The following is a 58917-nucleotide window of genomic DNA, read 5'->3' as shown; positions in this document are numbered from 1 at the left end:
CTTCTCAGAGGAACCCTGCCTGTTTGCTGGGCTCCTAGGACCATCTTGTGAGGCTTCTGCACCTGGCAAAACTTCAGCATCCCACTACACGAGCCACAGGTGGTGCCCCTGATCTGCGTACTCGCTGTGGAGAGCTCAAGACACCCGTTGGATTACAATACTTGGGGTCAAGGAGAAAAAAATTAAAAATAAATGGTACTCTGCCCTGTAAGGCTCTTAAGGAGTGAGCTTACATGCACGTGCAAGCCCATCTGTACTCTGTAGTGGAGGAAGAGAACAGGTCATTTGTGTGTTTCAATATTTCCTACATAAAGACTGTTATTTCATATGATATATATCAAATAGCAAACATCCCCTGAGCAGGAACCTAGGTCTTTCCTCTTCCAGGAAAGACTTTCCTGCAGAGTGACAGGACTTTTTTTTTCACCTGTTCCAATGGATTTTGGAGGTGTGTGAAAAGAAATTTGAACAGAATAGTTGCTACTAAAGCATCATTCAGGTAAAGGGTAGGCATCCATTTTCATTCCCTCAGACAGAGGATGACAATACATACTAAGTTAATACATAATAGGGAGTGATACCATCCACCTCCTCCACACCTCTTCCAGTAGATGCCTTTTAAAAGTTAAAGCAGTTGTAGTCAAGGTTTTAGGAAGTGGGACTTGGTGGTTTGCATGCAAGTCATCACACTTGCTCCCTCAGGTGTGTATATGGCATAGGAGGTCTGGGACATAAGGGTGGATCCCATCTTCTGAGGTTTCCATTTGCTAGTAAAAGGCAGCCACATATCCAGCATGCCCATTTTAAGCAGCTCTAAGATGCACAGCTGGCTCTGTGAGCCCTAGCTGAGGGAAAGCAACCCTGCCCATTCACCTATGTGGGCACGCACCGCAGGGCTCTAGACTATAAATTCAGCACTGAGGAGAGGAGAATATGATTAATTTTCAGGTATATAAGTTATTTATTTGATCTAGCCCTTAGTTTCTTTATGAAGAAAAAAAATATTGGAAATTCAAGACATTGCTGGCAGATAGCGCCCCTTGCAGAGAAAATGAAGATTAATTAGGCAGATAGGCCAATTTAGTAGGAGGAAACTGCAAGCTCAGTCAGCATTGCCAAGAGGAGAACTTAGAAGAATGAAATGAATTTGAGGTAAAAGAAGAGAAAGGAAAGGGGAAAACTTACAGATTAGAAAGGCCAGATACAGAAAGGAATTATATACTCTTGATACAAGGGAGTAGCTGATAAATTTGAACAATGGTAAATTTTAAAGCCAATGTTTTTCTCATTTCAAGGTCCAAGTGGACTATCCCTTGCTTTCTGGGTAAAACCGAGATGAAGTATCTAAACACCCATTTAGGACTAGGAAAGAACATCAACTCACTTCAACGCATGCCACTTAAAAATAATAAAATATTAGCTATTACAAAAATTCTGTGGGTTTCTATAAAAATTTCCAAAGTGTTTGTTCATGTACTTAGATGGCCATGGATGCATTACAAAAATGTATCTATATTAATTGACCTGTTCTTTTTTCTAAGGTTGGAAAAACTGGGAAGTTTTACATGTAAACTCTCTATTTTTCCATTTGTTGTGCTATTATATCTCTCTTGATCTAGGAGGCAAGAGAACATGCCTTCTTAAAAACTTTCTACTGTGCTTCAAGCTTATTCCCGTGTAGAGAAGTTTCACTCATACCTAAATTGTCTATGCTCAAAAATTGAGAACCCTCCAAAATCTAAAAAAGAAAGTAGGTTGTTCTTTTCAGTATTAAATCACAAGCAAAAATTAATAAGGAACAACAGCTGAAGACTGAGTAAAAACTTAGTATTCACATGCCTGTGCAAAGGTGGATTGAAGCACCAACTATCAGGTAGCTATTAGATCAGTGATCAGTAAGATACGTTAACAGAAATCACTGTAAGAAAGCTGCAAAATGTCTGTTGCTTTCATATCTATGAAATCTGGGTCTTCGTAACAAGTTGGGCTCCCATTTTTTTGGTTTGATAGTTCTTTTTGGAGACAAACTTTTGTATCCCTGCAAAATTAAAAGGATGTTCTCACTATCCCATGTTTGCATCCTATTTTCCCCTAAAGGGGTGACTGTCTGGGAAGAATACAAGGCTTTAATGCCAGCCTTTTCCTCCACACTCACCCCTACACTTGGCAGGCAGGAAACAGCCTTGATTAAATCATTTGTATTCTTTAGAGGTTTACTGCTGCCTGGGATCACTCTGCAGTCCTCTAACCCTGAACAGAAACAGCTGAACAACTGAAAGTAGTTCTGGCTGTTATATGCCATTAAGACACAATGATTTTCATAGGAGAACAGAACAGCAGCCCATATTTAGCTTGAGCAACAAAGCTTTGCAGAGCTCTGATGCACAGACAGAAATCCTCAACAGGACACTGAGTCCTAAACTCTCACAGTTTACGTATGTCTGTTGCTCCCTTTTAACTCTCTCTCAGCTTTCGGAGACGTTTACCAACTGAAAACATTTCATTAGGGTTTTATAGCATGAATCAGTACTAAAAATATATAAAACTTGGGCTGGAGGAGACAAGGCAGCAACAAGAATAAGTTTCTCCCTGAGGAAATTGAGAGAGGGCTAAGCATTATGTACTACAAAAGTACAATGAGATGCAGAATCTACGCAGCCACCTAGGATTGACTGCAGCTTGTAAGGCTGCCTTACCAGAACTCCACCTTTCTCTCATAAGGATTCCCTGCCTAACTTAACCAGGTTAGAAACATTTCTGGCTCACTTATGCTACTTTATTTTCTGCATTGTTGAAGGTAGCATGGCTGGGGATCATTGTAAACACAAGTAAATGCAACTAAGGAAAATATTTTTTTAAATAAAGAAGTAAAGAATTGCTCAGTGTTCTGATACAGGAATATGATAAAAATGTAGTTTTCTCTCTATCTTGTTACTTAATTTACAGGCCCACCCTGAGATAATTTAATTTTAATCAGTAAAACAAGCAAATATGGTAATTCGATGAAGTGGATAAGTAACTGTGTGCCACTTTTATGTGGTACTGTGTTTAATTATTTTGAAAATACAAATCTAAAATTATTTAAATGATGCCTTTACTTTTTTCCTTATTCTTTTCCTTTTTAACCAGAGAAAACAATGAACAAATATTATTTAAACTCCAAATACATTCAGGGCAAAAGCTAATTCTGTAATGAATTAAAGGAAACTCTGAGGCAGAGAGGAGGGTTTAGAATCCGCTAACCATAAAAAAACACATTGTTAGTTTCCCCTGCAATACTTCTCAAAAGAATTTTCACGTATGTCATTAGGCTCATTATTTCTTAAACACTACAGATATTAGCATCAGCATAATACCACTGTTCATACGTCTTCCTTTTTTCTGTCTATTCCTTCTCTAAACTTGTTATCCTCTTCAAAGCAAAGTTCTCATACTTAAAAAAAAAAAAATCTCTCTTGTCAGCAAAGCACTCTCATTCTTTTCCTTCAAATCCCTCCATGTAACCTACATTTCACTAAGATTGACAGTAGCACTCTAAATGCTGTCAGTATCACACCCTGTCTTACAATTTTACTCTTTATCATGTGTATCATATTCTTCTAAAATCAGATTCTAAATTGCCTGGGGCTTAAAGTTGCCTCTCTTCTTTATCTTGAATCATTCAAAGGGCCAAGCATTTCCCACCTGGACTGGTCAATTTATAGGAGCTAGGGGACTGCTTTATGGCAGCTACAAGAACAGCTGAGGTTACTCTACCCATGAACTAAGATTCAGCTGAGCACGTAATATTCCAGCTCCCTGTTTTCCACTCCAATGGACTACATTACTGGCATAGGACTGGTTTCATGACATTTGGAAAGCACATCAAGGTCAGCTTGTGTTGATCATTTTCAGAAAGCTATCCTGACAGAGTTGTGAATCTGCTTTAATTTACTTCAATATTTTTAAGCTAAAAAAAAAAAAAATCAGTGACTTTTAATTATGAATCTCACATATATGATAATGTCCTTAAAATTATACAATGAATTGAAAAGTAAAAATGATAATAATAAAGCCCCAAAAGCAAAGGATCTAAGCATGGCAAGTGAGCCAAGACTGTGGAAAACAAGATGCTCTGTGATAAATGGGGGGTGCATACTAACTTTACAACAGCAGAGTATGGCAAAGACTACCCATTCAGGTCTCTAAACATAAAATGGATGCCTTCAGCAAAAAAAAAAAAAAAAAAAACCCACAGAATTCAATCTTGATGTTTAATGCAATAAAATGTTAAGCTTTTTTAATAAATAAAGGAAAAACTTTCTCTAGTGCTAATTATGTGAAGTTAATGGAACTTCTCCTTGTCAAAATATTAAACCAAACTCACCCCAGGAGTCCTGACTATGTGAAACATACATCTTTCTCTACTGCTTTTGAAGTATCAGTATATATCACTAAGCTTTCTAATTGACAATTTTTTAGATATAGAAAGTCTTCATAAACATAAAATGAGCCAATTTAAAACCTTGATGGTCTTTGCACTGAAGCGCTGATGAGATAAAAAGGATATTTGAAATACAGAAAGCATAGGTTTTTAGAGAAGGTACCTCTAAGAAGCTATTCAAATAATTTTTGCTTAGTGATTTTCTATTTCAAGAAAGGAAAAGCCATTTTACACTGGCTTCTTGTTTCCATAAGCAGGGTGTCACAAGGGTCTTGGTCTGCTTTCATAGCAAGACAGCCACATTCAGCTGAGGCACAGGAGCAAGCAAAAGCAGCTTTTAATCACACTGCCGTGTTCTCCTTATTACAATATGGAGACATTCAGGGTTGTTGTAAGTGGCAATAGCTGCATGGCTCCTAACATAAACCTGTGGAAGAACTGCAGAGCTCTGTGGTGCACAAGTGAGGCTTCTTCTCCTCTGCCGTGCTCTTAACCACATGCCTCTTGCAGGGGAAGGGGGACTGAAGCCCTCACATCAGTGCTGCTGGGAGTTTCTCTCTCACTCTTGGACAACCCCAGGCTGGACAGCTGTGAGCACTTCATGGCACTGGGGTGGCACAGGTAAAATGGGAACCAAAATCTGGTTTATAGCTTTCATAAACTTGGAATGTGGAAGAAAGTATCTGTTGTCTGGTATCAAAGGAAAAATACACACCTAAGTAAAAATTGAAAACTAAAAGCCATAATTTCTTTCAATTAAAAGACAGAGCAGAGGTAATTAAAAAAAATTTAAAAAAGAAGAGTTATAATGGGGCCATACTGTTTAGTGAGCAGCTGGAACGCCGTGCGTAGCAGTGAGGACGGCTGCCTCAAAGCAACTGGGCAGCACAATGCACCAGCAGCCCGTTGCCAAACAAGCAGAACATATACACCCCAATTTCCACAGCTCTGTGTTCAGCTCATATTCTGCCTCACAGAAGAGATTTAAAGGCTCAGCCCTCAAGAACTGCAAGCTCCGAGTCCCAAATCTATCCACAGCCACAGTCTAAAACAGATTATCTGCCCTGTTGTGGTTGAGCATGCACTGATAATCCTCAAGCACAAAAATACTGGGATATCTTGGGAGCTGGTCCAAAAAAAACCCAACCTTATTATCATTTTACTACAGAACCCAGCACTTGTAAGGGACCCTTTGAGAAGTGTCTAAAACGTGGATCAATATTTGAAGCTCAATATGCCCTTGGGATTACCTTGCTTTCTTGTACTCATCTGGCCTTTTTAATCATGTATTCCAAGCAAAGCTTTGTTTCTACAACATGGAGGCTTCAGCTCCTTGCTGTATTGGGGAGTTATGAATCTGCAAAGCAATTTTAATACAAACACTTTAGCGTAGAATAGACATAAGAAAAAAGCTAATCAAGACACTACATCTGAGATGAAAAGTTACTGATCCTAAAAGAGCAAGTGAGTCAAGAAAGTTACAGTTTAACATTCTCTTTGATCTGTGTATGACTTCGCTGTTTAATTTGCTTAAGCTTGAAAAAGGTGGACAAGGAAGAGAAGGTTTTATGAGAAATGGTTTCACAGCAATCCAATCTTGTTTGAGACTTCTGGAAAAGCATTAAGTTTTATACTATAAATCTGTCTCTCTTTTAGACTTTTTACCGCACAGCTTAACACAAGGTAAAAAAAATATATTTTATATTTTGCATGACCCTTGAAGTACTTAGATCATCATGTTATGTGGATGCATCTCACTAAAGGTGAGAACCTTTTGAATAAGTTTACTAATTAACACCTTGCAACTGCAAAATTTCCACTTAAAATTCGCTCTATATTTATGACTTTTGAAACAAACACATAACGGATGCAAGATGGACTAATATGGAGCAACAGCAATGTGGACTCCTTGAGACATACTGCAAATATATAATAGACCTGCATAGTAGATAACGCTCTCTAGAGGATTTTCAATACTGTATCAAGAAAAAGAACAGACAGTACCTTCACAAATAGCCTGCAGGTCAGAAGGATTTGGATGTCTGTATGTGAAGGCATTGGGGTTGACCCCGTTTTATTGCTTGCACCCATGCCTGTGCTGCATAGCTTCAGGACTGATAGAGGGATTTGAGAATGAGACCAAAGTCGCTCCAGTCTCTCCAGCAGGCCACCCTCTTGCACACAGACCCTGGCAGCAACCATCTTTCTCATTGTTTCTCTACTTGCCCTCAGCACTGGTCACCACCACAAATGAGGTTGCTTTTCTGCCCTAGAGACTGAGAAATCACTGTGGGCAGAGCTCTTGTGCTTTCTCCAGACCAGTTTCTGACTTGTTCCTCAAGGTGGGTGGGATAAATGAGGTGTAATACCGGAACTCGCCACCACATGGTTTTGGATCAGTCTGCTCTGACACCATCCTAGCATCGTGTACCAACTGCCCCGACACATTGCAGAAGCAACAACTGACCCTCTGTGGCTGGGCTGCTTTGCTCTCTTTTACTATACATCTTTACAGAGGAAATCACTAACCTGATCTTCTCAACTGTTTCTTCAAATATCCTTTCTACAAGCCTAATGCCAGCACAAACGTTCGTACGAACATTAGCGAGGTATAATTTGATCCCCAAAGCCCTGTGATCACTTTTCCTCCTTCAGTCTTCCAGATAAAGAGTGTATCATGAGGTGTATTGTGCACAGTTTTTTAAGAGGAGACAGTAAAAGTTGGTCCCATGGTCACATTAAAGGTCCCAGGGTACCTCTTGTTAGACGAGAATAAAAAATGGATTTTTTTTTTTTTTTTTTTTGTGCTTTCTATAGCCGAGCGCTCTCCTCCCAGGGCAATGTACTAAGTACCTGGCAGCTGTCTTCCATCTAGCAGAGGGAGCTGAATGCTTTTTTTGTAATGAAGGCCACTATATACATCTAAGCTATTAATTCAAAGACAAACAGGCACTTCTTTGATGGAAAGATGTGAGTCTGTGAGGTAGAAATGGGTTAATAAATGTGAAAATGAATCTTCTAAGGATAATGTGCCAGTGTCAAGTAGCAAAACAGCTGAAGCACAGTTCTGACATCTCCTCAGGACACATGATATTCTCATAAAATCTGGGCAGGGGAGAAACATTTGATGTCTGGCCCTATCATTTATATTTTTAGAAGGCTACACAACAATACTTTGACACCCCCTCGGGTATCTATTTTTTTGCAGTCCTGTACGTCTAGGTTCTGCCTCCTTTCTAAGGCACACAAATCCATAAACCTTCACTGACCTGCAGTGTCGGTATGTTCCTGCCTGCAGCCCTTTTTTTCTGCTGCGTTAGGAAGCCTGATGAGACTGCTTATTGAATTTCTTCCTTTAAACATCAAAGATATAGCCATGCTCTCCAATTATTTAATAGATTCTGCTACAATGGAGACCACTGATTCATTTTCACTAGAGATATCCTGTCATTGTAAAGAGCAATTATATACAATAACAGCCTAGCTGCTCTCAAATGTTCTTTTATCAAACACACAGTCCTGTGATTACCAAGATGGGCAATGATCTGATATTGATAATAAAAAACGTCTTTGGTGTTAGTTTTACCAAAATATCAGCATCTGCTCTGTAGACCCTGACACTCAAAATGCAGTGGGACTGTTTGGACTGCCTTTTGCTTTAACTGTTATATTTATTTCATGGTCATTCTTTTTAAGCCTCACAGAAAAGTGTCTCTGATTTGTTTTTTTGCTGCTCAGCAGTGGTGTCTGGAGGAATGACAGAGGGAGATGGGACATCCTGACTTCTGAAGCCAGCTCTGTCACCAGGCAGCCTCAAGCAAGATGTTTTGTCTCAGTCTTCCCATCTGTAAAACTTTCCTACTTAACTGTGCACAGGGGCTGAAGATCAATTTGTTAATGGCTGTGCATTAGCACTGTGCACAGCCCTTTGAACATATAATATGTCCTAAAAATACTAACCCTTTTTGCCCTTAGTCACAGATTACTTTCCAGATCTACAGATTAAAGTATTCCTTTTCTAAAACTTTCCCTGAAATAAAAACTCAGTGATAGCTACTTACTGAGCCCTGCCTCTCAATAGCTCTGAGGTGGCAAGTCCTCTACCAAAAGTAAAAACTTTTCCTAACCCTTCATTTTACAACTGCGATAAAACTAAAAGCAAAATTAGACTAGTGAGGTTCACAGGGCTTGCTTGACCTTGAAGCATAAGTTGTGATGAGCAAAATGAGAGTACCCACCTTCTTCAGACTGGTTTTGAATCCAACCAGCTGACAAAGACTACAGTGATGAAGATAATCACAGTCTTGAGCAGGTTTTATATCGCCATTGGCAGAAGGCAGTGCTCTAGAAAGCTATTATGTCCCACAGGCAGTTTTCACATATTTCATATAATCCTTATTTTAGTTAGACAACATGGTCTTCTATCTTTTATACCCTATTCTTTCTCATCTATAGGGCTACAATTGATACAAGTTTCCCGTGACAGGTTCCTTTTTTTCCACCTTAAAAATCAGATTCAGGCAGACCGTGGCCATTTGTCCACTGTGTAGGACTTGAGCATGGTTTCCACTGAACTGGGGATTGCAGCCATCTCAGATCCTGCCCATGGCATGTGCACAGGCAAACCCTAGGGGCCATATGCCATAAGGATGACATGCATGTACAGGAAGTAAATTTACATAGGGCACTTCAACTACCTGGAGTATGTACTTTTCATTCCCTCGATCTGGGAGCTGCTGGACATCTCTCTTTGGAATTTCCCAGGCAGAAGCCTTGAGGAGACAAGCTGACTGGAAGGTGCTAAGTACACACAAGTACACGCGTTAGCAGGGAGTAAAGAACGAGAACTCTCCTGGGAAGAGCATGCAGATGGTTGCATTTATCCTGTCACATTAGTTCAGATCTTGCACTCAGACCAGAGGCCCACACAGTCTGTGGGCCAAGTTATCCTCTGGCTTTAGGCTGAACCGCGTCAGATTTTTCATGAAGCCAGGTAACCTGGGCATAGCATGTCGGGGTCCAAATGACATTTTATTCTGCCTCTAATAGCAGCGAGGCTATAGGGGGGATTGAAGAAAACAATACAGCTCTACAACCTTCATACAAAATTTATTCCCACAGAAAAAGGAGACCATAGGCATAATCACCAGTCCCTATGGAGGGAAACTGCATGGGGCCACAGCCAGGTCTTGAGTTCTGGGACTCTGCAGTGCTGCCAGATGAAGCACCCCTAGCTGCCATTTCAGCTCTGTCACCCCTTGTTTAGACAAAGTAGCTGGCCTAGTTTACCTATTACTATCGACTGCTCCAGTTCTGTCTTTTAGTTGGCATTCACATCCTGCAAAAGCTAGAGCCTGCAGCTAACAGATACAGCAAATTACTCAGCATTAACCAGCATAATCTGTGTTGGTTTTCGTGGTGTCCGTTTCCCACTCCTCTCCAGTCACGCACAAGCTCTCTCTGTGGGCATGGTGGAGCACATGTGGAGCAGCCACAGCAGCTGTGAGGGCAGCTGGGGGTGGGAAGGAATTTTCCTCATCCACATGGTCTCTCTACTTCATATTCTAACTCCACATCAATGTTTTTTTCCATGCCAGGCAGCTGTGAGGCTTTGGTAATACGCCACCTGAAATCTATTTTAATCTAGCATTCAAAACATGACTGTAAATGGTTTATTGTTGTCATACTTTTAGATTAACTTTAGGAGCACTGCCTTTCTCCTCTTCATTTTTCCTAGCAATACACACTGCTTCTCTTCCCTGTAAGGTGAAAGCTGTATAGACTGCTAGTGCTTGCAAGTAGCCATTTAAAAGCAGATATTTTTTGTCAGCATTTTTATTTGTGAAGCTTCTATGACAGATTTGGAAATTGAAGCCCTTGATTTATCTCCAGGCTGAAAACTAGACAGAGGCAAGGACACTGTGAGCCTTAGGAATGAAATTACAAACATGTCATTACCTCCTTTAATCTGCTCTTGTTTCTGTGAAATTGCTCCAGACAACCCCAAAAATCCATGTGCTTTTACAACAAAAAAAATCCTCTTTTCAAGCTATTTTCCACCCATATTATTTGAGACCACTCACTGTTCACTTGTTTAAAAACAAAGGCTAGTAAATATACTGCTGTTTAACATATGTAGGGGGCTACACCAACAGACCTGATCAACATACAAAATAGTCATGTCTAAAATCACTCCTGCCCTCCTTTTTTTTTTTTTTTGTTATTAAATCTTGCTTGGCTCCCAGGAGAAAACAGTTTGATAGTGAGTCATGCTAGCACTCAGTTCAGGCCACATTTGGCATAACATAACATCACATCTGGCACATCGAAACCATGACTGACAGACTCTGATCAAGATTCGTGTGACGGGAGTAGCAGGGGTTATTGCAAAACAGAAGTGAGAGGCATCAGAGGAGCTATAGAGAGAAAGTGGCAAAAAGCCCAACTCCCATTCGCCTGCTAAAGCACTTCTATTAGCTCTTATTTTTCTACTGCAGTATAATCCTACACAGAAATTAGAAGAATGACTACATGTATTAGTTTGGGGTTTAAACCATGTGACAACATCCATGGATGACTGAAAAGGATCTACTGTGATGGGAAAGGCTCAAATGGGAGAGCAAATGGTTGTAAAGAGTATAGCCCCTTTCCTGATCCACCCCCTAAGTTGATGCTAGCACTACTGGTAACTCCAAAGCAAACAGTGCCAAGTGGAAAATTGCAGCGACCTGAGCTGGGCTTATAAAACTCCTTTCTCAGGAGGCTGGTGTGTTTCCCCTGTGAGAAGTACTCTGGTCACCCTTAAGCTATTCACCACTGAGATAGCCATCCAGTGCCAAGAGAACGGATGGCCTTGTGCTTTGTATGTTTTGCTGAGGTGGAAAACCAGTGACAGATCTCCTTTTCTCAAAAATCAGACAGAAAACTGCAGCAATGACACCTTCACATCTTAGATAGGTCTAAATGGGTAAAGACATTACCTGCTGCTGCAGAGATCTCATTTTGTTTCAGATCTGGGAGAAGGCCACTCCACCTGGGGCAATTCAAGCCCACATCTGATGACAGCACCTGTGCAGCTACCATGTAACTAAACCAAAAGCAATGCTGGGGAGGAGGAGGAAGAATGTGTTTTCCTCCTCTGTTTTCAGGTGATTTGACTTTGAAGAGGAATAGGGTAGTTCCCCAGCTGTTAACCTCAAGAGTTATTCTCATCACCATTAACTCAGTAAAGTTGTAATCTTATTCTTCCAAGAGTTGGCAGTGGTGATAAACAAACCCTGAAGCAAAGGTGAGTGTCTCTGCAGATATATCACTTTACAGGAAAACACTCATACCAGAGCTGAAAATGCTGACACTGGGGACCATACAACCCCATTACCTTTCCTGGTAAATCTGCCGTTTGACCTGATTTCTGGAAGAGGTTCAGGTAAAAGGTTCCAGTATTGAGCCCAAATGAATAGCTGATTTATTATAGTCTCAGCTAATTTGGCAAAGCTCCAGAGGATGGGTTGAAGTTCAGACACATCCCTTTTGTAAGCATTGCCTGCTGTCTAGCACTCCACGTTGATTTTAAATGCCTCTGTATTCATCAGGCTGAGGATCCAGATCCCAGGCACCCAGATCTACCCATGTAGATTTAAGGCAGAGCTCTGGACTCCGCTCTGGCAGGTAGGCACTGAAGTTTAGATAACCAAACATATAACTTTAATCCTTAAACCCCTTTACCGCTCTGCCTCTTTGCATTCAGATTCCTCTCTTTGACATGAAACCACTACCCACCCTTTTTCACAGGCCTCTTCTGAAAATAAAAGCAGTAATCTCTAAGAAAATTTAGATGCTGTGCCAAACACAGGTCATTTATACTCACTGCCATGCTGCTCTGCTGCTGTTGTCTGTCTTCAGATGTGCTATCACAAAGAGCTAGAAGTGAGGCAAAAGCCCATTAGTCAAGAAGGCAGAAAGTAAAAGGAAACTGAAAGCCAAAACAAACCCCAAAGATCCAATGATGTAAAAGCAAAAAAAGACAGTGGAGAGAAGGCAGGCTCTTCATGCTGCAGAAAGCTGTAGTGACCAGCACTCGAAAAGGAGGGGACTGTGAGCAAAGGTAAGAAATAAACAGCGGCTTATTCTCTCCTTCCATACCTGCTAAAGAGTCAGTGAAAAGGGCAGCAGCTGAGGTCAATGACAGACAACACCATGGTAAAGGCAAAGCCATAGCCATGTGTCCTGATCAGGGAAGCCAATCAGCCAAATGAGCAAGTGATGGGCAAAGCCTGCGTGGAGGGAAGGAAGGTCTGGGCTTCATGAGAGAAGAGAAATGGTGCCCAAACTGTGAATTTTCACCGCCCCCCCCCACCGCCTTTAAAAAATATCACTGCTAGACCAAGCTTATTTTGGGAATTCAAGTCTGTGATAGAATCATCAGGGGGAAAAAAACTGTTAATCATCAAGGATTAACAGAAGTCACTGTCATTAACCAATGGGGCCTTCTTAATGATGTTTTCCATTAGTAGGTACTTAGGCTGGAAGTTGCCTTCCCACGTAAGATCTGTCTTTGTGATGAATGTATCAATTTGTTTCATAACTTGACCATAACAATGCAGAATTCTGCCTGTAAATTACTGTTTTAATCTTTCACTTATGGCATAAATACTCTTTATTGCACAATATGCATAATTTTGCATATTAACTATGTAGTGGCATTTTACTATGGGCACATAATTTCACTATTTAGATGGTATTTCGTATTATTTGGGAACAAGTAAATTTAAAACACATTGTTGCATAATCTCAATTTTGGAGGACATCTTTTGAGATAAATACATTGGACTGTAATTTCAGTGCTTGGTGCTAAAATTATATCTTCAGCTGCTTAAATGTGTGGGTTACGAGTGCAGCAGAACCATTCTCCTGTCAGTGAGATGAGAATCAAGTCCACAGTGTGGAAAGATTACTTAATCTGAGATTTTCTTTTTTTGTTTTCTAGAAGTGGTGATTGACAGACTACCTTATTACTCTTCCTTTTTTCCTTAACTTTAAGAATAGCTAATGAAATTAATCATAGCCTGGAGGAGACAGTTTGAAACCTGCTAAGAATTATATATGTCAGTGCAAGCTTTACAGCTCACTTGGGCTAATTTGCTACTGGCAAATATATCACTGTCATATACTTCTGTACACTTTGCATTTGCAATCTTTTGAACTAACCATACAAGCTGAAGCACTAGCTTGAAAGTCTAGGGGATTGGTAGAAGTGTGGATGCAAGGATTCTAACTCGGCTGTAGCTCCAATAAAGATGTATTGTTATACTCTTGTGTCTTCTAGTAATACTTATGGTTTAGTCCATACCAGAGACACAGACAGAACAGGAAAAAATAATTTTACTATTTCTAAATAAAGCCAGGATCAGATAAAGTGAAAAAAACAGAGAAACTGGTCTGTACAGGAACTCGTACTGTGTGCAACCTGACTGTATGTTAGTATTAGGCAATATCTTAAAATCATTAATATTATGATTAATTAACTCACACATTCATTTATCTTTCTTGGATGGGCAAAGAGGGTTGCACTATGCTATACCCAGACTATCCAAATCTTTTATAACTGCAGCAAAAGTTAGAGGATAGTCTCCAGTAGGTTTTGCCACTTCGATACCTGTCACTACGGTCAGTTCCCTGTAAATTATTGATTTCTATTTGAAACAAATACCAGGAACAATATCTATGCTATTAAAACTCCCACGCTAAAGCAAAACCTTAATTACGACCTCCTATTCTCTTGAGTCGAGATATTGACACATCTGACTGTCACACAGCCCATCTGTTTCCAAAGTTGTTTTGCTTTACATTGCTGAAGACGCAACAGATATTAGAGCAGGAGACAAGTTGCCCTGTGGAGGACGTGCTTTTTCCAGTGTCAGGATTCAGAGATACCTGCTTATTTCCAGACTAGGAACTGCAGTGCCAGCTCTGTCAGATATCTGAATTGAGATTATTAGCAAATTCAGTAGATCCTGATTAATTTAGTTTCTTTCTACACCAGTGGAGGTGACAGACATTTTCTTTCCTGATACCAATCTAACACAAGTGCAAATGTAATAGGATTTATAATAGGTGTTAAACTAACTTATTAGTAAAATGTAAAGGCTAATTTTTAATATGTCAATCTCGGGGTACTTTTAAAAAGTGCTTAAGTATTACCTTCATTTTATAATGGGAAACACGGAATGGATACCAGACTTGCTCCAACACCCACAAAACAGTAAAGCCTAGGTATTCTGGTACTGATTTTGCTGCTATCAGTTAAAGGGCTTTGAGGAAGAAAACACCCCCTAAAGTAACTCCTCTCCTTGAAACATGTTGACAGCAATATGTATTTGCACACATATGCAGAGACAAAAGGGTTTTCAGAGATGCCTGGGGATTTGAATAAATACATTTAGAGATATCAGTTGATATATCTCAAATACCTTTGGAGATCAGGTGAGGTATAATCTGTATTCTCTAGACATGCTGCTATGGACTTTTGGTTAGCAAGAGGCACAGGCACATTAGTGAGTGAGGCAATCCTTGGCCTCATTCATCACAGCTCAAGCCCTGTCTGAGGTGCTGTTCGCCTTTCGTCTGTGTGAACAAACTTTCTAATTCATTACAGTAGGAAGTGATGAGAAATCAAGGTACTTTGAGATTGTATATGTGTTTAAAAATCAAACAAAAAAACCCCAAAACAACAAAACAAAACCAAAGAAACAAAACAAACAAAAAAAAAACCACAAAGCAAAACTTTGCATACCATTTAAACCCTTCTTTCTTTTTATTTTTTTGCATATCAGATCTTTCCTACAGAATGTTACCTGGATTTAGAAAAGAATAGTGAATATCAAGAAGCTAAGGGATGACCTCAAGATATTTTTTAGGCTTTTATTAGTATTTTTTATCAGTTCATGGGAAAGGGAAAGTCACCTGGTGAGAGGTGATTTGCAAAGGGACTTTTTATGCAGGAGTCTTACAGAGACACTTTTGCTTTTAGTTTAAAGCCCGGTTCTCCACCAAGGAAATGCTGCTGTAATCCTGTACCAGCCAGATGAAGCTGTTAGATCTGTCCCATCATACAACATTCAGCTGGTTCTTCATGCCAGCTCTGTACCAGCAAAGGAATTAGTTTTTCACAGTAAGCTGAACATTAGAGTGGCTGTTTGGCCAGCCAGGAGAAAGTGGATGTGGGTTAGTCACACTGTACGAGGCTCCACATTCCTCAGAAATCAGTCATTTGCATTTCCTGGAGCTTAGCATAGCTACTGAAAGCAGCTCTGCCCAGTGAATTTTATGGGGACATTTAATTCCCAGACCTTTCCCTGCAGCCCTACAATTCTGTCACATAACAACATCTTCCTAGGAAGATCTGCCCATGGTTTTCCTCTGTCATATTTGCCAAATCCTTCTATAGTCTATCACAAAAAAATGCCTGCTTTCGTGTGACTTCCAGTAAATATATAGGCCTTCAGAGAAAGCAATCAAAGCAAATACCCAGTCCCTCCATTATTTTCAGGTTTGTTTTCTTTTTTTTTTTTTTTTTTTCCCTGTCCAGCTGTAAGTGCACATTTTCTAACTTGAAACATGGGAAATTCCCTACCAGTATATGACTGTGACTTCCCAATACCCTCCCACTCCCAATTTCTATGCATTAGCTTACAAATGAGCTGTATAGATGTCTCTGCTTCTTGGAAGAGGTTAGTGCATGAGCACACTACTGATTTTTTCTGAGGCTAGATGAGGTGTGGGGCAGAGTCAGCAGGACTGTAACACTTCGTGCATTTTTTTTTCAGATGTCTCTGATGCTGCCTAATGAGAACTTTGACATAAGAGGTTATTCAAATGGGAAAAAAAAAAAGAAAAAAATTTTTAAAAAGCCTGAACGAAACCTTTTTTCATTCCTTGCCCCAGGATGACACTACATCCAGCCCTTTGCAAAAGCAGTAATTGGGTTCTATGCTTACATCCAGATGAATCAGGAGTAATTTCACAGAAGTCCAGGGAGTAGGCTGATTTTAAACTGAGCCAGCTTCCATATAATTCAGATTTATTTCTATAGTTCTCTGTTTCACCTTGTTTCATACATATGTGATGTTGGCCAACTCATTGTTGGTTCTTTATTAGAAAAACTAAATCAAACCATAAATTAGTTCACTTGTTAGGGTTATAGGGCAGCAAGGGATTTCTTTTACCTTTGCATATAACGATCCCAGTTTCATTTCAACCTGCAAGTGAATTTCATGACTTGTACAATGAATGCTGTGGCTCATGAAACTCTGACAATGTTCTTCACTCCTTTATTCTGGTTAATTGTAACAAATTTCATTGCTTTGTTCTGAAGTAGATTATTTCTGGGAAGGAAGGTCCTGTCTGAAGTATATAAGAAGGTGAGAGATTTCCAGGTTTTGTCTCTTGAGCATATTAATAGTGCACCAAGCTTTACTCTCTTTCAGTATGAATTTGACAGAGGGACTTTAGAGTTCCTTTTAGCTATAAAGAAGTGAGAATGCCTCTGCCATTGTCAGAGAGTAACCATCTGTCTTTCTTTTTGGCAAGCGCATGACTAAATGGGTGGCAGCTGGTGACAAAGGCTATGACTGCACTTGCCATTTTCTTGTGATAGCTGAAGTGGAGCATTGGCCTGAAGCAATTGCTGCTGAGTTCCTTATGTCTCCAGTATGGTCAGGGAGGGGAGTCATGCAGACGGAAATATTTATATCATATATACTCATTCCAGTTGAAGCTGCTAGTATACTTATACCCCAAAAGAACAGGGAACGCTTTAGACAATGTCATCATTTCCCATTACTTAGGGGGATGGGGGGCTCTTGCGGCTACAGGAACATCAAGCAATTGCCTTCATTGTCTACTACATATTTTATGCTGAATGTGTTGCCTTGTAGGCGACCTGCTGCTCTCTCCTGGACTCCTGACTTTAGCGTGTGTTTTTAGCAGTGCCCTTTGATCAGTTTGAAGGTTGCCTGTGAGTGACAGCGGAAGTCCTTTCTGTTTGGAACCTGATGTGAATCCTCCTCAGTCCCAGCTCTGGGGACTTTAAGGCACATCAGCACTGCCGAATGACACTGTCAGTCTGCCATCATCTTATTTCTTAGGCCTTTACCTCTCTCTGCCTTTCCTTTGAAATTTCTATTTAATTCTCTCCCTGAGCCCTTAGTCTTTTCAGTTTTATCTGAACTTTTAGCTACGCCATCCTTCTTTAATTATGAACCTCACGAGACTCATGGTGCTGGGTGAGGTATTGCATTTCCTCCTGCAAACATTCTTCTTTTTCTCACTTTTTTTGTCTTTCTTGTTCTCCATGCCACCCAGCCTATAGAATTCTCTTCCCCCTATTCCAAGGTCCTTACAGGAGCAGCTATTTGTTAGCTTTGTGCATTAAAGGGAAATACAATATTGTCTGTTTTTTTGCCCTACAGCAAGGCAGGATGATCATGATTAATTTCCTGAATGAAAACTTAGATTCAAGTCCCCAGGAGCATTGAAAGAAGCCACTGTATTTCCTTCTCACTCTGGACGAAATAAAGAATGATGTTGGCAGAGAAAAGTGTGTGATTTGGTGGTCAACTAATGCCCTGATCTGGTGCTCCTGCTGACACAGACACTCTGCCAGGCTGCAGCAGAACAAAAAAGCAGTGACACAACCAACAGCTTCCTTCCCATCCTGGGTGCAGCAATTGGTGTCTTCAGCAACCAGTGTTGAATCTCTCTCCCACTTCAGTGAAGATGCCTAGCTGTACTGAGTACAGTGGGAAAATCCAAAATGTTTTCCCCCATCCCCCTTTTCACATATTAGGACCTCCTTTAGAAAGCCTGAATATGCCTCCTGGTGAAAAGCCTTCAACCAAAGTTGCTGATCAATGAGCAAACATAAAGTTAGTTTACCTGTGCCACACAAAGGTTCATGGGCAGCTGTACAGGTATAAAACAAACTTGAAAAAGAGAAAGCTGTGTCCTGACTATGGTAGATATAAAATCATGAGCTTGGAATAGTAGAGCGAGTGGAAGATATCTACTGCAGTAAGAAGACAACAAAGAAAAATACATGAAACAAGTGCTGTGCTTACGTGTGTGTATGTTTCTGTGCATCTGTGGCTGTGTGTTTATGAGCTCATAATGAAAAATGAAGACTGTAAATTATAGCCCACTGTTAATTTCAAAAAGAACCAGAATAAGACCCTGCATTCACATTTTAGTAACTTGTGATATTAAATGTGAAGAGACTACTTACAGTTCCTAAATCACCCATCAGAGGAGAAGCTTATGATGCGTAAATGAGAGTCTCTGTAATGTCCTAGTGACTCTCTTCCCTTCTACTCTATGAAACGACATAGCTCTCAGAGGTTTCTGTGTGCTGCTGTAAAAGGGAAAGGTACCGACATCAGCTTTTCTGGCATGAGGCACCCAAGGAGTAGTTATGGGAGACTGTAACTCCATCTTGCAGCTGTCCAGGCACATGGGACTAAATCCTCTCCTACATCAGCTTCAGCTTCCCCATGCTGTCAGGAGGCTGGCTGCTCAGATGCTCTGCAATCATGTGCTAGCTGCATGAAGAGGGCACCAATCTCAATTGCATCCAGGTAAATAACACTTAGGGGTCAGTCTGCCTCTGGAGAATGACCCAAACTGACAGGGGGACATTGCTACCCTCCCAACAGGAGTACTGCTACCCTTCTCTACAGCTGCAGCTATGATCATTGCTTTTTACCACCTTTAGGCAATCAATGAAATTGAAGGTTGTGGAAGCAATTAATCTATGTCACCTTCTCAGCAGTGCAATATAGCTGGCCATGAAGAATGTCCTCACACATGCTCAAAGGCATGCAAAGCTTGGACGCATCTTCTTAGCAACTAGCAAGTTCATCCTGCTCCCCACTGCCTCCTTGGCTTCTTATAGTTTTTGGAATTTAGTCCAAGGTCCTGGTCTTTATTTTAAAGGCAAGATTTGAGTGTAGCTGAAAGGCTCCCTAGAGCTCATAAATGTAGACCATCATCAATAGCTTTATTCCTGTGTCACACTGAAGGTTTTATAGGGAGAATTTTCTAAAACTGGGGCATTGAATCTCACAGGAAGAAGGGACCATCACAAACTATATTGGTTTCTTCTCCAAGTATAAAGTGCTTTTTTAATCTAAACTTCTCACATAAACATAGGGGAAATATGAAAATAGACAAATAAATAAATAAATAAACAAACCACAATGCTTCATTGCACACACACTCCTCCACAGGGAGTGGATGAGAAAATAAATATGACAGCTCTTATTCATGTTGCTTACTGCTGTTCTGGAGGGTAATCTCATACTATGTTAGTGAGTGAAATATAATGATGTTCCTTAACTGGATCACATCATTGTATATGCGCTTTTGTCTCTGAGGCTAGCATTAGATGTTCCAGAGTGAAAATACACTGAAAAAAATTACAGAATTATATGAAATATTTTCTTTGTCCTGAGACAGAGCTGGCTAATACAGAACTAAAAGCCCTTGCAAAAGGTATTTTTTCCATTTCAATTACTTGTACTTTCCATCCAGCTTCATCTGTCAAGGTCCAAATTCTGATTTGTTTCTTCTCTTCCTTTCTTTGTATCTTACAAATTCACACTTCTCCATAAGTTCAACCAACTCAAAGCCTGTTTGCCAGGTATGGGAGTCAGTGTTTTTGGAGAATGTTTGTTTACTGTTCAGTAGCTCTGTGATCCTTCTGGTTGGACCAGTTTCTTTTTCTGCCCCTCGTAGCCGAAGCTTGGGAAGTGAATATGGACTGAAGAGTAAAAGGCTCCCCTTTGGTCCTACACCTAGAGAGCGACAAACCTGTCTCCCATGCTCCTGGCATGTGAGCAGCTTTGCCTCCTCTCTCTGCTCCCTCTCTCCTTCATCCAGCCAGCTGGCACAACCCGGAGGATGTACTCCACCCACAATACAAAAAGCAAGGATGGTTACTATCCTTACCAGCTGACATTAGTGCTAATTTCCTGTAAATTGCCACAGAATAAAGAGGCCTCTTTCTAAAAGATCTTTCCGGCTTGCTTAAAAACACTGTCTTCTTTTCTTCCTGCATGCAGCTTGCAGAATCAATAAGGCCCTAGTCTCTTAGCCTTGAGCAGCAGAGAAGCTATTGCTACAAACTCAGCAGGAGTAAGAGCTAAGGCAAGTAAGTAGCCTAGAGCTAATCAAAAGTGCCCTCCCGTGGCTCAGGATGTTGCCATGTGCTTGAGGCAGAACTAGAAGACGATGCAGTACAACTCTTTTGTCAGGCAAGGAAGAATTTTCATTATCCCCACTTGATTATCTCTGAATTTCACTAATTGCACTTACCTTTACCTTATACTTACCAACAGAGCTTGGCCAAGCATTGTTCTGTAACACTACTTTTGAAAAAGTGTGTATATCTTCTTGTAGGTGCCTGAGGACTACTAAAAGGGGTAAGTAGTCTCTCCTTCACATCAGTGTAAAATGCCAAGACAGTCTGGTATAGAGACTCTGTATTCAATTAAATTATTCTCAATATTCAGTGAAACTTCAAGCAGCCTTTACAGTTAAGAAGAAATCAAGTTTGTTTCACCTTACAGTATTCCTATTGCAAAAAACCAAAACCAAATCAAACCAAAAACCCAGAGAAAAAGGTACTGTTGTCTTTTATTACTGTAGAAGGTGGGAAGTAGGGCAGGTATTTTGTTGGCTGTTGATGAAAGAGATCCCTTACCAGCATTTATAGATTTAGGTCTTTTTTTTTTTTTAAAAAAAAACCCCAATGTGTGAAGGACATACCAGGTTAGGGTGATCATTGTAAGAATCTACTCTTGGCCAGGGAAAGACACAGAGCAAAGTGCAGTTGTTACCTTTGGGGAAACTTGGCTGATTAAGGAAAACAGGATAGTATTAAAATAATTACAGCTTGAATGCAGAAAACTATAAATCCAGTGGTGGTTTGTGTCATTTGCTGGACTATGTCATTTTCCTTGGGTACACTGTAGATTTCCAGCACGCTTTGCCTTAAATCATGGGCATATGACTTTGAGGATCATGTGGAATTCTGTACTGTTGCTGTATTAAAAAGCATGTTATTGCACATTAAAAATTACTTAAGGGGACATATTTAGGTTTAGTGAAAAGAAATAATAAAGAACAATCTGCTGAATAACACGGCTGTACATTTGTTGAATGTGTGCTTAGTTTAGGTCATAGGAAAGCTCTGCCACCACAGATGCACAACAGCACTGGGATATCCTCTGCACGGAGGTAGCAAACTCTGTTAGCGTCTCTCTCTGCATCTGGGACTTGTTTCTTTTTCATAAACACAGACCCTCTCAGAATTTCCTCTTCCCTGTGACATTTGTCTCTCTCCCTTTGAGACCAGTGGCCTTCTTGCCCTTTATAACATTAACTCAAGCATGATAAGTGGTATAGAAAACCTTGCACGAATTCTCTAGCTCCTTCAAGAGGGCTAAGCCACCATTTAAATCCCACAGGCTTAAATGCTTTTTCAGCACTTGACCTCTTCATCAGGATGAATTTCTCCTACAGTGAGGACAGCATCCAAAAGTTGTTACTTTGTCAGTCAGAAGAAACTATAAAGCAATACACAGTATTGTACAGAAACATCAAATAAAAGAACAGAATTAGTAATTATCTGTAAAATACCAGTGCCTCACAGATTATTTTCTTGGATTACTGTTTAAAATCTCAGAATTAATATACAGAGAAGTATATGATTATAACAATTCTACTAGAAAGAGCAAAATCTGCTCAGTGAACAGTCTATGTGTACAGCCACTGGTCTAAATCAACTCCACTGCCAAACTGGCAAGCACCAGGAAATATATTAAATGAATAGACAATTCAGAAATGTCCAACAGATAACTAAAATTGAAATTTTATTTTTTTCAATAATATTCATCAGACATTTTTCTGACAAGACTTTTTTGAAAGATGAAGTGCAAATGGGAACCCTGTAAGAATGTTTCGGAGAATCGTACATGACATTTTTTAAGCGCCACTAAGTACACATTGAATACTTTGTAAGTATATAGGCATAGCAACATGCAAGTGTCATGTACCTAACATTACAATATGCATTTTGTCTGCTTAAAGTTATTAACAAGGAAATTAAATGAAGTAAATGTGTCTCATCATCAGTGCAATATGTTTAATTCCCCTGGATTTTCTTTACAGGTTAGTGGTTTCATTTCTGAACCATTCAAACACCTTCTTCCCAAGGCCTTATATTGCCAGTGTAAGAGCAGAGTACACTGGAGTTCCTCAGAGAAAACAGATACACAGACTATGAATAGATGAAGTTGTTATAGTCCTTTCACAAATTATGCCATATTATTTATTCTAGGAAACTTCCTGTTGAACTGCAGGTTTTTTGTAGCTCTAAAGTATCTAGGCTAAAAGCAAAGGATGCACAAGGAATGCTTTATAATTCTGTTGGAAAAGCGCTAAACTGAAACTCAAACGTGCATTAAGGACTTGAGCCTTGTTCTTTTGAAATCAATACGTGTATTGTACCTAACTTTTATGGAAGCAGGACATATATGAATCCAGTGATCCATATGTTCACTGTCTTAGCTCACTGTTTAGGTACAAGCAGATGATTGTAGGCCATATTTGCATATTTCTATGGAAGCTATATAGGGGTATAAGCAAATCTGCTTTCACTGAAAAAAGGACATCATATGCAACTGCATATTTACTAACACTAATCAATACGCATAGAAAGGAGAGAAAAAGGAAGCGATGAATAATTCAGTCCAGCAACTAAAGATTTTTTTCTCTTCTTCATAATCAACACAAACAGTTGATTACGAATTTTTATTTTCTTATTGTGAATTATTATTTTAATTACAAGTGATTACTTTAAAACTCCTCCTTTTGAACCTACTATGAAACACTTCAATGATTTAATTGTAAAATAAGCCTAAGAAAATGAGTATGTTGAAAAGAAAATAGCATCAGTGATCTTCAGCACTGTCATAAGGGCAGGGTAAGGCTGTCTGTAGTTTGTGCTGAAATGCAAGATCAGCTCTCACACATGAAACACTGCTGGCTTCATCCTGGAGATGGGAAAAATGCTAAAGTGCTGACCCCAACAGGCTTGGCTTTGCACCTGAAATCTTAAAAGAAATAAGAAATAAAAATCTTTGAACTTCTCTTTAATAGTAACACAGACTGCTCCTTTTAGGGGAGAGACTTTGTCTTCCTACCCCCTTTCCAACTGGGCTGCTGCTTTTAGCCCAGCAGAGAGTAAACGACTTAAGACACAGAACACAGAGGCTAGATCTATAGAAAACAGCGAAGCCGTGAAGAGGGCTTTTTTTTTTTTTGCCATCTACTGAGAGGCTCTGGAAGCCCCTAGTACTGTAGAGTCATCATATTGGCTCCACACAGTCTTCTATCAGGTTGTGAGCACATTAAACATTGCTGAAGAAAATGAACACGGCTTGGCAACAAGATGATTCCTAGATGCTGGAAGAATTCCCTTAAGGGCTGCTGGAAGCATGGAGCATCCCGAGAACATGGAGTGATATGGAAGTGTGCTGTTAAACCATGTTTGTACCCTTATTTCCTCCTGAGTTAAAACAAGTGCAGAGTGCCGGTTTAGATTTATCGATAGCAAGAAGGAACTGTGCTAGCTTCTGTTAATGCCAAGTAGACAGCTCCCATTTGCTTTAGAGGTACTAGGTCCACTCTGAAAAAACATGTAGGAAGTCCCACTCTCCATAAGAGGTTCTACTCTGCTCTGTTGACATCAAAGGCTGCTCTACCCATTTAATTTTCTCTTATTGTTTGCAATAGTCCTTCCCTGTCCCCCATGCATTGAGTGTTTTTAATGTAAACATGCCCTGGCAATATTATGTTTAAATAACTAAGAGACATGTCAGAATATCTCAACAGTATTGGTATTGCATATTTAATTCAAAAGCTTGCATGTGCTTTTAAAAGTTTCTCTTCAAACCTGCATGCCTTACTGAAAATAATTGCTTTGCAGTTGGATTGCACATCAACATCTAGTGCAGACTAAATATTGATGTGTTATAGCAGTTTATTTTTAAGCTGTTTGGGTTGAACCCCCAACCAGTGTAAATTGGCCCACATTTAAGGCAACAGAGTGAAGCTGACTTATACCAGCTGAGGCTGTGTCCTTATGCCCTGTTAAAAGCTCAAACTATCCCAAAATTAGTAAGGAACAGGGCAAGAATTATGAACCCAGGCAATATTTTTTTCTATTTTTAACAGAAAAAATAAAATATAGTGATCTCATTTCAAGACTACACCAAAGACTCAGTAGTATTTTAAAATGTATACAAATATCTCATAGCTAGTATTTAGACTAAGAGGTAGATGTTATATTCTAGGAATAGTACAGTGTGGAATGATGCTAATGGCAGTTGCTAAATACACCTGTTTGACTGTTAGGCAGGACACAAAGGAGGGTGATAGCAATGGCAACCACAAGAAGGCTTACAGTATTCTTTTCTTCTTCTGCTATTCTATGTTATCTGTCTTTTGGTGCATTCCTTCTGGAAGGGTATGATGGAAAAGTGGCAAGAAGTAAAAGGATCAGTAATACAAAACTCCATGTTTATAAAACATTAGCTTTATCATTAAAGGCATCCTCTACTTTGACGGAAGCATTTTGTACTTACAATTTAAGATTACCTGGCGTTACTGAGCAAGTAGAAGAAATTCCAGGTGAGGTGATTCAGCAAAATAGGGGTCAGAAGAATGCAGCACGCTCTCTCTCTTTCTCTGCGGTTCATGCTAAAAATACCAGGGCATATGGCAGCATATTTCAGCATCTTAACATACTAGGCTCTCTTAAGGACAGAAAAAAAGAGGAAACTTGTGCTGTTGAGCCAGAAATAAATTACAGAACAGTGTTGCCAGACACACATAGTGCTGGCAGCAAAGCCATTAGCGGAGTCAGTGTCTTACTTTGCCTAAAGGTGTTCCAGTGATATTTAATGGGCCTCAAAGAAATGGAAAGCAAAGCTAATGAGAATGGGGAGTGCTATAAGCATTTTTATAAATTAGTTGTCATTGCAAGTAGAGGAATTACACATATTGCATAAGTATGTACCACTGCTTGTATATGTACCTTCCACTTTTTCCTTGTGGTTGTTAGGGGTCATCCCCCTGCTTGAAATAATCAAAATGCATATTATAATTACATGGTTTTCCAATATCCATACACAGCAAGTACAAGATACTTACATGTAAGTACACTATATTTACCTATATTTTTGCATAGTTTTTAGTGTGTACTTTGTGCCACTTAATAAAAAGCATTACTCGTCATTATCTTTTGTTGTTGTTTGTTTTTCTCTATTAGATAGCTTATTCAATTAAAGTTGAAGTAGCTGGATTTTTGGCATGTTCATCACAGATTACCAGTTCCTAGGAGTGTAGAGATTAGACATTTGGAGGAGTCTGGATAAGCGGTGGGGGAAGCTGCAGTGTGAACGTGAAGTTTTAAATCACCTCCTTAATTAAGAAATGCAATTATCAGATTTATGGTGCTAATTTAATAAACTTACCTTTAATTTGAATGGAATTGTAAAGGTAAGAACTCCATTTCCTTTTGGTAACACTTTACAATAAGTGGCACTAAATTACACTATAACTGCTATGTTACAGGGAATTACATGTAACTACACTGTAACTGTTGAAAGAGCTACTGTACATGTGCGTACATGGTAACTTCAGTGCTGTTACAATCATGAATTACATAATTACAGATGATTCTGTCCTTTCTTCTCATTGAAATACTTATATATATATTATACTGTAATGAAAACACACAAGATGTTAACTTTCATGTCTTATTTAGAAAAGTTGGTTTTCTTCATGTGTTCCTTTATAGAGGGAGTCTGAGTGCAAGACGAACCATCCTTAAGCAATGTGGAAACTTTTTAAAGTGTTCTAGCTTAAATTCTGAGCCTCAAGTTAAACATCAGTTTCCTTAAACCACTTCTTGGTTTGTCAGATGACACTAAAAGAGTGGGAGGATGCACCCCTTGTCTTCTGATGCACCACTTTCTTGTTCAAATCATGAGACTGTTCTTGAAGTATTAAAAAAAAATATTCTACATCAAAAAGTTTAAAAATAATCAGCAAATGACACTGTAAACAGTACACTGGCAGAAACTAGCTACCTGGTCTTGAGAAAACTACTCTGCAAGTGCATGTGGGAGAGGGTGTCACACACATTTTAGTGAGGGCGGTTCCCATTCAGAGCCTCCGTTTTACACATTCGCTGAATATAACTCACAGCATAATCAAAGCAGTATTTCAGAATGGGATCTTGGACAAAGGGAACGGATGACTGGCTTTTAGCCTACTGAATGTCATTAGCGTTGAGCCATGGTTCTGTGTACAAAAAAGAGGGATGCCTCTTTACACCTCATGTAGTAATTTAAACCCATGAAGACCAGAGAGGCCTACAAAGCGCTACCCAGGTAGCACGCTCAGTGTGGGTTTTTTCACACCTGCTTTGCACAGATGCAAGGGACACCACCAGGTGCAAGATAATGGAAGATCAACTGTGTTAAAAACAAGTACATGTGAGAAGTTTTAATTGAAAACCAACTAAATAACCTATTTTAACAGTACAATTTAGATCTATTTTTGCAACGTTTAAAAGCTGTTTCTATGCCCCTGGAGAAAATTATTTGAAATGTTTTCCTCAAGGGCAATCCTGCTTTTGAAGGTCCTACCTGACCTTGGTTGGGCAATGGTTCAAGTCACAACCCCACTATTCAAGCAAGCTGGAGTTAGGAAGAAAGAAAAAAGGCGTAAACACCAGGCTGGTTGGGACTTCCACTTGAACATATAAGGCCCTCCTCCAGGGAAGCACTTATTTTTAAGCATATGAATAGTGCCTTACAGTCCAATGGAACTTCTCCCATGCCTGAAGCTGAGCGTGTGCTTAAATGCTTAGTTGAACTGGGCCCCAGGTCCTGAAATAAAACCTTGTCGTATGTGACAGTGTATTGTAGCTAATGTAAATTACTGTTGTGACAACAACCCATATTTTTGGTATTAAACTGAATGACTTCCTTTGTCAGCCTTTTACATATGTTTTGAAAGACATGAATATCTTGTAAACCTATACTAGTTTTCAATGTGTCTAGTAGCACCTACCTGGTTCTCTCAAACTACCGTATTATATTAACATATTATTGCATTTTTCCACAGATGGGTATGGAGTGAACTGTAAAAACAAGCATGCAATCACATCAATGCAGACTTATTTCTTTAAAATGTCATACTGTATATGATTTATTATGTTAACACTCAACCACATCATATTATTTATGTCTGTATATTTTGAAAAAAAGTGCTGCTTTGATTGACGTCACCCTTTTTTTCTTAGAAATTAACAAGATAAATGTTTCAACAAAAACAATTAAAATACTCTACTATTGTCCTTAAAAGGTTTATACTCTTCTGATAAATAATCTGACACAGCACCTTTATCTTCCATTGTACCATACTACATGATGTCATATTCCAAACTCTCCCTTACCCACACAAAAATAAATTCCCAGGAGAAAGTCCTTTACAGCAGATCATCATGCTTTTAGGCTTCACAAGTACAGCAACCAGAGAGAAATACTCTTTTGTCAAAGGTGCAAAACTTAAGAGCAAGACAAGCTCCGGCTAGACTAATTCTTGTTCTCCAGTGCAGAATCATTTCCCAGAGCCATTATGGCAACCTTCTTATTTCATTGGAAGAGGAAATAAGCCAATGGGCTTACAGTGTTTTGTTGTCATATTTAAGAGCATGTGATTTTTCAGCTGTCAATTACACAAAAAATTTCAGAAATAATCCAAACAGAGACTTTCACTGTGGAGCTAAAAGCATGGCAGGAATTCTCTATCATTCACGGTGACATAAATTTGTACCTCACAAAATGCATAGACAGGAATTTAATATAAAGAATTAGTCCATTTACTGTATACACAAAACATATATCTTTTGTTTTAACACTTCTATTTTTTTCTTTTTTTTTTTTTCTTTTTTCTTTTTTTATTTTTTTTTTGGCAAACCAACGTAGAGAAGCAGCTCTGGAACTGCCAAATTAAAAATTGAGAATTTTAGCAACTCAATAGTATATTTTAAGGATAGTAATCAAATGTGGTTGTAATTTAAAACCTGAGGCTGTGCACTGGTTGTTAGCTTAAAACTACCTTTCCATATAACATTGTGCTTCCATTGTATAACAAATTAAAAACTAACAAGAACTAGAAAACCTTGCTGCTGAACAGTGCTAGGACATACAGACAAAAAAATACTAATACATGTTATCTACTCAGAATATTGATTTGAGTCATATCTAAAGGGATATAATGGACATTAGAAAATGCTTACTTGTGACTGACTTAGCTACCGCCAAAAAGTTAAATATGTATCAAATAATGTTTAATTGAATTGATTATATGCACTATATACAGATACTAAAATGCTTTGCAGTTGTGCCCCATGAACACTTTAAATTTGAGTAGGCAGGTGAGTTCATGTGAAGCAAATAAATTATAAAACCAGAAATTACTCAGAAAGATCTCTAATCTTTGCAATCCCCGAAAGCAGTAAAAGGGCAGGACAAATTTGTTTCCAACGAAGCACTATTATCTAACTTTGCAGAATCTGTAGAGCTATTCAGCATGTTTTTACCACTGAAACACGGCACTGTTGCCAAGGTACCAATTAAAACATAACAAAACAAAGAAAAACAAAACAAAAAATTCAGTGGACTTTTTTTTTTTTTTTTTTTCCACTAAATCCAAGCATACAAGAAACTATACTAAAAAGATTTCAGTTTGTTTTTCCTAGGGCGTAAGTTTCAAAAAGAAGTTGCTTTTTGAATTATAGATAAGACATGTATAAAACATTCTTTGTAAACCGCTAATCTTAGACTTAACATTTTATGTAAGTAAATTAGGTCCTTACCTAACAGTATTTGTTATGAATATTGTTCTATGACATACTAGTAGGGACATGATAAAACTGAAAAAGAAGAAAGCTGCATAACATTTAAAAATGTAGAAAACTTGGATTAAGATGATGATTAACATTGTTAAGGCTGTATATTCAAGCACTGTATGTTAAGAGAGCAGTGGATATGAATTTTAGGCAATAAGAAATGTCCCGCTTTACGCATGATACTGTAATTATAGAATGATGATGTCAACAGCTGATTGTTGGCATAAACTGGCTACTTATAGCAGGTATGCGAGTTAATAAAGATAGCAGAGGATGGCAGAAATGAATTCTGAGAAATGATAGCCAGTTTTCTCCAGCAGTCAGCCTGATAAGTAAAACTCCAAGATTCTAGCTCTGCATCTAAATGAAATACTCTTTTTTCTCCTCTGCATTGACTTGGCTGCCTTCTGCATTGATAATGGCTGTGTCGGCATCAGGTGCATCTTCAGCTCCTTTTGCTTCATTTGTTAAATATGTTCCTATAGGAATTAGTACAACAGAAAAGAAAAAAAACAAGATAGATTAGGGGATTGTTAGCTTTACAATGCATCATAGGAAGCACGTTTCTAAAAATGTTCCAATTGCTTAATGAATGGAGAAATATTTTTACACAATTTTAGTACACATCATACAGGTATGCTCGACTTTCTAATTTGTCTAAAAAATATTTATAGTCTTAACACTGAAAATGTACATACACAAATTCAAGTATATCCACAATAAATTAAGGAAATCTTTTAAATCCACTTTATCTAACTGCAGTAATATGTACTATATTTTGTAATTATACAATAAGTTATAAAGTCTTGGTTATTTCATGGAACAGGTACCCATAAAAAACAAACCAACTTTGAAGACTTTGATATTCATAAATGCTTATTTTTTTAAAAAATGGCCATTGATTATTTTTGTGTTTCTATTTTTTGCTTACCATATCTATACTTTAATTTTACCGAATTGCATCATAGTAATTTCCAAGAATTATAAAACTGAGGTAGTTTTATTAGCTGAACCCATTCACATTATACTATCACAGATATTCTATGCTCAGGAGATGAATAAAAAGAATTGTGTACAATAGTCAACTTTCCCTTTGTAAAAAGCATTATTTATGTTGGCATAAGATGTATATTTGTTCATTCAGGAAAGTAAAAAGAGACACACTTTCACTGGCTCGTTAAAAAAATCTTGATTTTCCCCTGCACAATCCAATCAAATTAAAAAGATGGTTTTATCAGTTTACGTCTGCTAGTCATATGATTATCCTATCTAAAATAAGATGTAATGAATTAATACCAACACCAATACTCTCTTCACTTTTTTTTTTTTTTTTTTTTTTTTTTTGGTAGTGATAGATAATCAACCGAGTTTTAACAACTGGTCTACAAGCCATTTGGAGGTTAAATATCAGTAAATTATTTTGGAATTAATTAGGTCAAAATAGGATCAGAAAGAAGCTTAGTCAGAAGTCAGCATCACTCCATCCCTGTTCTCTAATGGCAGGGGGGATTGAAAATTAAGGGAGTAGAATTTTTAAGGTGAAATCTCTGAATAAAGCAAAGCTTGGCCCAGGAATGAAACCCTTATTCCAGTGGGATCATGGGTAAAAGAGTCACTGATCTGAATGGTCACCACTGGCTTCTAAAATTATCTTGCAAATACATACATAAAGTATTAGCACAATTTATTAAATGAAAAATCTTGTTCACTCAATGTATATATATTCTGCTGAGTTGATATACTAGTGAAAACTATGAGATCATGTAATCAAGTGTCTAGAGCTAAGGGCTAAAACCAAAGGGCAACCTTATCTCTCAGTTGCTCTAAATCACTGACTTATGGTATGACATTGGGCATATAACTAGAAGTCCTTTGCCTTAGTCAGTCCACTGGAAAACTGGGTAAAATTTAGCAACTTCACTCATGACTGGACTGTGAACTGAGCTTTCTTATCATACTCATATAGCAGATGGGGGAAGGCAAAATGGAACAGCACTTCCCAGGTGAAGTCGTGCTTTGTTTCCAAAAGTGACTGAACTTCCACTAAATCTGTCTTACCTTTATGTCTTGCCAGGTATCGACCGAGGAGAATTATAGAGCATAGTGTTACAAAGACAACTACAGCCACTATTCCTCCTATAAGAGCGTGGTCAGGTACGGTCTGTCCAGCCAAAGCATTTGGATCTAGAGGGAGAAGCAAAAAGCAAAAGTAGTCCTACACAAACAAAAATTGCCAGGAAAATTCACAATACAAAGTTTTATACTGATCATCCTGAAAATAGGGCATTTCCCTCATTAATATTCAGCATGGCTATTCCACTTTTACTATCAGTATCTTATCAACAACATAGTGTTGCTTGTATTCCCAGACTGTTAAAGCCCTAAGGACATCACAGTTATGAAAAAAAATTGCCTTATTCTTCTTTGGCAGAGTTTATTAAATGGGAAAGGTTTCTGGTTTTGTCCTCGCCATTTTACAACTGAAAACCTGGCCATAGCTATTTATAGAAGGAAAAACAAGGAACTGAAAACTGGGGATCAGATAGCATCAGCAGAATAGTGTCTGCATAATACATAATTTATAGAACTGATTCTCAGCGGGGATCCCTTACATATTCTCTTCCTCTCATTCCTATCCTATTGCACCAGAAATAAAAAGGCAGATAAAGTGCAGTCATACCAAGTTCCTCTGCACATGGCTGAGTCTGTGTGGATTTGGTCAGATAAAGGTATCAAGCAACCTGAAAGATCATCATTCAGTCTCAAGCATCAGTTTGTGAATTTACTATGAATATCCAATTAATGCCCAATGTGAGCAAGGTGTAATAGATATAACAATGTAGTAGCAGGTTCATTTTACTAACTCTGTGCAGAGTGTTAGGAATACTGCCAGCTTTAAGCTTTCTGTGCTGGTCATTCGTCTGTTCTGTTGTCTGGTGCTTCACAAAAGTTGCAAAGAGGCAGTCATGGGAAATGGCACTACATAGGGGTAAGCAATTATTTGAAGGTTTTGAACAATGAACCAGCACCCTGTGACTGTTGAATCACCTGAAATACGCAAAAGAAGGTAAAAATTCAATCTAGGAATCATGGTAAGATTTCTATTTTAATGAAAATGCCTCTGTTACAAATTAATAGCAATTCTCTGAAGATGCTATTACCGTGTACCGTATGTTGCAATCAGTCTACTCTCACTGCTTCAAGGGCATTTCCCTTGTAGGAGCTGTTTATATTCTACAAATAGTTTGCAAACAACTTCTTTGCTTTGCAAAAGGGAAAGGCAGGAAAAATATTTACACAGAAAAGAGGGTAAGTCAGTAAAGGTGATAGAAGGGCCTCTGATAATGCCACGGAGGTATAAACCCATGACAACATAACTATATTCTGCTGACCAGGATTACTGTACAAGAGTAAGATGTATAGATATATCATCTACATACACACAAGTGTACATAAATATAACGTCATATAGATGAAATAAAAGAATCATATTTTCCCCTCTTTAAACTGTCATGCATGCTGAAACTCCACTTTGAGGTGCGGTGGAACACGGAGCCGTATGGCCACCGTTACAGAACTAGTTCTGCTCTTAACAGTCTCTGAACTTGTCAGGCATGGCTTTGTCATTTATTGCTGGCTTTGAGCTCACATGTATTTCTCTTTTGGCTGCTAAGAGGACTTTGGGGAAGCTAGCCACAGCACTTCTGTAGACATGATGGCAAATAGTAGGTATTGTCCTCCAGAAAGCTAGAAACACCTTATGAAGTCAGCTGTGCCTGCCCCCTCCTTCACCTCCATGAGCCTCCTGGCATGGTGCTACTGTTGGCGGCACTACGCTGAGTACATGCAATCAGTCCAAGGGGATATCGGCTCGATTTTGCTGATTAAAAATTACACCAAGTTCTGCATGCCAGCAGCCTTGCAGGGAAAAGCAAGACAGCTGAAGTCTTGCCTCCCCAAAGCAAGAGCCTGGAGCACGCAGCCATCCTTTCCCACACCTAGCAGAGGCTCTGTTTTCCGAGGGGAGTAGGAAGAGGTGACTGCTCACTTGAGAAAACAGGAGGTGACAGCTTGCTGCAGGATTATCAGCCTGCTTGAGCTGTGGAGCAAATTCCTCCTTCTGCAGTGCCTGCAGCAATGTTGCCGTAAACCTCCTCCCTGCAGGAAAAAGGCAGCACCCATGTGGGCAACTAAGGAGCAGCGAAGTTGCCAAGTGCTGCATGGGACCTGCAGGAGATGCTCTTCCCCAACACTGGGCCAGGAACAGCATGAACATATTTTCCCACTAAAAGCTAACTCCTGCTAGTATGCTGGCAGTAAAATTAAAGAATGAGAGGAGATATTTTAAGGAATAATATGCTTTCTGATGCAGAGTATAATCCAGAGAAGCACAGCAGTTTATCTAAAAGCCTTTTCTGAAAAGCTGATTGCAGTGTACAGCCTTACCTCAATACCCAGATTTACAATGTATCTGCTCTGTGAGCTTTAATAAACATTATAGATAAAAAACCCCACAACACACTGAGATGAATATGTCTCTGTGTTTTTATCCACAAGTGATTTCCTATATATAGCTACTCACTCCTCCTCTGACATACCCTGACGTTACTACATGAAGCGACCTAAAGCCAGCATAAATATAAGGTTCCCATCGATTAGTGTGGATTAATGAGGTTCTACTGCTGCTACAGATTGAAATTTTTAACTTTAAAATAATTTAGCTATTCATTGGAAGGCACAGGTAGTATTGTATTTCTGCTATAACCTCTTAACCTTGGTATCAAAGCCAGGTTATATTGATAAGTATTGCTAGACAATTTTGTCCACAAAAAGACTTGTACATGACCTATGACCATTATATTACTGCTGAACAATTTACTTGTTAAAAAGAAAAAAGGAAAGGAAGGAGAGGAAGGAAGAGATGGAAGGGAAGGAAATAAAGACCCTCAAAAGTGGTCAACACTTTCTTGGGAAACAAGCATTCTTTCATCTCAAAATGAAAATCTGCACAACATAAACAATATTCTGAACAGGAAGTGCACCTCATAGAAATATTCTCCTCATAGAAAAATAATGTTAGCATTAAATATAAATATGCTCTACATTATGCATACAGAGTAATGCACTATACTTTTGCCTTTCATGAAATGACCTAAGCCCCATGAGTGAATTATAGATCTTGGGCTATCTATCATCGTATAAATAATTACTATGTCAAAATGTGCCTGAACAGTATCTGAAACATAGAAAAACTGGGGTTTGGCAGCTATGTCATGTGTATTTTAGGTATTTGTACAGTAAACACGTATAATTATCCAAGCGTTCTGGGCATTTGTATTAGCAACTCCCATCAAAGTTCTTGAAAGTGCTAAGTTTGTATATGCGTGCTGACCACTCCACAGATTGATTTCCAAAGAACAGTATTCAGAATATTTTTAGATTCCCATTATAAGCTTCATGGGCTTTACCAGATAAATCCTACTCTGCCGCACACGTAACTCCAGCAAATAACATCTTAAATATGCAACTGTGCAATAAATGCTTACAATCCAGCCGTTTCCCTTAAAAAAAAAAAAAAAATTAGATTACTCTGTTCCTGTTTTAAATATGGACTGCTTTTTACTGCATGAGCACAGGCAGCTACAGTTGTCATGGCCTGAAACAGTGAAATTAAACATTTGTAATCAGACTAGATCTTCAAAGATCAGTTATTTTTCTGCTTATTTCATCCTTTGATGAGACTAAGGAAATATTAGAGTAAGATAATAACATAAAAGCTCATAATTCTCTTTTGTTTATTTTTGTCCTAAATTTAGCAAGCCTCTTCAAAATAGTGACTGCTGATGCTGTGAAGTTGCACCCATTTTCAACTTCTGGGATTTGCCCCTTACTGTTTGTTCACAAACTTCCAGAAATAACACATTTAAAATTACTAAGAGGAAAAAAAAATATACCATTTATTAAGAAATTAAACACATCAGATAAATTTTAGACCTATTAAGTAAGTAGATATGTGCTTTTTATGACCTTGTGACAAACTTTCAGTGTAGATTATTTTTATATGAATTCACACATTAGTAAAGCAGAGAAAATTTGGAACAGTTTTTCATGTTTTTGCATAAAGTATGTATTAATTATTCATCTAATTTCATTTTCCTCCTGCATAACTTTCCTTCTTATGTATGCATAGTTGACTTGACTGAGCAGGCTGCAGGAAACGGTCAGATAACCCTTTCCTGAGCAAAGGCAAAACAAGCACATTTGTGAATGCTGAAATGGCACATTTTGGGGAATATATGCTCAAGTATATGCCCTTTATGGCAGAACTTTATTAATGTGTATTTTTTGTTCAGGTGTTAAAGTTTAAGAAAATCACTCTGAGCGTGAGATGTACCCAGGTTTGAGGCATCCAAAATAATATGTGTTTTGACCATTTCTACTAAAAGAAGAACGGGAAATAAAGGTCCTAATTTGCTGTGGAACTTAAAACAGCATTCACAAAATGAAAGCTTATTAAGCAGATGTATTATTCATAAATTACTTTTCCTTAAGGCTGGGAAAAGAACATGAATGTCCCGTTTCTCAGACAAGTACTGAAACCACCAGCCTACAGTCACTTTAACTGATTTCATGAATAATCAGTTGCTGAAGCAAACTAGAACTGCTCCAGCAAGAGATCCTGGGGCATGGCTCCACGTTATGTGGCAGAAAAATCTCTTCAAGTGACTCCTGATTCTATCCCCATATTCAGGGACTTGTAATCACCCCCAGGACAATCTGCCTATCCCTCACACTTTTGAAAAAGCAATTGTTTGAAAGACCTGGCTCAAAATCAGATCAGTAAAGCAATGTGCAGTCTATGGTGGGGAAAACCAGAAAGCACAAAAAATAAATAAATTTCTCTGTCATATTTGAAGGGCTGTTGAATTGTGGCAGATGAGGGCAGGGTGAAAATGAGTGGTGGAAGCCAGTGGACGTTTCTGGAGAAAATCTATCAAGGAACAACAAATCATGAGACATCTAAACCCATGTACTACTTTTAAGTGCCTTAGCCAGAAGACAGCAACCTGCAAAAGCTATGGGAAGCAAGTAGGTTTGGGTTTTGTGAAGTCCACCAGTGAGTGTAAGTTAAATTAGAAAAATTATCCATTGAAATTTCTCTGCATTTCAGCTTAATTTCCTAAGGAGAGACAGCTTGTGTGATCATGCTCTTTCACCCTGTCCAAATTACTTAAGAACCATACAATGAGTTTTAAGAGACAGTAAAGATCTCAAGATTATTGTTTCCCTATAACTAACCTGAGAGCACAGGTTGCTGCAGAAGCTCAGACCTTATTAGATATCAGAGAACCTATAGGAAGGATGCCTTTAGAAAAACCCTAATGGAGATAAAAGCTTCAGTCAAAACGTGTGCCCAAGAATCAGTTTTGCATTAGAGGTTTCTCTTCACTGTGAGTACAGCACAGAACCTGTCTGAAGCTTTTCACATGGTTAGGCAGCATTTATAACATCTGAGCCCTTCTAACCTCACCTTTTTCCTTTTCCCCCCATACCCACTCTTCCTGCTTCTCTTCCTTCTTGTCTCATAACAAGTCAGCTCACACTGCAGTATCTGTATAATTCAGTTTAAAAGGCAGTCAACCACAAGGCACAATCTCATCAAAAACCAGAGAAGCTGCTTTCTGCAGCTTATGGAACAAACTTGGTTTTTAAAATGTACTTTGGCTAATATAATTTGCCAGATTGAACCACAATTTTTAACTGTCCCACAAATGTAAGCTTTGGAAAAATAAAATTAAAAAAAAAGCAAACCCAAAACTTCAATGATTTGTCTAACATCAGTATGAAAAAAGACTAAAATAGGAATTTACTCACAATGTGAATAGGTAGTAGGACCGGACTGATAGCTGACAAGGTATTTGCTTTAGGAAAAGCAATAGTACTGCTCTCTGTGATAAATGTTAGTAAGTAGAATTTACCCATTTCAGCTTCTTAATTTGGGCACCCCAGAGTTCAATTTCCCTTGCCTGGCCTGGAGCACTGAAACAGGTACTTTTAATCTCATTTTATAATATACCACTAGCCACTAAAATACCTGTACGTGAAACTTGTGAAAGTATTGTTAAGGTGGAAGAAGAAAGTTTCTCCACCTTCATTTAAATTGCAAAGAGTAGCTGCCCAAAGGGGCTCATTGTGAAATTCATTGAAAATGTGTTTTGTTATTAACCAATTCTGAACTTAAAGTATGTGACAAGCTTCTTTTCCTTCCATGCCTGGAGCAAAGAAGAACAAAACAGTGTACTAATATACAGCATATATAAGCTGCTACTTTAATGGTAGAATATCATCAACCATGGAGAAGACAGGCAGGAAAGTTTACTAGTAAACCTTCAAAGGAATTTATAGCCTTCCTGTGTTACTTCAGTAGTACACTTGTCACATTTTGCCTCTAAGTGTTTTTTTTCACAGTAACGAATTTTATATACATTCCTATTAAGAAGAGCCCACATCCCAGGATAAAAGTCCCCCACTAATATTTCAGCAGCTGAACCTACAGTTCCTTTTGAGGAGTTCATGTTGTTCTCATGAATCTCAGGCTTCTTTCAGTGGAGAGAAAAGTGCAAATGCCTACTGATGTGTATTTGGAAGTCGATGGCCCTTGTCAAAGGTAAATAAAAATATTACCCCTACCTACTTATTTTGTAAATGTATTTTTGCAATGCTAATAAGAGACCTGTATACCTAGAACATTACAATGAGAAGTTTAACAATATTTTTTCAGTGTCCTTAGAGCCTTGTTCCAGATTTTGTGCTTTGTGTCATTGACACAGGTTTTTTTTAAAGGTTTCTCTTCTCTTCTCTTCTCTTCTCTTCTCTTCTCTTCTCTTCTCTTCTCTCCTCTTCTCTTCTCTTCTATTCTCTTCTTTGTTTGTTTTTCCTTAGTGCTACTTTAAAAGTTCCACTTTCTCGAAGGGAACAGTTACTCTAATTAGAGCACATAAAAGACTTTTTTTATTGACAACATTATATTTTTGTCCATCAATAAACTCATTAATTGCTTCAGACTTTGTCTTATGAAAAAAGAACTAAAATCTGCAAATTTTTGCCTTCATCCTGCTTTCTGTAGAGGGTAATTAAGTCAATTCAGGGTTTCAAGAAATACTTGTAGCCTGTCCAGCTATAACTTCTGGCTACTGAAACAGGAGACTGTAGAGAAAGAGACAACTGGCACAGATAACTCTAGAATTTCCCCGTTAAGCTTCTCTCCCTGAATGAGCTGACTGTGGGCTGTAGCAACAGGAAGGTGATGCCTTAACTCTGCTTCCAGTATTTTAATTTTTGTCTTCTTGTGGAGTTCCTGAATGCTCGGTGCCTCCATTGCAGAAAACAAAAGAAAGCAGACTGAAGTTTGGAAACTTTAGCCTATTAGATATTTAAAAGAGAACAAAAGCACAAATAAAAAAGAAAAAAGAAGAAGAACACATCCCTACCTAGAAAATCAAGATACGTGACTTCCTACTTTGTGAGAATAAACATATTTCATATCTTTCCTCTGATGACTTTCCATCAATAAATACATCAATAAATAAATCCCTGCTCTTGGTTTTCATCAAAAAAAGGACAGGCACCAGCTGGTATAGGTGTATGTGTGTGCACAACTCATTTTCCTGTCATCAGAAGTTAATTATCTATACAAATAATGAATGACTCTAATTAACACAGCGACTGGAGATGCCAGTGTACTCTTCTACTCCCTTCCTTGTAGTACCTTATAGCTGTGGCTTTTGGTCGCTTCCTACAGACTTGAATTTGCTAGAGAGAATATTAACACGATTGTGTGGGAGGGGCATGTGGACCACGTGCCCAGCAGAGTTTTCTAAGCAGAAGCATCTACTGCTGCCTGCCATTGCAGGAGTTGGGGCCAGGCACTCAGATGGTCTCTGGCAGTCTTACCTTTCACACATCATGAGAAAGCAACACTATCACAACTACACATCATGAACTTATGGTGAGATTGCTAAGTGAGTAGTCGCTCAAAGCATTTAAGAAAGTTATTCTGATAACCTTAAGTAAGTCCCAAGAGCTTAAGCCTACTAGAAAGTAGTATAAATGTTTCCACTGTGACTTTTTTGCCACTTTGTTTTTATGCTATCTGTTACACAAACACCCTCACTGATTGCTTATCAGAGCTCACCAGTACCACTGCAGAGCTCAAATAATAAGCACTACCTCAGGAAAGCAGAGCAAGAAAGACATGCTTTCAGCTGAGCAATGGTATGAAACAAATGGAGAAGTTCAGTGAAGTGTAGAGATAGAGACAAAGCTGTTCCTGACAGCAGAAGCTAGGAAGGAGAAAGCTTTCTCACCAGTAAAGCAGAGCCACAGACATAAACTTATCCAAGAGAGGCATGAACAGATTCACAGTTCTGCAAGGTATGTTGTACCAAATACGTTCATGAGAGCTTTAAAACCAAGAAGGGCAGCTTTAATTTAATTGAAGAACAGCTCTAATTAAAACTTACTCCGTGGTGGAAGAAAACCTATTGTTCAAATGAATTCTTTATGCTTGTCATACTATTTTTTTCTTACCAAATCAGATTAGAATTATAAGTGTATAATGACATCAAAACACCCCAGTAAAACAGCCACTTACAGGCAGAATCTGACACCTTATTCATGCTGAATAGCAATTTAATCTGTCATGGGACTACTCAGTATGAGTAATTGTAACAGAATTTCCTCTTTGGCAGTTAATAGTTTATTTTATCTGTCAGTATATCTCTCGAAGATTAGCCAGGCATACTTGTGGTTAAGGTAACTGATCCAAAAGAGGCTGTTGACTGACCCAGCTCATCTCAGAACCAGAGGTGTGAGAGACATTAGCAGAGATAGTCTGTTTTAATGCACAGAGTAACAGAAAATTATTGATAGGAAGATGAGCACCCCTGTTAATATGTGAGGCATCTTTATTGCTGTCTTAATTAGGGCAGAAAATGTTATGTAAATTCTTTGGGACAATGGCAATATCCATTAGTGAAGTTTCTGTCCAAGCAATAAAACTACCTTTAATTTGGTTGAATTTTCGCCTGTGGTTTAATTGAATGCTATCCATTCTTTATGCCAACTCTGTACTAATGGAAACAACAATATTTTCCCCATTTAATAATGACATGCTTGATGGAATTCAATATCTTAACCAAATTCTCCTCTGGGAACATTAAGACTTTATTGTTTTCAGATGCCTTAAAGTTAAATGCCATCCAGCTATTAGTAAGAGACTGCTCTTAATGCCATTGATTGGTAATGGATTTGCTAAGAATAAGGTTGGTCTTTGCTTTCCTAAAGGCTTTTTGTATTCATAAAAAAATAAAGCCACACAGCTTTTGGTTTAGGGGCCTATTTTTTTAATCTCGGCAGCACGCATTCATTTCCAGCAGCACTCATGATCTCTGTTGTCAACATCGCTAGCTGCAATACATCCAGACCCTACCAAGGGGGTCACATCCACACCAGTTTGTAACTGACAGATTCATTTCCTACCTTCTCTTGAGACAGCTATGAGGACCGAAAAAATCAGAGGTCCACTGTAATTACTATGTATATTTCAGATTAAATAAATGTGATAAAAGCCTCCATCTGGCTGTTGATCAAACGTGCAGAGGCAGGCTGATTTTCAGTGACATATTACAATATGTCTCTTGCAACAGTCCCTAATGCCATTCTGTAAACTACTTACATTTGGGATTACTTGACTACGGCAGACAGAAATATTACTCACTGCTTAAGTGCTGAGTACTGGGAGTAAGGGAAATGTGGTATAATCTTAAAGCTGTTAAGCAAGGCATTAAGAAATAATGGGGCCATGTTTATTTTACTAAATGCCGATTGTGCTTGCACTATTTGAAGACAGCAAACCCAGTTTAACAGTAGCCTGAGCCTGTTCCTGATGCTGAAAAGCTGTAAAAACTCTAACGCTGGGGAAATAAGCGTAACTAGTGTTCTGGAACAGTTCTTGAGAAGAACTTTAAAAATCAGAAAAGTCCTGCAAACTATGTCAATAGTTTCAAATTATACTCTATCTGCTGAAAAAAGAAGCAGCTCTCTCTGAGTGGAAGTTCAGAGATTCAGAGCCCTTCATTAAGGAAAAATCCCAACAACCTATCCCAAAAAGAAACAATAGACATTTCAAGGGAAAAATAGAAAATTATACTGCCATTTGTCCATTTACTTTACACTTCTTCTTGCAGTGTTGGTTGCGATGTGTAGAGAGTCAAAATTTACTACATTACTGAAGGTCTTTTAAAAAACTTACGGTAAGAAAGAAAGGGTGGGGAAAATTGTTTGTGGGATATTTACAAAACATCTGATTGCGGTTAGAAGGCCTATTCTTTCTTATGATTTATAGCTCCTAGAAGTTTACGATTCACAGAAGAACAACAAAATTAATTCAAAATTGAAAATACCAGTGCTTATTTTTTTAACAAAGACAAATCTACTCTCCTAGCCAAACTATGGATAATTTTGGTGTACAGAATTTGTCTTTCTTGTTGATCCTTCATTCTGACAGAAAGCATACCAGTACACTGTGTAAATCAAGGTGCTGACCAGCAAGGAGAGTTTTGTCCCTTTATATTCTTGTTGTAAAGCCCAGCAGAAAGCCCTTGTTTCTCTACAGCTCTTGAGAGGACAGCATCTTTGCACTGCAGTGGTTAAAATTGGTTTCCTTCTAGCCTTTGGTTTCCTTCTAGCCTTTGGTCTGGAAAAAGTTTTTGGAAGCATTCATGAGCCTGGGAAACATCTTAATGGCATTTTTTACTCTAGAAATATTCTGCTCATCTAGTGTTTGATCACTCCAACAAGTGACCTTGCCTTCCTTTCCCTATTCAGTTCTTCTGTTTTAACTGCATGAGATTTTCTATATAATCCCTTCACCTTAAATTGTCTCATTAGCCTCCATCACTTGGCGTCCACTCTCACTTAACTGAAGTGGTTAATTTAATGACATTACCTCTTAAAAACCCTCTAAAAACTTAGTCCTCTCTTTAGGAAAGCATGCACACAAAAGTTGAAAGCGAAAAACAACATTCCAAACAAACCTGGAATTAACACAACTCTTCAAATAAGACTGCTAAGCAACTTTTCTTTCTCTCTTTCCTTCTCCCCTTCCTTCCTAATATTTACATTACAGCCAGGTAAGGGACATGATATTTCTCTCTGAAGTATTCTGTGTCCTTGAACTGATCAAAAATAAAGATATATTCCAAAAAAGTGATTCCAATCATTACAACATTCTCTTCAATGCAGAAGGTTTTGTTAGTCAGCAAAATTTTAGTTATTACTATCTCACTAACATCTATAAGAATATCATTCCCAGCACGAAGCTAGTAGATACTACTGCCTTCATCTGAAAAACACAGATTCTTTCTGAAAGGTTGAACATATGAAGCCAAATGTGGATATGTCGAGCTTTCTGGTGTTACAGCCCTTAATTCAGTAAAACAAGTAAGTATGCAACAAATAGGACTTAAAACAGGATTAAGAACTATTGTCGAGCTGAAATTAGTGTGCTAGATCCCAGCTTCAGTTTACAAAACACTGGCTACCAAAGCAGATCAACTAAAGAAGGAGCTAGGACTCCTTTAGCTGTAAGAAGCCGTTTTTTTAGCCTTCCTTGCCCTTTGGACAGCTTTAGCAGGCTGCTCCTCCTCCTGTGGAGGAGACATTCATGAATTCAGAGCCCACTGAGACAGATTCTCTCTGACACCAGCATGTCTGGGTCTGGTGCCAGAAGCAGGAGCGAGCCTGCGGTGCCGGGCAGTGCATAATCAGGGAGTCCCTCTGGCTGGTAGCAGGACTCTCATCAAAGCGCTGCTCTAGTCACCTGGGCCAAGGAGACAGCATGTGGCCTGTTCCTGCAAAATCTATTTCAGTACTTAAGGTGGAAAGGGTTTTTTTTACACTTTGCAGTCCAGCAAAATCATAAAAAATGTACGCTTGCTCTGTCTAGTGATGACTTAGTCTGCTCACAGCAATGCATAAGATGTTAGTGAGGTGTCCCTCCAGGACACCATACTGGTGACACTTCCTAAGAGGAAGTTCAGTTTTTCCAGGGATAAGCATGGAAAATCATGTTTAAATGCTTGCCATGCAACAAATACCTGGGTGTGCACTTTGGTGCAGTGTTTTCTTCATCTTTGTCTCAGTTCCCTTTAAATAAATTGAGACTCATGAACAATGAATGATCTTGACTCATAGAATAACTCACAGAACAATTAATGATTTTGAGATACCACGCTAGTAAAGGGTAAGGCAGGTACTTCACTCGTCCTTTCAAACAATATTCTATATAATAGTATTTAAAAACATTTGAAGTGGACTTTTCTGGGTTTAATTTTTACCAAGCTTTTGTTTGATATATTTTTTGATCTTTGGGTAAAAGGAAACTGAGAATCTATTATTATGTGTTAGCAAAATGAATAAATTAATAGCCAGATGCCTTTATTTCCAAGAGATGAGACTGTATAAGGTAGTCTTACTCAGCTACATTACTAAAAGCAATTCACACCAGGTAACTGATGAACATAAAAATAAACAGAAATATGGGACTAAGCCAGAAATAGGATGATACTACTTCCAGATTATGGAAACAGAAATATTAGGGATGTTGTTAAACAATGTTAAACAGCTCAACATTAACCCTTGGGTTCATAAATAACCTTGAATTTAACAGGAAAAGTTGTTCCATTTTAATAATAGCATCACTGAAGATGTAGGTCAGCTGATACAAAAAGTAGCAGAGAATTAATATTTAAAAAATGAACAGCTATAGTCTCCTGGCTTCAGTTTCCTTTTTCATCCCAGTAATGTCTACTTTCTCATAAGGGCAAAGAATTTATGCATTACAATTAAACTTAGAAAATTATGATTAAAATTTCTTTATAATTAGTTACACTAACTTCCTAAAATCTCAGGGGAGCATTTAAGGGTTAGTTCCTTCATCTCTGTACTAATCAAATGCATCAATACAATTTGGAACTTTAAAATGACATGAAGCAAGCAAACCTGCATCTAGCTGTCAAGGTTTCAGTGAAGAGTATTACAAGTCAATCCTACTATTTTCGTGACAACTGAGCAACAAAAACAATCACAACAGTCACAATAAAAGAGCCATAAAACATTGCTGTTTTAAAATAATGTATGTACAGGCACAGTGACTTCTCTTAATAACGTCAGTAACTGTTCAAGCACATGAACACGTTAGATATTTCAAGGGACATTTGTGCCTTTCATTGCTGCCATAGGATATGTGGATAAATCTTCATGGTACTATAAACTAGCATTGTTCCAAAAGTTACCATGGTCCTCCAAATATAAGCCAAAATACAATATATTTCACATATATCAAGCATGACAATCCTGGTGAATGATATACAATAAAAAAAAATTAAAAAAGAGAGAGCAGCAAATTCACACCCTGCAGGAGTCAGCTAGTTAGTGGCTGACCGCACTCGTAGACAGGAAGAGTCACCAAGGTGGTTTGGGGGCTGGAGCACATAATGTATGAGGAGATGCTGAGAAAATTACTTTTTTTTTTTAGTCTTAAGAAGAGAGAGCTAAGAGAGGAAACATTATAGCTATCTTCAGCTATTACACGGGAAGGAGAAGAGATGATTGAGTCAGACTCTTACTAGAGATGCACAGAGATGACAGGCAATGGACACAAGCTGGAACATCGGTAAGTCAAACTAGATATTAAGAAATTCTTCTGGAACAGGTTCCCCAGAGATGCTGTGGGTTCTCCATCCTTGAACATATGTAAAACTCACCTGAATGAGGCCCTGAGCAATCTGATATACAGTGGCCCTGCTCTAAGCAGGGCTTGGACCAGATGATCTCCAGAGGTCCCTTACAACTTATATTATTCTACAATTCTAGGAAATGGGTCATAAGCCACCAAAACTAAGAATACATGAAAAAAAAAAATAGATAAAAAGGTTTTCCAGATTTCTGCATCTTAGAATGAACAAAGTTAATATTAAACTAGCAAACCATCCTGCAAAGGGATGCTAAGTTCTTACTATTGCTTTAAGATATACTGTTCTTTCTGTGTTTTCTTACATTGTTGCCATCACTGTTATATCCATACTTTCAAAAATTCAACAGGCTCTCCAATTACTTTTCTCCTGCCTTCTAGTAATGGATACACTGGAATCAGGAAAAAGGAGTTCACATGAAACCTTAGAAATTATACTGCAGAAAGCAGCTGTATGTTGTCAGAATAAAACTCTATGTGCTATAAAGGGCCTTGTCTTCCTCTAATAATTTTTTTTTCTTGAAATATTTTTTTCTTTATCTCAAAAACACATTCACTGCAGCCACTCTGAAAAAAAAGTCCATACTAGATTATTTCAGATAATGCTTTACAAAGCATTATACATAATAAGAATGTCAAAGATCAGCAAATTGTTCCAACAGACTTTCCATCAAATTATGTTTACAATTACTGAGAGGTTAGATTTGCAAAGAAATGAGCTGACATTTCAGCATTCTGAGGCAATTGAGGTATTCTCAGTCTGAGGATTTCAGTTTTATGGCCAGCTTGACAAAACTAGTGTAATTCTGCTTTTTCTCAGGTATAGCTAGGTTTATTTATAGCAAGGTCAACTCGTGAAATCTCGTGTATCTCTTTACTCACTAGAGAAATTGTCATGCAAGTAAAACTCTGGATGGTGTTGTTTCTCCGTAATAGCAGGGGGTAGGAACCAGCAACCACAGAAATTGCTTCTCTGCCTGTCAGACTTGATATTCAATGCACAAAACATTTCATAGATAAAAATATACTGCAGCTTATCTCCATGTAGTAAGAGTGAGCATGCATCTTCCAAAGTACACTGTGGGCCCCAGACATGGCAGGGGATCTGATGGGACTACCACGTGGAAGCCCTCATCTAACAATCTGACAACTAAATATGTGGTCCAAATCTTCTCCACAAACCTGGGGTGATAAAATGTTGCTGCAAAAACCCTGATCAGGAACTTCCCCCAACCCCCAAATTCTGTGGGAAAACATTCTGGAGTGTATCAGCCATCTCTCTTTTCCTCCTGCTCCCTCTAATCCTTTCCTCTTTGGTAATTTGACTGCAAGGAGAGGAAAATTTCTCAGCAAATCTGCTAATGACATAGTATCCCAAGTATACCTAGGAGTATACTTCCACAAAGCTTTCTGGGTCTTCTGCCTCCCACAGCTCTAGCACCATCCTTCTTCTGTGTTACTTTTTCATGAAAGTTGCTCATACAGGTTCAGAAAAACTGTCATTTAAAATGACTTACCCAGTGCCACAAGCATCTACATGAATCCTGTTATTTCCTTGCTATTGCATTGCTGTTGCTTCCTGCTATTGCTTTGGAAATTAGTAAGTTTTCCTTGTCCCAAAAGCAGGTTCTATGATACCTCTTGCATTTTGTTCTATTCAGAGCTACTGTGAACTCAGGATGAGATCCAAATGCACATTTAAGTATCTTTAACACAGGTCAAATTTGAGCAACAAAGACTTGAAGTGTGTTCACAGAAGCATGGTTTAAGCCATTTAAAGGACAGTGAGACAAATGTGTCCCTGATGAACACATCTTTGGATAACTAACATGCTGTACTGTGCATGCCTAGAGGCAGCACTGTTTTGGCTGAGCTGATCATCTGTGTACCTGCCTGCCCCATAAAGTTGTTTTAAATTCACAAAGTAGGTGTCTCTAGCCTTAGGTTGCCTGAGGGCCCAATTGATTTGTTTTACCTCAAGAATGTTAAATACACACTTGAAAACACTGAATTCAAAACAAATTGCACTAGCCACAGACAATTTTATTCAAGATGCAACATGAAGAGGAGCAGAATCATTATGTCTCACTAGGGATGTGGAGATTAACAGGAAATATTAAAATAAATACAATTCTGACATGCATGAAAGAGGGTGGAAACCCCTGAAAATCATAAGGACGTCACCACAAGAAGATTACATGCCATGGCTATGACCACCTTTGCACTATGAGACAGAAATTACGCCAAGTCCCAAGAAGCCGGTAAGTCATATTATCTGAGAGGTAGGGTTTTGTGACCTTAATTTAAGAAAACACCACTTTTGAATGGAACTGTATTGGAGCACAGGAGAGTGAACATATGAGTTGCTGTACCCAAAGAACAGCTTGAAATGCCTAGTTCAGCACTGACCTCCTCTTCTACAGCTGACTGCCTAACATCATGCACTGAGTACCAGATTGTCTCTTCTCTGCCTTCATTCTCTGTTGACTAGGTGTCCCTAGAAAGGCAAAATCCTCCTGGGCAAGTAACTCAGAAGACAGATGCTGTGACACATCTCTTGTCTCATCTCCCTTTCATGCATGAGCAAGTGTATACTGACCAGCAATAGTATGATTTGGCCTCAGGCATGATCAAAATGTTCCAGCATTTCTAACGAGTTATAAACTACTTTCAGCTGAGCAATTCCTCAGAACCACCTCACCTATGAATGAACTGGAACTCTGAATACATCATATATGAAGGACATGGTGTCACTAACATATTCTGCTACTCTCTGTAATGATTAGTTTGATTCCTGACTGTATGTTCAATAGAAAGCAGACATTTAGGTAAAATCTCTCTCTGTCTCTACATTGTGCATCTCTTCTCATCTCTGCTGTGTACTTCTTACACAACAGTTGATTAGAACATAATGTTTTTAAGTACATTTGCATGTAGTTGATAGGGTACATTACTCATTTATGTTTACGACTATTCGGTTTAAACATATTTCCATTTTAGCATCTATATGACAGGAATTTTCAGTTAATTGACTAATTTTCTATACTGTTAACATTCTTCTAGGAACACAGAAGAAAATAATGCATGTGAAATCTTCTTGGAAAGTTTTCTTCTAAGCACTGCTTTTTTTCCAGAGTTTATTTTCTAGTTCTTAAAAGAAACTCTTTAGAAGCTAAGAAGCACAGTTAAATGTGTATCACATTGTCTAGTGTTGGTTAAATTTGTTCTTTGAAACGTCTGCTTTTCAAGCTTTATTTACCTGTCTGGTGACAGTCAGACAAATTACTGCAAGACTTTTTTTGCCAGAAGAGATGTCTGTCACTTTACAGAACAGATGCAGAGAAAAGAAGTTGACTTGTTTTTTTTCTGAAACATGCTGGAAAGAAAATTTGCCCAAACAAAACAAATGCTTTGGTTTTCCATTGCGTCCATGAAGAATTACACCAGCCAAACCTTTAAATACTGTTGTGACTGAGCCCTTCATCAGAGGCTTAACCATGAACACTTTAACACTGTGTATGCTTAATGCTTGCTTTACTTCAGTATCTAAGGATGTAGTCTTTCTCCCATCTGACTCAATGCACATTTCAAGCTTTTAAATATTTTAAACAACTTAAAACTACTACTAAGGTTTGTTGGTTGACAGAGATGTTTCTCAGACAATACAGTCTATTTCTGGGCCCTTCTTTATGTGCAGTATCGGCAAAGATGTGTTTCTTCTTAATACAAAGAATACAGAAACCATTCTGAAAAGCACTGAACAGGTATCTGTCTCATTACCATATTTATGTCATGGCCTGACATGTATTTAAACAGTATCATCAAGAAGACAACTTGAACTAAGTTTATAATCTTTTGTGGAAGTCTGTCACATTACCTCAGAGCAGAGAACAAACTCAAGGAAGCATGTACAGCCTGGTAGGAAAGAACAACCCTTGTGCTGGTACATCCCCAGCATCCAAGCCCAAGCAGCAGGATTTCAGGAAGGATAATATTTATTATTTCTAATCACGTATTTTGGCATAATGCTTTTTTATGGACTGGTGATTTTTTAGAGACCAGTCAAGCTTCATAATCCACTGTTAACTGAAATCCTTGTTTAAAGTGCTAATATGTGAAGGAAAATATTAAAAAAATAAAACTATTTTGTCCATAGACTCAAACACATAAATGAATACTGGGGGAAGTGCTAGAGAAAGTCTCTCCTTTTAACTCTCAGTTCTCAGAATATGCCTTCAAATTATTTCACCTCTTCATATGCCAACAGCAACATGGATAGGATTACTCGAAGAGTAAAATACCACACAGTGTAAGAACTTCAGAGTATTGCCCTTTAAAGAATCAACAATGTGTATGGGATCCATGACACAACGCAAGTACCAGTGCAGGAGATTGCTTAAAGAGAACAAAATGAAGGTTGTGAAACATTCCAATACAACACTTTGAATTGTCTCATATGTGCCTTTTGAGGAAACATAAAAAAACGGTGGCTGTGATTGCTTTTCATAGCTGACAACAGCATCTTGATATCAGATCTTCCTTTTTGAGGTAGAACCTGTGTGAAACAAGCAGCTGTGCATCAAAACCAAAATATTATTCTGAAGAGCCACAGGAAAGACCTAAGACATAAAAGGACTGCTAACTATAACTGCACAAACATAATGAGCTCTGAGTGTAATTGATGGTAAGTTGAACCGTTCTTTCAAATAAAAAAAATTAATTTTCAACATATTTAGGGAGAGCTATTCTAGTGCTAACATTTTAATAGTGTTTTTACACCTAAGTTGTACAGGAACCTTTTATTCCCAGAACACCCTGAAAATTGGATGACTCAATAGGTTACACCTTGTGAAACATTTTAAACAAACTTGAAAATCAATTATAATGAAAGAGATGTTACACTGGTTGTGAAAATTTTGGAAAAAGCAAAGCCATGCTTTTCTTTACAGCATTGCATGCTTATTAACATCTTTGATACAAGAACATAAACAAAATATTTTAAGATATTTTAAAGAAACAGAAGAAACTGGAAAGACTGGGAAAGGAAGAAAAGAATCTGCCCTATGAAAACAAACCTCTTTCTTTCCATTCTTCACATTTCATCCACCTTTGTTCATAAACAATATGTTGAACCATAGAGCTGCAGTCATGATCTCTGATTTGTGGTACTTTTTGAATGCTCTAATTTTCAGCAGAAAGAGTTATTATGCCTGTGGATGAAACCAACCAGGACCAAGAAAAAGTACTGGATACATTTGTTCTCTCTGTGTGGTAGGGATGAGGAAAGGAAAGGCAGATTTTCAGAGGTTCCTTAGAAGAACAATGGATTAAAATGAACATGCCCTTCTCAGTTATTGCTGTCACTATTAGTAGCAGAAGTAGGAGTACTAGTTTTATTTTACATTTTACATATAGAGTTCTCTCTATCATTCATGGAAATTAGAATTAGTGTTGTAAACTAGTCTTGTGCTTGCTTCCTCCAAATACTGTCTCTTTACACACCACTTAGAAGGAACTATTAGGGATTCTTCAGATAGTGATAGGAAATAAGACACATCTTTCCCTGGATTGCACTATTGCCCATTTCTATTTTTACAGCATTGACAGAGAAGCATGCCAACAGAGAAATAAAATACATGCTTGTACATCCCCATGCATCTTTGATTTTCTATGTGAACACCACTAAGGGAGAGACTGAGCTTTAGGATATGCTCCTGTTTCCTTGGTGTGCAAAACTCGGTCCATTGGTACACAGAACTGCTGGGTCCCTTCCCCTCGCTTTGAGAGCTGCCTCCTCCTAGTAGGGAACCAGCTCTGAACTTTGCCCTGTTCATCAGTCAGAACAGTTAAAACAGCAATGGCCCAACTGAGCTCATGGGTTCTGCTTCATATTTTGCATGTGTTTTTAAGTTATCAAAAAGGGGATGCAGAGACATGAAATGATCTCCTCTTCAAGAAGAGTAAGGATGGGAATAGCTACAATAGTGAAAATCAGCCCCTGTTATCAGGAAACTTCAACCAGTAAAACTAGATTTCAAGCCAGAATACTAGCCAATGCTCTATTCACTGTTGTATGATTAGCAAAAACCAGATGGGCAAACAATACATACTTGAGGATGTTTTCCCCTTTTCTTTTTTTTCCTTTTCTTTCCCCAATTAGTTGGTTGCTTTGCTGTTGCTAAATTCCTTTTGTTTTCAGAGAATCTAATTTTCTGTCCATTGAAGCAAAGCTGAAGAAAAGTAGTGAGAAAATGATGGGGCAACTAGGCAGGTAAAATCCTCATAAATCCTACACCGAACTGCTTAATATTCTGAATCCCTGCTTCAGGGAGATGAAAACCCTGTTGGCATAGTCTGAGTTGCACTGATGTCTGAGCAGGGAGAGTTTACTGTAGATTGGAAGCCTGAGTTGTTAAGAAAAGGAAAGAAAGAGCGAGAAATTATGATCCTTCTGTTATGCTGGGGTTTTCTACAACACAAGCCTCACTGATAAACAGAAACATAAACAGAGATTAGAAGCATTAGAAGTGGTCACAAACTGCTGAAGGTCTCCATTTAATTAGTATTCAAACTACTAGCAAACCATCTAGCTCATTTTGATTCATTATGAAACATTACTGGAGAAACAGAAAAATAACATAATTCCTAATGATTGACTTCCATTATGTATATTTGTATAGGCATCAGATTCTTTTCAAGTTGCTGGGACCAAGCCAAGATTCCAATTTTTGCCTGAAGCAGGCAAGAGACTGCTGAAATGAAACTTTAACATCCTTATTGCAAACAAAAGTATGCCTTGAGAGTGTATGTTCAATTCAATTGCCTGAATATACAGACAGGGGCAAAGCCTTCTTTGCATCATCTAGTGGAGCAGAAGTGCTGCTATATGTTTGCTATATTCTTTAACATACTTAAAGCATCTTATGTATTACTGCAGTTGTAGCACTGTATTAAGCTGTGGTATAACTTTTTTTTCTTTAGCAAAGGAAGATAAAATTAGGACACACTTAATGGATGGGCCAGAAATCAACTCTATACCTTTACCCACCCTAAATCCCCCAAACAATCTAACCCTTAATGTTCCCTCATGTATTCAATGTAACATGCACAATACTTCACACATGGAGTTACTAGGTTAGACTCACAGGGCTTTATCACTGTAAACTGCTGCTATTCGACAGCCTTCACTGATGTGTAGTAGCAAAGAGCCTGCTCAGGGTATGTAAAACCACATCATTTGGATGAAAATGTCTACACAGATCATTAACTTCTACCCATTGACATCTCTCTAGTTGTTTCCAGTGATTCTTCTCTTACTCATAAACAGGTGAGTATTGACAACAGAGAGCAAAATCCAGACGCTTTTAAATTTTCGGGGCTAAAGTCACTCTTTATAAATTATGACTGGATGGAAATTAACTGTGCTTTCTCCTGCCTATGTATCAGAGGGACTGACCAGGATATGCATCCTCTTAGCAGTTAGAGTTCCACACCTGGCCTTTCAGTAAAAGCAGAAATTGAAAAAAGCATGCTAGTAAGTGACAAGAAAAGCAGCAGCTCCATTGCTGGTCTGCAGCAGGGGTACAGCCTGGGACCTAGACAGCAGCATGCCTCTCCTTGCTCTCTGTGGAAAGAACCAGAACACAGCTTCACCTGGGTGCCAATTACCAGTGCTCGTTCTTTCAAGGCAATAAGCTAGGAGAGCTTTGTTGATGTACCTCAGGTCTGAACAGCATCACCTTTGTTGCATGATCTTCCCACAAGCACTCCAGAACATGAAAATCAGCCTGAGTTTTATGCATATTACCAGAAGAAAAAAGGCCAATGAAAATTCTCTAACTACGTAGCTCTTTTCCCCAACAGAAAAAAAAGAACCAAACATAAAACCCCACCATATTAATTATTTTCTTTAATCCACTATAGAAGATCCCTATTTTTATGGCCTCATTAATGGATTTTGTAACTTCTGAATATAGAAATGTGTATAGAAATGCATATGTATAAATAATTCACAATGTACTTCATGCTCATATAAATCTGCCCTCATTGGTACTACTCTCAAATTTAGATTTGTGTAATAATCACCAATTTACTCTGATTTTGTAAGAATTGCACCAAATATTTTACCTACGTTTGCTGTGGTAAATGAACTCTGATACTGATAGCAGCGTATTTACATGGTTTGTCTATCAGTAGGGTTTTAACAGTAAATTATACTGCTAGAAGATTTAGTTTAACTACATTAGATTAAGATAGAGGGTTATTACTGTCGTGATTTAATCATCTTTGAATTTATGTGGTTATAAAATCTGAATTTGTATAGCCCCTCTATATGCTTTATGTTCCCTATTCCTACCATTATTCTAACATATGGTCTTTAGGTTTCCCCTACTAGTTTGGTTAATTGTGAAACCATTACTGCTGTTACAACCTTGAGCCACTCATACAGTATTTCTTTACACATACACGGTATTTGAGACTTGTAGGTTTATAGTAATGTGATTGCCAATTAGTTTGATAGTCATTTTACTACTGAATTCACACAGTAGCTGGCCATAGAGAAACATTATTTTTTCCCTTACAGCAGTAAGAGTCATATCTGATGAGCATTCTCTGTGTTATGGTATCTTTTTTATCTGATAAAGTAAATGCCTTTTTCATCTGTAATTTGTATTTACATTATTAGGAAGGAGGAAAACTCATAACTTGTTTTTTATGATTAAATAATTTCATTAAAACTGTGGGACTTGGCAATAAAGAGTCTAAATTTGTAATTCATTTTGTTAAGATGTGTTATATCACTATTATTTATGGCAATAATGGGGGAATTATGCTGCACTCTCAAGCATCTCTGTCTCCTTCATGACCATTAGACTTTTATTAGGCTTACTTACAAATAAAATTTTAAGTTTAGGGGAAAAACTTGCAAATTCTCTAATAGTAAAAGAAAACACACTTCACTCAAAAGCATTCTTCAGGAAAGCACAGAAGAACATTACTGTTATGAGTACATGCATAATGAGTTGCCCATTTCTTTTAGGTTTTCAGGGTTGAGGCCTAATTAAAATACATCATGGCACCTTTAAAAGACGATTTTTAGTGACAATATTTGCTGATTTTCCCAAGCCTTCAGACCCAGCCCTGTCCTAGTCTTTAAATTCTACACAGGTAGATAAATGTAACATCAAAAAAATAATCTTTCAAACCATTATCGACTACTTAAACAATCTAGCTTTACTAGTTTACAGCAAGACAGACTCCCATTGAAACTGTAACTGCTTTTTCTTTTTACCAGACAATAAGAAAGCAATGGTTTAGGTTTAGAGTTCCAAACAAACGATGTACTCAAAGCACAGATACATTTTACAGGTACAGTTAGAGCCACAGCGGGCAGGATGACAAAAATGTTCCCATGTTGCGTGAAGACATTTCTCCAGCAGGATTCGCTTCTCCCTGCTAAACCTCATTTTGCCAAAAAGTGATAGGAAGCTTCTTCTAAAATTATCACAAGTCAATACAAATTTCTGAATGGCCAGCTTATGAGAAAAACAGGGACAAAGTAGTTCTTGAAAATGGTGATGATCTGTGTAATGATCACTGACTTAAGTCCGATTTTGTAAGGTTTGTATCAAAGGTTTTTTACCCATGTTTGCAGTGGTAAGTGAACTCTGATATGGATAACAGTATATTTACATTGTTTGTACATCAGTAAGGTTTTAATAGTAAATTATATTGTTAGAATATTTAGTTAAACTAAATTGGATTAAGGTACAGGGACATTACAGTTGTGATTTAGTAATCTTGTGATTTTTAGTATTTCTACCTGTGGTTATTAAATTAGTATATTCAAGTTACTTTTCTTAACTTTGCAACAAAAATAGCCTTGTAGTTTACTGTTATCTTAGTCAACAACTTAACAGTTACTAAGACCCATTTTGATTTAAAATTTCATTATTTTTAATAATAAAGCTATGATTTGAGGTTGGTATATTTTATTAATTTAAATCACGATCAGTATGAGGTTTGCAATTTTTTTCCTATGCAGAAAAAATCTTAGAACACAAGAATGGCTGTACTAGATCAGAAAACACCACTATCTAGTCCAATTTAATTTATAATCAGATGAAAAAATGGAATACATAAAATTCCCCTTGTTCACTCACCCGTTTTCTGACTCCAGAGTCAAGAAACTGTGTGCACTGGTGACTGTATTCACATCAGTTAATTTTTTCATGACATTTCTAATTTGATTACCATGTCTTTTTCCAGCTATCTCTTTTCCAAGCTGAAGAGAGCTAGTCTGTTTAATCTCTCTTAGCACAAACACCATTTTCAAACACCAGCCATCCTTCTCACATTTTTTTTTTTCTCATTTCTATCATATCCTTTTGATGCCAGAAAACCAGAATTTCATGCAGTATTTCTGATGCAGAGGTGCAGTATTAAGTATGTAAGGCACCCTATAAGGTACACTATGTAAGATGCATCATAGATTTATGCAATGACATGGAAATTATTTCTATTTGGGTTTCTACTCCTCTCCTGCTGGTGCCACCATTTTACCTGCCTTTCTGTATCGTCACTGAATCCTGACTTGTTTCCGAAGAACTAGCTGCAATGATCCAACATCGCTTTCCAAAGCATTATCCGCAGCTCATTTAGACCTCATTCACTGTTCAAGTTTGTAGAGGTGAATAGGTTTTCTAGAACCAATGCATCACTTGCATTCGTTACTTTTGATATTTTTATTAGATTGTTTCTGCAACTGTGTATTGCAATTCTACACAATGTTATAGTTAACTGTCACATGCATGTCATGGTCACATCTTTTTGTTTAGCAGCCTCTCCCTGCTCAGTGCAGTCCAGCTCTTCCTCCTCCTTTCTCTGCTTGGCAGTCATCCTTTCCCTCCCCAGCAAAGACTAAGAGTGCTGTGGGGTCAAATGACTGTGTCAATGACAGTAAGCCCCTATGACTTGTTTCTTGGTAGTGATTAATTACTATTAATACTCCTTCAGATAACCAATGAAAGACTTTTGTGCCATTCGCAGTCTTGAAAGATCTCAAGTTATTTTACAAGGGGCTTGTGAAAATAGCACTACTGGGCAGGGGAGGTTGGGGGGGATTATCCCCTTGGCATGTGAAAGGAAAAAATGTATAATTTCTGGTAGACTTCTATAAATATTCTGACACTGAAAATTATGAAACTTACATAATTTTATTATATAATTGATTTCACAGGTTATGTGAATTGACAGGTAATAATGTATTTTTGTTAAATACTCTCGCTACATAAGAGATCTATGAAATGGGAATGGGGACTGTTCAGCATATGAGTACATATGTTTAATTTATTTCAAACATCTGTCATAAAAATACAGTTGCACTATTGCTGCCTAGTAGCAGTAATATGTAGCATTTTCTACTATGGTACTGCAGATCTTCAGATATGTATTTTGAGAACAAGTGAAAATTTGAAGTCCCATTACTTTTTCTTTCTTTGAAGCAGGTTCTGTGGACACTTCAGACAGAAACTGGGTCTTATCTTAATATTCACACCTTATCAAAGTTGTGAAGTGTTACATAAAATAAGCAAATAGAGTAAATGCTTGATAAGTGCATAACAATATAAATCCTGTAGCCTTATCATGAAAATTATTTATCTATAATAACACAGACTGAGTGCCAAGAAGAAAGAACAAACCAAAAGACTCATTTTTGTTCTACTTGTCTCAGTATGCAACAAGTGAAAAATAAAATCAAATTAATGGAATATTTGGGTATGATTATGTCACAGTTCCTGTTACACAGTCTTCCAAATAAACTTTCTTTAATGGAGATCAAAGAATGGGGTTTATCCCTAACCTTAAACGCAGTCCTAATCTCCCAAAGATATTCATGCATTTGACTTAAAAAAAGAGATGCAGCTTCCCTGATTTCCGTGGGATTGCTCACAAACACACAGAGGGCACAGGTCAGGTTTGAGGAATCAGGATGGTATCCATAACCTGATTAATGACATTTGTCCAGAAGACAAGAAATAGCAGATCATAAGAAGGCACCTATCAAAGTGCTAATGCTAACAACATACTGCATGATTATGTAGTCACAAACGAATTCATTTAAAAAATATAATGTATGTTTAATGCCATGTAAAATTGATGAAAAGTTCTTAAGATTTCAGCATAGACATGACAAAAAGATACCATCTATAAAGTTTAAACTGAATAACACATAGCTAGCTGGCAGGTCCCATTCTTTCTAACACTTTTGTCCTACTATGTATGTAAGTAGTGCTTCCAATGCAGCACAGCTCTGCTGCTGATACATCATTTTGGTTTTGATTGCTGAAAGAATAGGTGTGGAATGCAGTCAGGATTCGTTCACATTCCTGCAATGGTTAGTGGTCATTATATATTTTATGGCACTTATTGCCACAATCTTAAAAAAAAATGTTGTTTTCAGTGCTACATACTTTTGTTTCTATGGTTTTTTCTGTATTTTTCTTTCACTAAGATACAGTCAATGCAAAGGTAGTAATTAATGTTAATGAAATGTCAGAGGATAAAACTGAGATCTTACAATATAAGATGTTGATTGAAAGAATAAATGCATTGACAAGGGTCAGTTAATTTAAAATTAAATAAAGAACAGGCTTTTTTGACAGAAAAGAATAGACATCCATTCTCACGATAATCATATAGAAAATTCCAAAACATTTACTACATTCACTAATAAATAAATAATTCACAGTTATTTTTGACCAAGATCTGAAGTTAGATGTAAGGTTTTAGTTGATGCTCAGGACTAATAAAACTATTTTTTTGAACTTTAAACTGACAAAGACTAACTCTGGGAACCTTTGACTGTTATTTTCATTTCTCCCCTTTCCAGAAGACTTCCTTTTTGCATACTGTTAAACTTGCAATATGGCTAAAATAACTGCACTTTTCTAACATTAGTCTTTTGAACACAGTATAAATGATCATCTTCCAACCCTCAAAAAGAGAATTAAAATAGCTTTTTGAAGCATTAAATAGCCATATATTGAAGGAATCCGAATCCAGCAACAGACGGGGACACCTATGCCTGCAACACTTCTAAATGTTAGTGCAAGGTTTTTTTAATTATATTATCAACTTTCAGAACTTAAATCCTTTGATTATATATTTTTTGAAGGAAAGATTACCTAAATTTTCATGTGTGATATTAAATGTAAAACTTAGATATTTTTACTAATTTATCTCAGCTGGAGTTTTGTGAGTTCTAGTGCAACATCAGGTACTGCTGTGGCTACCATAATATTCATCTTAAGGATGAATAGAATAGAATAGAATAGAATAGAACAGAACAGAATACTCGATGATCACCTAGGCCAACTGCCTGACTGCTTCAGGACTGACAAATAGTTAAAACATGTTATTAAGAGCATTATCCAAATCCTCTTAAACACTGTTAGGGATGGGGCATCAACCACTGCTCTCCAGGAAGCCTGTTCCAGTGTTTGACCACCCTCTCGGAAAAGAAATATTCCTAACATTGCAGAATCATAGAATGGTTTGGTTTGGAAAGGGACCTTAAAGATAATTGAATTCCAACACCCCTGCCATGGGCAGGGACACCTTCCACTAGCCCAGGTT

General features: G+C 38.0%; 1 long non-coding RNA gene across 1 annotated transcript; it reads right to left on the bottom strand.

Moving 5' to 3' along the window:
• Positions 1–27731: 27731 nt before the first annotated feature.
• Positions 27732–31649, bottom strand: LOC104461707. The gene is made up of 2 exons (XR_727552.1): positions 31524–31649; positions 27732–29944 (listed from the first exon to the last, which is right to left on the bottom strand). It is a non-coding gene; the product is annotated as an uncharacterized LOC104461707 (long non-coding RNA).
• Positions 31650–58917: the final 27268 nt, after the last annotated feature.

The sequence above is a fragment of the Pterocles gutturalis genome, unplaced genomic scaffold (genome assembly GCF_000699245.1).
Source record: "Pterocles gutturalis isolate BGI_N339 unplaced genomic scaffold, ASM69924v1 scaffold14982, whole genome shotgun sequence".
NCBI lineage: Eukaryota > Metazoa > Chordata > Aves > Pterocliformes > Pteroclidae > Pterocles > Pterocles gutturalis.
The sequence above is the reverse complement of the archived record's forward strand: the minus strand, read 5'-3'. Positions and strand labels throughout refer to the sequence as shown.